This window comes from Castanea sativa, chromosome 1 (assembly GCF_040712315.1).
Source record: "Castanea sativa cultivar Marrone di Chiusa Pesio chromosome 1, ASM4071231v1".
Lineage (NCBI taxonomy): Eukaryota > Viridiplantae > Streptophyta > Magnoliopsida > Fagales > Fagaceae > Castanea > Castanea sativa.
The window spans coordinates 76,415,121-76,486,887 of record NC_134013.1 but is presented as its reverse complement, the minus strand read 5'-3'; the positions used below and the strand labels follow the sequence as shown (position 1 = coordinate 76,486,887).

Below are 71,767 nucleotides of genomic sequence, written 5' to 3'. Positions count from 1 at the left end.
TGTCTTTATTGACGAGATTTGCATTATGATGTATGATAGAGATCTAATTAAGAGAAAAAATCAAGAAAGCTTATGATAAGGCAGTTCAAATCATAATAATAATGTTTCATATGTTATATTTCAGACAATGACAAATAGGGATGGAACCAAGATTTGGACTTAATGGAGCCAAACACAAGGAAAAAAAAATTTCACGTGAATCCCAACTAGCGTTTAATGAATATTAACAAAATATCAACAAAAGAGAAAACTCAAAATAACTTTTTCTTGATACTTTTCATCTAAATTATCTATCAAATGGAACTCGATCCTCTTTTAAATTTCAAAAATCATCTTTGACTGACTCAATACTAAATTGAAGCAATTTCCCTTTCAATATAAAGAAAAAAAAAGTTAAAGTATCATCTTTCAATATTCATAATAATTATATCATCTGATAGAGATCTGATTAAGAGAAAAAATCAAGAAAGCTTATGATAAGGTAGTTTAGAAATCATAATAATATTGTTTCATGTGTTATATTTTAGACTATGACAAATAGGGACGGAACCAAGGTTTGGACTTAGCGGAGCCAAACATGAGGAAAAATTTTTTCACGTGAATCCCAATTAGCGTTTAATGAATATTAACAAAATATCAACAAAAGAGAAAACTCAAAATAACTTTTTCTTGATACTTTTCAACTAAATCATCTATCAAATGGAACTCGATCTTCTTTTAAATCTCAAAAATCAACTTTAACTAACTCTATACTAAATTGAAGCAATTTCCCTTTCAATATTAAGAAGAAATAAAAGTTAAAATATCATCTTTCAATATTCAAAAAGTTCTTTGTGAAATTTTGTTTGAGAGTTTTCAAAAATTAGAATATCAGCATTAATTAGTGTCTTGGTCTGATGATAAAAAACTATCATCGGAAGCGGACGCCATAAGTTGAAACTCTAAAAAAAAAGAATATCAACATTAATTAGAGTTTGACAATGTTGCATAAGAGTTATTGACTTTTAAAATATTTACATTATTTCTTTTCGAAAAAGTCAAATTTTATAGTCGACCTTTTCATAATCTACAAATGAAAAAAAAAAAAACATTTATTCTATGCCCAATATTGTTCTAACTAAAAAATCAATCAGTTTGGAAAATAAAAAAATAATCAAAAAAACTTGTGCTAATTTTAGTTTTTGAAAATATAAGTTTTCTTTAGGTTAATTAAAATATTAAATATACATATACCATTCATTTGGTAAAAATAAAATTTCGTGTGTGTGTGTGTGTGTGTGTGTGTGTGTGTGTGTGTGTGTGTGGGTGGGGGGGGGGGGGGGGGGGGGACAGAATTTTTGGTCTACAAAGGACCATATGTGGATCCTAGATTGTTGTAGAATGCAGGTACCATAGCCTTAAATCATTATTAAAAATAACTAATTGGGACCCATAGGAATTGGAAAAAATTTCCCAATAATAACTTCCGTTGAATCTAATCTAAATGAATTAAAAATGTGTGCCATTGATATCAGCGGTCCAAATTGAATTAAGTTTCAGGACAAGAACAATGTCCAAAAACATCAATCTATACTACCTGATAATTGTGAGGTAACATTTTCCCCGTTCCAATATGCTATTGACCTACAATTTGCACTAACTTCTACTAGCAAATGGACCAAGATTAATTTAAAAGATTTAGGGCTTAGACAGCTTTACAATTGATGCAAATAATGTTACAATCTTAGTCATTGAAGGACTAAGAATATTTGACTTTTGAGGGATTCTTATTTACTCTATAACTAGTGTGTAACTCCGTGCATATGAAGGAGTAATAATCACACACACACACATATATATATATATATGATTTAGAATCTAATTGGATCAAGATTTTTCGGTTTTTGCACATAATAATTTATTTACTTCAAAATTAAAAAATTGAATGGGACATATAGCATAAAATTGAATTCCAATTAAAATTTAATTTAGAATCTAATTGAATTTAGACTTTTTTATTTTTGCATCTAATAATTCACTTGACACACAAATTTAAAAATTAGATGAGACACGTGGTGCAAAATTATGGTCTGTTTGGGATCCGCTTATTTTGCTAAACTGAAAATTTTTTGCTGAAAGTATTATAGATAAAGGTAAAAATGAGCTGAAATGGTACAGTGAGACCTATGAATAGTACCAAAAAGTGCAATAGGGCTCATAAATAGTAGCAAAAATAAGCTGAATAACAGTAAAAATAAACTAAATAGCAGAATAAGTTGACAAAAATAATTTTTGCCAAACACACACTTAGACTCCAATTTAGAAATTAATTGAATTTTCTCTCAGTTTTGGCTATTAATATATATATATATATATATATATATATATATATATATATATATATATATATATGATATGATATGATATGACTATCTTGTAAATTATAGTTGGTAGAGTGCATACGCATGGAAATGTTGAACAATATTGATTAAGAAGAACAAAAAATGGAACAATTTTATGAGTATTCATTTGAATTTTTTAAAATTTAAATTATTATTATTATTCAAGGGAAAAAATGTAGATTATTGTTCTGAATGTTGTAAAAGGAATTTGATAGCGTGAAACACTATGGTTGATAAAAATCTCTTAAAATTTTTTCTGAAGTAATGAAATTTTTTGTCTATCAATTGGGATTTGAAACAAAAACAAAAATTGAAATCCACATTATTTAAAATACCTCATTCCTGGTAATGCTAACGTTTTGTATTATGTTTATGTATGCAGTGATGATAAAGTGGTCTTCAACTCTTACATATGAATTACTTATAGTCATATATTAATGTTAATGTTTCTACAGTTTGTTGGAACTATTAATTGTAAAAGAAAAAAAAGTTATAGTGTTGCATCTATTAATCGTAAAAGAAAAATGTTATAGTGGAATTATATTGAGTGACATGAGAACTTGTTGCATCTATCAATTGTAATACCAAAAATGTTATGGTGGAATTATATTAGATAACATGATGCTATCACAAATTCGCAAGTTATCTTACCACTCATTCTCAACCTCTTGTACACAATTGCAATGTTTGAACTCCCCCCTTTACTGAAGAAAATAAAAAGAATTAGGAGTTTTTTTTCCAATTCTATATGACATGTGATTTTTATACGCTTGTTTAGAATGTTATGAATATTTTTTCAAGCCTTTTTTATTGGTTCCCTCAATTTTAGTGTGTAATAAATACTTATGCACCAAAATTAAGAAATTTATTTTATGAAACATGGTAAAATATTAGACCACAATTAAAATTCAATGGATTTTCTCTAAAAAAGAATAGATTTGACGTTTTTATAAAAATTTATAGTTTACAACATGTATCTAGAAATAAAAACCACTTGCTTTTGCAAAATATGAACATCCATAAACTCAAATATGCTGATATATATACAACAAATAGCATTACAAAACAAAATCATTAACAAACCAAAACTAAACTTAGCTAATATAACTATTATATATATGGCTCGATTGAGATGAATTATCACTATCTTTCAAACTTTTCAAAAACCAGAAGAGAACAAATATTAATCATATGGGTTGCTTTTTATCTACTCCAACTTCTATTACATCCACGCACCAAAGTGTCAGACCACAAAAACTTTCATGGATATATTAGATAAAGCTGATACACATAAAGTTTTAAGCCAAAATGAGATTACCCTTCAAGAATTCTCTTAATTTTTTTAACTTCTCATTTATCAACATCCCAACCAAAGGGTATAGTGAATATATATATATATATATATATGTGTGTGTGTGTGTGTGTGTGTGTGTGTGTGTGTGTGTGTGGACCAAAGGGAGGTAGAACACGAAAACATCTCATTCAATACCACCCGCATAAAGGTATCCACCCCGAAGACTTCACCAATCTGAGGATGTGAGGGAATATAGAATAGTGTTTCGTGAGAACTCATGAAGAAGAGGAGGGTCCATAAGGGGGGTAAAGACAGAGGGAGGAAGCTTCTTGGAAAAACATACATTCCCCTTCTAGATCTGCATTGAATACCCTGCAACAACTTTATTAGCTACATTAATGAGGAAATGACACATGAACATTGACTTCACAACTAGCAACTCATTCTACCACATTTGGTAGAACTTTGATGGGACAAGTATCCTAAGAAAAGCCCTGAAGCATACAGATGGAGGGCTGAGATGCAAGGATGAAGGATATATAAGGAAAGTGAACCTCCAAATTAAAGGGTTGAGCATTCTTCTTCTGGGATAAGAGAGAAAAAAAAAAGGTGATAGTGTAGAAGTAGGGAAAAAACCTAGGAAATTTGTGTATAAGTAATCAATCCTCGAACAAACCCAAGGAGAGCATTCTTTGTAGCAACTACTTAAGAGAAAATTCTATAACACTTTGGATATTTCGGCCATAAACTAAAACGTGATTTTGAACCACTATTGAATTGTCTTCCCACTCTCTTTAGAAATTCTATTGTTCAGCCTTGGTTAGAAGGCCAAGGCATCACTATTCTTAGTGGGCTTGGACTGTCACTTTTTGAGTACTTACAACACACACACAAATTGAAATGAAAGAGAACAAATAGATAATTAGAGAATAATTTTCTAACTCACCTAATAAAGTTAGTTAGAAATGAAACGATTTGAGGACAATCATAAAAAATTGCAGACATGGACAACAAAAAAAACGAAAATATTCAATTTAAAGTTAGATACTTGTTTTTAGAAAAACAATACATGGATACAAAAATTAATTAACCAAAATACCCAAAACAAAACTAAAAAAAGTAACAACCAAAAACCTTAATCAAAACCAAATCCGTTGAAGTGATAGAACATTACTTTCAAATCTCTAAATACCACAATTGCAAAAACAATCAAAATCTGAAATTTTTTTTTTTCTATTATAGTTGATGGATTTGCTGTGGTCTGAGAAGAATTAGAAGATGCAATTGGCCTTTTTCAATTCAAAGATGTTCCACCTATAGATGCCAACCTGTAGGCCCAAATTAATCAATGAGACGTTAATCAAAAAATCAAACTCAGAAAAAATTTATGTTCATGACTTTGATTGGATGACTGGTCGAATGCAATAAAAATATTGCATAATAAAATATCTTGATTGAAGAACAACTACCAGTTGTGTGAAGAAATCGATCGTGGCAAATTTTGATGGCTAGCTAATCCCCAAAGTGCATTCATCTCTAGAGACATCTTAGTTTTCTTCAATAGAGGAGTAAATTTGGGTTGAATCTACCACTGCATTCGCTTGTTTATGAAATCAAAGCCAAGAATTAAAGGGGGAGTTTTAGGAGTTGAGAAGGCGACCAAATGCAGATTGCCTAAACGTCAAGGTCATTGAGTCATAAACATTGTATTGAGAAGGCGACCAAATGTAGACTAGTGTGTGACTCTATGCATATGCATGGATACAATTAAAAACAATCACAATCAAATGGTTCAAGTTATACTTTTTTTTTTTTTTTCTAGAATAGATTCATCAACTAGCAAGTAACCCATGCATACGCATGGATGCATCTAAAAATAAAACATATTTTTTAATCATAAAAATATACATAATTGATTGAATTATTAGAAAAAATAAACATAATTAGATGGATATTGAAGTTCCTACGTAAATTTAATACTACTTATGATTAATTTTTTATTTAATTTTTAATAAGATAGAAAGTGTGGTGATTTTGTTTTAGTAGATATATGATTGGTTTTTTTTTTTTTTAATTTTTTTTTAATATTTCATTAGTATTGGACTCTTAGTATTTTGAATTCATTAACTCACTTAGCACAAATATTAAAAAATTTTAGTAGACACATGATACAAAATTAACTCATAATTAAAATCTAATTTGGGATCTAATTGATTTCTCTTAACTTTGGTTTATATATATATATATATATATATATATATATATATATATATATATAATTCACTTGATACAAAAATTAAAAATTAGATGGGACACATAGCGTTAAATAGGGGAATGATAACTTATAGTGGTGCTATTGATGTTAGCTTGGGTTATTAAACATATATGACATAGTTTGACTAGGACATTTGGGAGTACTAAAATAGTTTTTTTTTTTTTTTTTTTACAATTTTCATGATATTAGTTATGCCAAGTTTCTCATTACATTGATGTTACGTATATAATTTTGAAAATCACTTTTGGATACTAAATATACAATATTAATTTACAATTATTATTTGTGAAATTCTACTAAATACAACACAAGATAAAATAATAAATTTGTCAAATAGTATCTCCTAAATTGAATGGAGATAGGTGCATGGAATCGTTTAGCTTAGTTACTGTTTGTTACATTCAATGTCTTTGCATACAAAATATCTGAATAGAATTTGTTTAAAAAAATATGGTCATTAGTTTAGAGAAAAAATAGCAGCAAAAATCTAAACAATTTAATTTGTATGAAAAGCTAACAAAAGCAAAATCCAATTTTGATTCTAATTAAATTTTCTCTAAACTTTGGTTTAAAATATATATAAAACATAGTTAGTAATGGACCGTATATAGTCATGGTATATTATATAAATGACTTATAAATTTGAATTGTTTTTAGTTGTATGATTAAGTTTTTTTATGGTTTATTTATATTGGGCCCCTTGTTTTCTACACTAAACTCATTTGGCATAAAAATTGAAAAACTTAAATTAGATAGGACATGTGAAGTAACATTAAGGTCTAATTAAATCCAATTTTTATACTGAATTATCTCACTTGGCACAAAAATCTAAAATTTAGATTAGATGGGACACGTAGCGCAAAATTAAACTTTAATTGAATTCCAATTTGAAATTTTAATCTCTCTCTCTCTTTATATATATATATATATATATATATATATATATCATCTTTGCTTACTTGCAAATTTGGGTGTTATTGAAACTTTTATCAATATGTAAATTCGCATGTTGAACCCTAACTTCAAGGTGGCGTGCAACATGTACTAATTAATTTAATGCTAAACAGCGTTTTATTCACTTTATTTAATAGTCAAATGAATTTTTATTGTAAAACGTTATTGATAAAAAAAAAAAAAAAAAAAGGTAAAAGCTCCTATTTCACTTAATTATTACAAGTTAGATCTGAGTAGGAATTAATAATTATAAGTTAGTCATGAGTAAGAATTGATTGACTTGTCAATTCAACAGGGAAACAAAAAAAAAAAAAAAAATTGATTGACTTGGCAATAAATTATTAATTATCTTGTTGGTTTTTTTTTTTTGGGTACAATTTGGTTGGTTATTTTTATTTTTTGGATAGAAATTTGGATGGTTAATTGGTAATTCACTCTGTTATAATAAATCATAAAATTAGAAAGTCTATTGACTGCAGGGGAAGGAACTTGATAGCTTGATAGTTGATACCTTAAGTCTCCAGTTTTTTTTCTTTTCTTCATTTTGCCTTGTTGTTCAATTTATCATAGCCGGTATAAAATGACCCTACGGGATCAAAATTATTCCCAAAAAATATTAATTAAACTTTACCAAGAACGAGTCATACACCCATACGAACAGAGATTATTCATTATTTTAGCACAAATCATATTAAGCCGGAGATTATTCAATTTTTAACACGTACACAAACTTACCTGTCCATTTCACCATGTTCCTGAAACTAACCTAACCACCATCATAATTCAATCTTCTTCTCTTTTTTTTTTTTTTTTAAGTTCTATCACAAACTTATTGGTTGGCACTTGACAAAAAATTTTTCTCTTAATTAATTCTCATTTTTTATTCTGCATGACTTGAAAACAAGGAGTATTATAATGACAAGGACCCCTTTGTTAGGTACCATAGCAAGAATTGGCGGTGCAGGCCCTTCAGAGTAGGGGTCCCTTTGTGCTGGCTTAGCAGAAGCAAAACTATTGGAGACATATATGCTTCCCTAATATTAATCATCGCTCTCTTCCAACCACAAGAACCCATTATTTTTGAAGGAACAACAAAATATATCAAATCTTTCACTAGCAAAGACTCACCCTTTTATATTATCCATGACCATAGGCAGTTACACATGGTTCACTCATTTAATTTATCTCTCCCACTTCCTAATCAACATTATTTTAATGGGTCTTCCTTGTGCTCATGATTCCAAACACTTCATCTTCAACACATTATATATTTTGTACCTTCAACTTATTGAACAAAACCAACCCAATTCCAATACTGCCTAAGAAGCATCATCAATGGCTTCCCATGAGAAGCAAAAGAAAAGTTTCATGACCATTTATAAGTCCACCACCGGAAATCATATAAAGCCGATGACACCACCACCAGCTGTGGTGGTGGATAAGAAATCCATTCAACGAAGTTGGTTTTCAAGGAAATCAAAAACGTGCAACAAGGAAATTGAGCAAGGTGGCCAGAGAGTCATAGAGGGAGGAGTTGGAGGTGTGGGACAAATAGTAGTTGAAGCAAGGAAATCAGTTTCCCATGTTGAAACCAATTTGGCATCAGTGGCAACATTTCTTCAAGTCAAGGTCTTGGTCTCTGACATGCCTGAATTCATGCAAGTGCATGCCTTTCGTTGTGCAAGGCGTACTCATGATAGCTTGGAGAAGTTCAGCTCGAAACACATGGCTTTTAACATGAAGAAGGTATGTATGTTTCAGAGATTTTATCTTCACAAACATTTAATACACAATATTCTTAACATATAGTCCATACTCATGCTATAGAACTAACATAAGGCAGAAATTTGCTTGCTATTGAAGAAAAAAAAAGGGATTTTACTTTAAGCATAATTTACCAATTAAATAAGCTATGAAATTTGATGGTCTTTATTAACAGTGACCTATAATAAGTGTCAGTGATGCCAAGGCCAAAAGGGTGTCTTGTGATCAATTATTTTTCTTGGAGTCTCTTTTTGGAACTTCTCTTTGTGGATGATTCACATTTGCCTATGTGATTTCCCTTTCTCTCTCATTCTGTATTCTTTTTTTGGATTGGCTATGGAAATCAAAAAGCTAGAACATGGAATATGGATCTCTCCCTTTTAATTAGGTGGGCCCCACTAATCAACAGTACCCCTTCAGAAGATCTCATGATAGAGTCAAACTGAGACTTTTAAAAAAAAAAAATTCTGGGGTCATTTAATCTAGACTAGAGTCTAGACACTACACCACATGCATGATCTAGCTTATAGCTAGGTTGTCCAGATTATTAGATACTGGACTGGATCGAGGATCCAACAACCCATGTGTATGGGTTTAGAAAATAACCTACAGCTACAGCTACAGCTACAGCTACAGCTACAAATAATTCAGCTAATCATGTACTAAATTACTAGTAGTAGTATGTAATATTCTAAATTGTCTTCTTAATCTATGTGCATATATGCTAGTACTACGTGCCACAATAGTGGAATTTATGATAATATTAATGAGATTGATCTATGGAACATAAACAAGACTCAAAAGTGGTAACAACTTGTCCTAATGCTCACACAGGAATTCGATAAAGTGTATGGGCCGGCCTGGCATTGCATCGTGGGCTCAAGTTTCGGCTCGTTTGTGACCCACTCAACAGGCTGTTTCCTTTATTTTTCAATGGATAAACTCTACATTTTGCTATTTAAAACGAAGATCCAGAAAGCTTTGGATTAAGGTTAATAGGATTATAGGTTTGTTTGATCGATCGCTAATGCCAGTATGATACTTTTTAGAAGCTATTGTTTTGTGTTTGATACTTAAATTTGATCCTTTATTGTATTTAGAAGTCTGAACATGGATAAGAATTGTAATATGCTGTAACATATCTTACAAGTTTGGGTCCTTATCACATTAAGCGTGTAAGTGAGATTTTTCAAGTTGAGGTTGTATGCTAATCATCAAGTATTATTTTTTTTTTCTCTCCCCTTAAACCCAGGCAATGATTAGAACTAAGATTAGAAAGATTAGAAGTTTAGAATGCATTAAATATTACTTCCTCCGTCCCAATTTATTTGTCATGTTTGAAAAGTCAAATTTTTTTAAAGGAATATCATTTATTGTCTTGTCTGCATTATAAAAATGTATAAGTTTACCCTTAAATAAATTTATCAACTTTAAAAAATAAAAAAAAGTTATTCTTAATGAGGCAACTAAAAATGTGCCCCAATTAGATTGATTTTTTTTAAATATTTGTTAATTTTCTTTTCAAATAGTTTTGAAAATAAAGTAGTCGTATAATAAGAACATTAATAAATTAATGATTTTTATTTTTAGGAATAAGACACTATTTTGGGACATCTCAAAATGGAATAAAGGACAAACAAATTGAGACGGAGGAAGTAGTATATTTCGGTCACTTTTCCCTCCGTTCTCCTTTTCTCCCCTGATAATTCAACCTCACTTTTACTATCAAAAATTAGATTTTGGTAAAAATAAACTTAATTAATTAACCAAGAGATTGCACAACTTTATATACCAGCTAATATGAGTAAGTAACATAATAAACTACACTAACCAACTAACATATTCTCTAACTAACTCTTACACGTGCTAATTAACAGACTATTTACAACTAAGCTAAGCTACTAGTCGTTTAGTAACAACCATAAGTAAAACTACAATCGTTTTTCTCCTTCTTCTAGTTTGCAGTTCATCTTGTGCTTTGTTCCCTTGGCTGGACACTTCTCCTTCTTGCTATAACTCTGCTACTCCCCCTCAAGTTGAATTGTAGGTGTATGTATGTTCACCATTCCCATTTTAGAAAGAAGATTAGAGAATTGATTGAAGTTTAGTGCCTTTGTTAGCAAATCTGCTAGTTGACACTAAATCTTCACATTAATCAACTTGATAACTCTTGCTAGAGCCTTATCCCTGACCACATGACAGTCAATTTCTATATGTTTGGTTCTCTCATGAAACATAGGGTTTAAACCAATATGCAAAGCAGATTGACTGTCACAAAACAATAGTGCTTCTCTTTTGTGGTCTATTCCAAATTCTTTAAGAAGATACAAGATCCAGACTATTTCACATGTAGCTACATTCATGGACCCATATTCCGCCTCTGCTAAAGACCTAGAAACTATTGATTGCGTCTTGGACTTCCAAGAAACTAGTGAATCCCCAATAAAAATGCTATAACTTGTCACAGATCTTCGGGTAATTGGGCATGAAGCCCAATCAAAATTTGAAAAGCCTTTGATGTGTAGTTCTAAACTAGATGAGAACAGAAGTCCCTTGCCTAGTTCATTCTTCTAGTATTGCAAAATCCTATGCATTGCATCCAAATGAGGCTTTCTTCCCCTTCATACTTGCTAAGTTTGAGGTTTTGCTCCATAGGTGTCTATGCAGGTTTACAACCAAGAAGACTAGCATCATTCAAGACCTCTAAGGTGTAGTTTCTCTAGCAAAGGGCAATTCCCTTGTCTAATCTGGCTACCTCCAACCCAAGAAAGAATTTTAGCTCACCGAAGTCTTTGAGCTTGAATTTATGATCTAATAACACCTTAAACTAATTCACTTCTTCTTGATTGTTGCTAGCTATTAGGACATCATCCACATAGACCAAAAGAACCATGAATGAATGATCTTGTTGCCTAGTGAAAAGTGAATAGTCTGCCTTTGATTGTGTGAACCACAATTGAACTACAGTAGTTGAAAACTTTGCAAACCATTGTCTAGAAGCCTGCTTAAGACCATAAAGTGATTTGTTTAGCTTACAACCAACCCCCCCTTGTTGTGAAAGCCTGGTGGAAGAGCCATGTAAACCTCCTCTGATAAGTCACCACATAGAAATGCATTGTTGACATCAAGTTGGCTAAGAAACCAATCTTTCACATCAACCACAGCCAACAAGCATTTGATAGAAACCATCTTGGCTGAGAAAGTCTCGGTGTAATTTACCCCTTCCTTCTGAGTGTAGCCATTGGCCACTAACCTGGCCTTGTACCTCTCCACTGAAACCATCATACTTGTACTTAATCAAGAGATTACATAGCTATATATACAAGTTGATATGAGTAAGTAACATAATAAACTATACTAACCAACAAACAGATTCTCTAACTAACTCTTACATGTGCTAATTAATAGATTATTTACAACTAAGCTAAGTTACTAGTCGTTTAGTAACAACTATAAGTAAAATTATAGTCATTTTTCTCCTAGTTTGCAGCTCATCTTGTGCTTTGTTCCTTTGGCTGGACACTTCTCATTCCTGCTATCACTATAATATTTACCTTATTTAATATGATTTTTATTCAATAAGAAATTACCTAAGAAATACCACGTCATTGTTATATTAAGTATTATGTAGACCTTTTAAGGGATGTTTATTTGCATTTCCTTACTGGAACAACCTTTATCACTTTTTTTTTTTGTTGCTAAATTGGAAGGGGGGGGGGGGGTCGGGGGCAACCATATGTGGCTTACCCCCCAAGGCATGACTTAATAGGGACACCCCCCGCTAGGGAATGTTAGATTGAGCCATAGCTATTGTGACCGGGGTGCCGCAGGTCTCACCCTAACACCTCAAGAGAGCCAGCGGATGAGGCGCAATGCATGCTAAGAACCCACCCCCCCCCCCCCCACATGGTACCCACCACGACTCAAACAAGGGACCTCATGCATGCACGCGGGATCTCACACCAACTGGGCCACCCCTCCTAGGGCAAACAACCTTTATCACTTGTCCAAAAGATTTTTTGATGTATTATATTAAGTATTATATAGACCTTTTAAGGCAAGGTTAATTTGCAGTCCTTTAAAGTTCAGAATCATGTTTTTCAAGGGCAATGGATATGGAAGTTGGACATGCTCCCGAAAATTGTCAACTTCATTTGGCTAATTATGCACAATAGCATGCCTGTGAGGGATGTGTTAGCATCTAGGGGCATCAATTGTGAGAGAATGTGTCCATTATGCAGAAATCATATTGAATTAGTAAGCCATTTGCTGAGAGATTGTGATTATGCTCGTGAATTTTGGCATAAGGTCGCTGCTAAAAAGAACCCCTTTGGCCAGGGTGAATCATGTGTTTAGAAAAGCAAATCATTGTGCTGATGCCCTTGCAAAGATGCATGTTGGAGGAAGATTTTTGTAATTTTGTTTCTGCCCCTCCCTTTGTTAAGGACCTGCTGTGTAAAGATGTCAATGAGACTATCTTTGTAGGCTTTTAGCCACGAACTCTGCCAGTTTGGCTCCCTAGTTTAATATATGTCTCCTGTTAACCCAAAAAAAAAAAAATTTGTAGTCCTTTCTTGGGAACAACCTTTATCACTAGTCCAAAAGTTAAAAACTGTGGGTGATGGAAATTTAATGATATAATTATTATTCTAACAAGTTCAATTAACTTCAATTGTTTTTGATACTATTTAGCAAAAAAAAAAAAAAAAAAAAGTTTTTGATACTGCTTTTGTATACCATTTCTAGGGAGAAAAGGAAAAAAAAGTTCAAGTGGCGGGGTTTTTTTTATAAAAAAAAAAAAAAAAAAAAGTGGTGTGGGGTTTTATTGCTTAAACATGTGTTGCATTTTGATAAACCAATGCTTGGACTCGGGTTTTTAGGGGCAGTCAAGTTCAAAATAACTCGTGCCAATAGAATACCTCTTTTTTTTTTGAGAAGGAAATATATAGAAAAATAATAAAGTAATGTAATCAATAGGAAATAAATAAAAATGGTAGCAATCAGTAGAATACCTCTTGATTGCTACCATAAGATTTTCCCTTATATAATAAAGTAATGTAATATGTGTGAAAAATAGAAAAATAATGAGAAAAATTATTATTTCTAAAAATAATTAGACTTTATAGCGTAAAAAAAGAGTGATTAAATATATTTGACAATGTTCAAAGAAGCGTATTCAAATGTAAATCTAAGCGAATAAATATATTTAGTAGCATCAGTTGAAAATATGCAACTAATATATATGTGTGTGTGTGTGTGTGTGTGTGTGTGTGTGAGAGAGAGAGAGAGAGAGAGAGAGAGAGAGAGAGAGAGAGATTTTGGTGGTCATGCTCACAAACAAGTGTCTTATTTTTCTCTTTGCTAAATAACTTTTTAAGAAAAAAAAAAAGCAACTAACTTTTTTGACAGCTCTTTATATTTCTTATAAAAATAGCATTAATTTTTTTTAAATGGTTCATTAACAAATGTCTTAAGGGAAACCGTTAATAAAACCCAATAAATATTAGTGCCCATAAATAGTGAAGCTCAAAATTCTTTGTAGAGATGAAACAAAGTTGAGGCAGGGGGGGGGGGGGGGAGGCTATGCTCCCTATCCTTTGAAAAATTAACGTTTAATATTTGTGTGTGTGTATATATATTTACACATAAAACTTTACTTTTTTTCCCTAAAATTATATACTTGGCCCCCCTTTCCCAAAAACTTTACAAGTTAACCCATGAAATTCCAAAAATGAAAATTTTATTATATTCAACCCTTTTATTTAGATGTCTTAAGAATATCAAGAAAAACCTTTAGAAAAACATTGTACAATCGACAAACTCAGACAACAAGAAAAATCTAAAAAAGAATTCACAAATCTAGATAATAAGAAAAATCTTGGATTTCTCATTCAAATTGTTTTCTACCCACTGCTTTAACTAAATTGCAGTTTGAGCATATTTTTTTATACAAGATAGAAATTCTACTCTAACCTAATTTAAGTGTATATGTGTGTGAAGCTCCCTCCTGGAGACTTGAACCCTGGCCCTTGCCCTCCACACCTCACAATCACTTATACTTGTGGAGTGATCATTACATCAAGGGTATGCAGTGGTTGCAATCTAAGCATATGTATTTGTTATTAGTCTATTGGTAATAAACGGTATACTTCAGCTTTATTATTTATATATTTGGTTAATCGTCTATTATCTTGTGTTTGTTTAATAGCTGTTTTTTTTTTAATACTATTTTTTCAAATTTAGAACTTTTGAAAGGAAAAGATCTTACATCTTTGTTGGAATATTTTTATTAAAATCATAATATATTATATTGATTATTATTTTTAACTATTTGTTATGAGTTGGTTGCCTAGTAAATGTCAGTGGCTAACGTTTTTCTATTATTCAACCATTATCTTAATTGGTTGAATTTGTACAATTTTTATATTACCGTTGGCATTAATATATTATGATTCAATATAATTACTAGTATTTACTATCCATTTTAAGGATAATTATTACAGTGGTTAGGTTCTAAAAGTTTAGAACAATTGACAAATCGTGAACACAAACTTATCTAGATATAGATCTTAGAGTTTATAGGTATTATTAGATAATGTTCAAGGTGATTCAAGTCAAGATTTAAGAATATACAAGCTGCAGAAAGATGAATTCAGAAACTGCCTGGTTTGATCGATCGAAGAGCGGGCTCGACCGATCGAAATACGAGTCTGCAGAATTTTAAGTTTGGCCCAACAGCAGTTCAAGCCCAAAAAGGATTAAGGTTTTAGATTTACTTCTTCTAGTATATAAAGGAAACCCTAAACATGTTTTTATAAGGCTTTTTAGAGAGAGAAGAGTGTGCCTCTTTTATATCTAGGATTTTGTACCAAAAAAGCTCTCTCATATCTTCTACCAGTGTTATTTATTGAAAAATCTCAAAATCTGGTGTTGTAGAAGTTGTTGTCTTCTCTAGTCATCAAATGTGTTGTTGATCTAAATTTTCAAGGGTAGTCTTGGAGTCACAAATAGGAGAGTTTGTGTTGATTAACCTTTGAGAAGAGTCTCAAAGTTACAAGTGTGGGTGCTTGTGTTGTAAAGGCCTAGGAAAGAAGTAGTCTGTGGACTCGGAGCTATCATGGGGTCGTGGTAGTAAGTTTTCTATTCAAGGTAGTTGTAAGTGCACAATTGCACCTGGACCCAAAGACAATTATGGGCTCAGGCCCAACGAGCCTTAAACAATGAAATTTGTAGAGCGTGGGTTTGAATCTAAGTTAGAGGTACTGAGAACTTGATAACAGGCTACAGTGTAAAGATACTTGTAAATAGAAGATGATAATGGCAAATTGGCCTCCTCGGACGTAAGCCGAGGACCACTTCTGTATTATTTCTCTTTCTTTCTTAAAGGTTTACAATTCTTAATTTCTTTCTTGGTTACTGCCTGGTCCCCCCCATTCTTTGGCCTTGACCCCCTTTAAATACTCCTTGCCTTAGTGCTTTATCCACGTGTTGCTCCCATCTCCTCCCCCATAGATATTTCTTCTCTTAGTACTTTGAATAGCAGCCAGAAGTTTCGGTCTTACTGTTCAGGGGTCACTTCCCCATTAATGCGGCCAGGGAGGTAGGTGCAGAGTCTTTAATGTGGAGGTGGCAGCCTTTACTTATGATATTTTTCTAACACTGGTGTATCTAAAAGGTTCAGGGGTTCCCCCTCTTAACCAACAGTCTTTCCGGCTTTCTGCCTTGACCTTTATAGTGAATCTCCGAATTCTCTTGGGTCTATCCGAGGAGGAATTCACCTTCGGACGTGTGCTCGGACCCTCGGCGTATGGGCCGATTGGCAGTACTGACAAGTTCTTAATTTGAAGACAGGTTGGACCTCCTTGCTAGAGCCCAAAGGCCCAAATGCCTGCTTGGGTCCTTTTACTCCCCACAATAGCCCCTCAAAACTCTATTTTTCAGCATCCGAGGAGAAAAATAGGGTTTTGATCCAACGAGCACTTTCCCCACACGTTTTGTAAATAACTACGCGTGTGGAGATCGTTTCGTGTTCCGGAGGATGCCACTTAGCGGTTTCAATTTCAAAAACGCGCGCATTTATGACCGTAAGCTACACCTTGTCCCCCACGTTCAACGGTGAGATGAACATCTAACGGCCCTTGTTACCCCCTGAAAATTTGGGCGGGACGAATACAATTTCGAGGCCGCTTCCCGCACGTCGTGACGCTTTGGGAACCTGCGCCTTCATTTATTTTTTCAGAAGCTAATCACATCAAACATCAAGATTTGCCTTTTCTCTGCAGAAACCCGGGGAAACTCGCACAACTTCAAACTCGTAAGTTCCTTCTCTTTCTTTAATCCATTCTCCTCGGATCCTGTCCTCGGCTCCGACCTTAACCATTCTTTCCCTTAAAACTTAGTCTTTCGTTCCTTTCTGATGGGTAAATTTAAGTGTTTAGTTGACACCGCCGCTGGGATGGAAGGTTTCAGAGCCAAATACCACATTCCCAGCGACGTAGGTTTAAGATACTGTCCGGCGGAAGCCGTAGCTGGGTCTAGGAAAACAGGAGAGGTTATCATTCCCATGATTGCCTTCATAGAAGGTGGGATGACTCTCCCTATGAGAAGCGTGACCAGGGAATACCTCCGCAACCACCGGTTGTGCCCCGACCAGTGTGCTCCCAACGTCTTTAGAGTCTTAGGAAGCGTCGACGCTCTAAACGAGCAGATGGGTCTGAACCTTACCTGGCATGACGTCGCCTTTATGTACGAATGCCATAAACTTACTGGGGTAGGCTATTACATCAAATCCCGCTCTAGCATAGTTAGGTTGATTTCTTGTCTGCCTAAGTCCAATAAAGGTATGAAGGACGACTACCTCATCGCCTCAGGCAACTGGCACGACGGCCTCCACTGCCCAGTCGAGTGGGGAGATCCAGGTGTGACTCCTTAGGATCTAACTTCCCGCCCCATAGCTCCATCTGAACATCTTAAAATGTCCATTTACGTTTACTAAGCATTTTAACTTTAGTTTATTACATTTCCTACAAATCTGACCATGTTTGTCTGTTTTGGTGTCTTTCTTTGCAGATAAACAATACGTCCGCCCGCGCCTGAGCCATTGCAACGTTGCAGATTTGAACCGAGTGCTACGCTCAGAGGTGTTCGTGAGTGAAGACTTGCAACTGAGAGCGGCTCATTTGATATTAGGGTACGACCCTATCTCCTCGGACTTCCTGGAGATTGAGAACGCCATTGTTGCGGGTGACCGGAGGCGAAGAAGGATTCACGTAGCCAAACCGCACTTCTTAGCCGACCACGACATTCCTGACGACCCCCACACTATATTGTACACACAGCCCATTGCGGCAATCCCCCTCGCTACGCACTCTTAGGCAACAGTTGTCCCAGAGGAGCAAGTGTCTTCGTCGAACACGTTGGACGAGGAGATAAATAAGTTTCAACTTGAGGACATCCAAAGGCCTCATGGAAGCCCATTTGTTGTCCTCTCCGACGAGGAATAGGAAGCCGCCGAGACCTCTGGGATAGCCGGTCTAGTGATAGCATGTCCAGACGACAGCTCTATTGAGGAAAAATGGACGAGCTTAAGGGCCTCCTGACCGCGAGAGGTGAAAGGGTTGCTAAAAATGGGGCGAGGGGATCTCGAGCTCCCCCTGCCTTGCCACCACCCCTTCCTCCAGCCGACCCCAAGCCTCCTGCCGACGATCCGAAGAAGAAAAGGAAGGTGGAGGCCGAGGGGGCTGGTGGCGAGAAGCAAAAGAAGCTGAAACAGCAGCCACCGCCGGTTCAGCAGCAGAAACCAGATAAGGGCAAAGGGCACGCCTGTTCAGTCGAAAGTGGGGAGATCAGAGACATGGCCGAGGTGCGCCGAGCACCGACTATGTGGTCTCCCGAATTGAGAGTGGATAGAGCGCCAATTCCCGTCCAGTCCAACATCAGGGTGTTCCAACAAGGCCCTCCACCTGGCCGAGGCGTTGGAGCGTCCTCTTCTGCTGCCCAAGGACATGGAGACCTTGCAAAAGATGAGCCAGCCTCAGCTGTTCCTTTCTTTGAAAAGGGATTTAGCTCTGGTAAGTTCCACCTCGCACTTATGCTCTAATTTCATTTGTAAGTGCTTTACCCCATTTAACCCCCTGAGATTTTGCACAGGCCATCCAAGAAGTTTTCGCTGCCGAGAAGTTCGTGGAGGACTCTCGGAAGCGAGTTGGAATAGAGCAGGAGATGCGGCAAGAAACAGAAAAGTCCCTAGGTCAGGCCCTAGCAGAAAAGGGGAAGCTTACATCGCAGCTGGCCGATCTAAAAAGAGAGAAGGATGGTGCCGAAGCCAGCTTAAAGACGATGAAGAACCAAGTGGAGGGGCAACGTAAGCTCCTTCATCAAAAGGACGACGAGCTCTCCTAAGCCCAACGGGCTCGCTCTGACTTGGAGAAGGAGCTTACACAGATGAAGGAGGAGGCTCGCACCCATAAGCACTCACTAGAGGTCGTGAAGCAGGCCAGCTATTAGGAGGGAGTAACTGCAACACAGGAACTGTTGACAGAAGCTTTCGCGGCCTTGTGCCGAGAGTACTGTCAACAGGTCTGGGGAGAGGCCTTGAACGCAGCAGGGGTTCCTGAAGCTTCCGAGCTGAGGAAGCCCGAAAACGTTTGGCTTCCCCTAGACATACAGGAGATAGAAGACCCTCCTGTTGTTGCCTCTCCTGTCCTTCCTCCCATGGTGCCAGAACTCGTTCCTGATCCTACAGAACCTGAAGGTTCCCATAAAGAGAAGGACGGGTGTGAAGCTGCCGAGAAGGAGTAAAGCCAGAACATGGAGCCTATCCTTCCTCCAACAGATAAAGGGAAACAAGTCTTGTCTACCTTTGAGTTGGAGTTGAGGAGCACCGAGGCTGGCAGCACTTCCCTTCAAGACCCCCCTCCCAAAGCTTAGGGCCTAGCATAGGACTTTTTCTGTACTTGCAGTTTCTTTACATAATGATGTATTCTGCTTATAACTAATGAAGAACAATTTTTATTCAACTTTCATTCAAGTTGTATTTACTTTACTTTATCCTATTTATGTTTGTCATGAAAGTTCTTACTAGCATGTAGCTAAAGAAAGAATGGAATAAATAAGTCTAACTCCACTCAGCTAAACAATTATAACTTTTAAACACCCATATGCATACTTGCTTTGCAAAGTATATCATTCAAGAATCTGGCAAAAACTAACTTAGCTTGGATGGTATGCAGTGCCTTACTTAGAATGCCCACATGATAGTTAAAGTTTGTAATCCGAAATATCAATTTTAGTAGAGTGTAAGGTTCGAAGATCATACCTTACAGAATCTTTGTTTCGATATTTACAGCTGCTTACCTTAAGATCCAATCTAATAGATGGTAAGGCATTTGACTTCCACAAAGTATGTGATAAGAATAAGAACAATATCTAAATAATAAGATATCAAGGTTCTGTTTAACAAATGATAAGATATCAATTTTCACAAGGTTTGTGGTCCGAGGACCATACTTAACCAAGTTTCTGTTTGACACTTAAGAATAGTAACTTCAAATGTTAATTTCCCCAAAGTAGGAGGTCCGAGGACCCAGCATAACTAAGGTTCTGTTTAACAAATGATAAGATATCAATTTTCACAAGGTTTGTGGTTCGAGGACCATACTTAACCAAGTTTCTGTTTGACACTTAAGAATAGTAACTTCAAATGTTAATTTCCCCAAAGTAGGAGGTCCGAGGACCCGGCATAACTAAGGTTCTGTTTAACAAATGATAAGATATCAATTTTCACAAGGTTTGTGGTCCGAGGACCATACTTAACCAAGTTTCTGTTTGACACTTAAGAATAGTAACTTCAAATGTTAATTTCCCCAAAGTAGGAGGTCCGAAGACCCGGCATAACTAAGGTTCTGTTTAATAAATGATAAGATATCAATTTTCACAAGGTTTGTGGTCCGAGGACCATACTTAACCAAGTTTCTGTTTGACACTTAAGAATAGTAACTTCAAATGTTAATTTCCCCAAAGTAGGAGGTCCGAGGACCCGGCATAACTAAGGTTCTGTTTAACAAATGATAAGATATCAATTTCCACAAGGTTTGTGGTTTGAGGACCATACTTAACCAAGTTTCCGTTTGACACTTAAGAATAGTAACTTCAAATGTTAATTTCCCCAAAGTAGGAGGTCCGATGACCCGGCATAACTAAGGTTCTGTTTAACAAATGATAAGATATCAATTTTCACAAGGTTTGTGGTCCGAGGACCATACTTAACCAAGTTTTTGTTTGACACTTAAGAATAGTAACTTCAAATGTTAATTTCCCCAAAGTAGGAGGTCCGAGGACCCGGCATAACTAAGGTTCTGTTTAACAAATGATAAGATATCAATTTTCACAAGGTTTGTGGTCCGAGGACCATACTTAACCAAGTTTCTGTTTGACACTTAAGAATAGTAACTTCAAATGTTAATTTCCCCAAAGTAGGAGGTCCGAGGACCCGGCATAACTAAGGTTCTATTTAACAAATGATAAAATATCAATTTCCACAAGGTTTGTGGTCCGAGGACCATACTTAACCAAGTTTCTGTTTGACACTTAAGAATAGTAACTTCAAATGTTAATTTCCCCAAAGTAGGAGGTCCGAGGACCTGGCATAACTAAGGTTCTGTTTAACAAATGATAAGATATCAATTTCCACAAGGTTTGTGGTTCGAGGACCATGCTTAACCAAGTTTCTGTTTGACACTTAAGAATAGTAACATCAAATGTTAATTTCCCCAAAGTAGGAGGTTCGAGGACCCGGCATAACTAAGGTTTTGTTTAACAAATGATAAGATATCAATTTCCACAAGGTTTGTGGTCCAAGGACCATATTTAACCAAGTTTCTGTTTAACACTTAAGAGTTGTAACTTCACATCCCTAATGTATTCATAACTTTGAACTGCTAACTAACAAAGGCACCTCTTATTAATAATAATACCTTCGAAGGTTATTTACATTCCATGGGCGTGGTACAATTCTTTCATCTAGGTCGGCTAGCCGAAACGACCCTATGCCAGCTACTGAAACAATGCGATAAGGACCTTCCCAATTTGGTCCTAGTTTACCCCAAGCTGGGTTCTTAGCAGTGCCCACAACTTTTCTTAGTACAAGATCCTCAGGTGTGAGTGGCCTTAGCTTCACGTGGGCATCATATCCCCGCTTCAGCTTCTGTTGATAATAAGCCATTTGGACCATAGCTGCCTCGCGCCGTTCCTCAACTAAATCCAGGCCTTTCTCTAGGAGATCGTTGTTATTCTCTGGGCTAAAAGAACTCGTCTTTAGGGTGGGAAAACCAGATTCCGGAGGTATCACCGCCTCGACTCCATAAGTCATAGAGAATGGAGTTTCTCCAGTGGACCTGCGCGGTGTAGTCCGATACGTCCACAGAACATGTGGTAGTTCTTCTACCCATCTACCGTTCGCATCGTCCCCACGAGCAGCCATCTTTTGTTTCCTACAGCCCTCGGAAATGGCCCCACGATGTTCAACCCCCATTGTGCAAAAGGCCAAGGACTGGAGAGAGGATTAAGAACTCCTCCAGGTTGATGAATATTAGGGGGAAACCTCTGGCATTGGTCGCATTTTCTGGCATAGTCCTGAGCCTCCCTTTGCATATTAGGCCACCAATAACCCTGAGTCAGAGCTCTATGGGCTAAGGACCTTCCCCCAGTGTGGCTTCCACAAATCTCTTCATGCAGTTCTTCCAAAAGCGCTTCCGTTGATTTCGGGTGTACACATAACAAGTACGGTCCCGAGAAGGATCGTTTATACAGTTTCTGATCCTCGGACAACTAGAAACGTGACGCCTTTCGACGTATCTTATCTGCTTCAGACTTGTCCTTAGGAAGGATGTCGTTCTTAAGAAAAGATATGACCGGGTCAATCCAACTAGGTCCAGGCCTTATCAGATGGATGCGAGCTGCGTTGACAGCGGTAAGAGTTGGCTCTAGCAAATCCTCCACGAGGATAATCTTGGGCAAACCCTGAGCCGAAGACGTTGCTAACGTGGCCAAAGAATCTGCATGGGTGTTTCCACTCCTAAAGATGTGAGACAAGACGAAGGAATCGAATTTAGCTTGCTGACGTTTGACCTGGGCCAAGTATTCTTGCATTCTTGGGTCCCTAGCCTCCATGTCCCTGTGACCTGGCCGACCACTAATTAAGAATCCGAGAACACATGAACTTCCTTTCCACCCATCCTATATACCATGCTCATGCCCACCAAGACTGCTTCGTACTCGGCCTCATTATTAGTAGCCGAGAACGCCAACCTCAGAGATTTTTCGAAGACAATTCCCTCAGGGGATATCAGGACAAGTCCAACACCAAACCCTCTCTGATTAGCTGCCCCATCCACATACACATTCCAAGTAGGAGGCGCTGCGGCTGTGATCACACCAACTGATTTTTCGCCCATGTGAGCTTCCTTCAGAGTTTCTTCTAACAATGGTTCGGCAAACTCTGCCACCAAATTAGCAAGGACTTGGCCCTTCACCGAGGTGCGAGGCATGTACTTAACGTCAAAGACCCCCAAAATGGTTCCCCACTTTGCCACCCTGCCAGAGTAATCGGCGCTGTGTAATACCGCCTTGAGGGGCAACTGGGTCAGCACTACCACAGTGTGCGACTGGAAATAATGAGGAAGCTTCCGCGTGGCATGAACTATGGCCAGAAGTGCTTTCTCCAAGAGTAGATAGCGCATCTCGGCCTCATTCAAGGACTTAGTAATGTAGTAGACCGGTCTCTGCACCCCGCTTTCATTCCTTATGAGGACCAGGCTGACCGCGTGGACGGCCACTGCCAGATATGCAAACAGGACCTCGTCCGCCTCAGGGCGAGACAAAATGGGTGGCCGAGAAAGATACTACTTAAGCTGTTGGAAGGCTAACACGCAGTCATCGGTCCATTAAAACCCTTTCCATTTATTCAACAATTGGAAGAAAGGATGGTATCGGTCAGCTGACCGAGAGATAAATCTACTCAGTACAACGATCATCCCGGTCAATTTTTGAATCTCTTTTGGGTTCCGAGGCGGCTGTAAGTCCTGAATAGCCTTGACCTGCATTGGGTTTACCTCTATACCTCTATAAGTAATCATATAACCCAAGAACTTTCCAGAACCCACGCCAAAGGAGCACTTTGAGGCGTTAAGGCGCAACTTGTGCCTTCTAAGCACCTGGAAGGTATCGGCCAAATCTTTAACATGTGAAGGTATTGCTTTACTCTTTACCACCATATCATCCACATGCACCTCAATGGTCTTCCCAAGTTGCTGTTCGAACATTCTGGTCATCATTCTTTGATAGGTAGCCCCAGCATTCTTCAATCCAAACGGCATGACCTTATAATGGTAGTTTCCTGTTGGAGTAATGAAAGCAGTCTTCTCTTGATCCTCCAATGCCAATGGGATCTGATGGTAACCCTGGAAGGCATCCAAAAAACTCATACGAGGATGTCCGACAGTGGCGTCCACAAGTTGATCAATACGCGGCATTGGGAACGAATCCTTGGGGCAGGCCTTGTTCAAATCTGTGAAGTCCACACATACTCTCCACGTTCCATTCTTCTTTTTTACCACAACCGTATGCGCCAACCATTCGGGGTAGAAAACTTCTTTAATAGTCCCAACCCTCTTGAGTTTGAGCACCTCCTCCTTGACAGCCTCGGAATGTTCCTTAGAAGAACGCCAAGGTGGCTGCCTTCTCGGAACAATGGCGGGGTTGACATTTAAATGATGACAAATGAAGCTCGGATCTATGCTTGGAGCCTCATAAGGATCCCACGCAAAAACATCAATATTGCCTTTCAGAAATTCCAACAACTCCATCTTCTCCTAGTGTGGCAAACGTATGCCGACTTGGAAGAACCTCTCTGGGTCATCCGCTATCAAAAACTTCTCTAACTCCTCACAAAGAGCCTCCTCTCCTGTCACCGCTCCAGGTGCATCCGGAGCTGTTAATTGCTATGAGTCTTTGATGAGCAAAGCCGATGACTCGACTTCTGTCTGATGAAGCACTGCGGCCGATATGCATTACCTAGCCACCGATTGGCTGCCGAGGATCTCTTCAACATATTCCCTAGAGGGGAACTTAACCTTTACATGCAAGGTAGAGGAGACGGCTCCCAGTGCGTGCAGCCATGGCCTGGCGAGGATGGCTGTATATGGGGAATACGCGTCAACCACAATGAAATCCACCTCAACCGTTTCTAAGCCGGATTGAACGGGCAAACGAATCTGTCCTTTCGGCACAACGACCTTTCCTTCAAAGCTTATGAGTGGTGAGTCATAAGGAGTAAGATCTTCCAACTTCAACCTTAGCCCCTTAAATAAATCAGGGTACATGATATTTGCACCACTACCCTGATCAATCATCACCCTTTTCACGTCATAATTCCCTATCCTGAGAGTGACCACAAGAGCATCGTCATGGGGTTGAATGGTACCAACCTTATCCTCCTTTGAAAATCCCAAGACGGGTAAATTCACCTTCAACCTCTTCGGCCTGCAGCCTGCCTCTTCGGCCTGAGAATGGGAAACCGCCATCACCCTAGTGGGACCTGAGCCGGTCCTGCCAGGTGCAGCGAAGATAACGTTAATTGTTTCCAATGCCGGCCGAGATGGATTATTCTTCTGATTGTTTGAGCCGGATTGACTGCCCTGCCCATTAGGTTGACACAGGTGCTGCTTCAGTTTTCCTTCACTGACAAGCTGCTCCAAGTGGTTCCAAAGGGTCCGACAGTTCTCAGTAGTGTGGCCCACGTCCTGATGGTATTGACAAAAGAGGTTCTGATTCCTCTTCGCGGGGTCTCCTGCCATCTTACTAGGCCACCTGAAGAAGGGCTCCTTACGAACTTTCTCTAGTAATTGGTGTACTGGTTCTCGGAACACAGTGTTCACAATCTGAGGTGCTGCCGAGCCGGACTGCCTGATGTAATCTCTCCTCGGCTTGTTGTTGTGGTATCTGTCCGACCTGAAATCCCTTCTCTCCTGCGGGATAACCTTCTCCTTACCCTTTCCTTGCTGCTGGTCTTCCTCTACCCTTTTGTATTCATCAATACGATCCATGAGGCAACGTACGCTGCGGACGGGCTTTTTGGTCAAGGACTTCCTCAAGTCGTGATCAGTAGGAAGGCCTACCTTAAAGGTATTGAGCGCCACCTCATCAAAATCACCATCTATCTCGTTAAACATCTCCCAGTACCAGTCGGAGTATGCTTTCAACGTCTCCCCTTCCCTCATGGTCATGGATAACAACGAGTCCAATGGCCGAGGCACTCTGCTACACGTAATAAACCGCGAAGCGAATACTCTAGTAAACTCCCCAAACGAACCTACAGACCCCGATTTAAGGCCGTTGAACCACCTCATAGCAACAGGTCCCAAGCTAGAGGGGAAAACTTTACACATCAGGGTTTCGTTATGAGAGTGCACCGCCATCCTCTGGTTAAAGTGACTCACGTGCTCCACCGGATCAGTCCGACCATTGTAGATGGTAAAGGTGGGCTGGGTGAACCTCCTGGGGAGCCTCCCCTTCTCAATCCTCCATGAGAATGGAGATTTGGAGAGTTGGTGCAACGCCCAACTCATAGCATCGTTCCCTAAGCCCTTGGAAGGAAGTTTCTTGTGTCTGCGAGCTGGCGGGTCGTCCTCCTCACAAGAGGACATTGCGCTGGGGGGTGAGCATGACCTCGAGCTGTAACTACCTCCCCGGACCTCCACTGAAGAAGGATTAGATGAGGACGGTGAAGGCTTACGTCTGGCGTGGCACAGTTTTCTTTTCAAACGATTAATCTCCTTCTGCATGGCTTTAGCACCATCCTCGTGGGTGGCGCTGCCGCCGCCATGAGTATGGCTAGCCCTAGGGTATTCTGTATGGACGCTTCCCTCTCGATCCATTCGACGCTCAAGACGCTCGAAAAGATCCTCCGGTTGTGATCCTTGAGATTCTACATGGTGTGAACCTAGGCCTGCCATAGTATCCCAGCTCCTTCCAGACTAGCTTCCCACAGACGGCGCCAATTGTAAGTGCACAATTGCACCTAGACCCAAAGACAATTATGGGCTCAGGCCCAACGAGCCTTAAACAATGAAATTTGTAGAGCGTGGGTTTGAAATCTAAGTTAGAGGTACTGAGAACTTGATAACAGGCTACAGTGTAAAGATACTTGTAAATAGAAGATGATAATGGCAAATTGGCCTCCTCGGACGTATGCCGAGGACCACTTCTGTATTATTTCTCTTTCTTTCTTAAAGGTTTACAATTCTTAATTTCTTTCTTGGTTACTGCCTGGTCCCCCCCATTCTTTGGCCTTCACCCCCTTTAAATACTCCTTGCCTTAGTGCTTTATCCACGTGTTGCTCCCATCTCCTCCCCCATAGATATTTCTTCTCTTAGTACTTTGAATAGCAACCAGAAGTTTCGGTCTTACTGTTCAGGGGTCACTTCCCCATTAATGCGGCCAGGGAGGTAGGTGCAGAGTCTTTAATGTGGAGGTGGCAGCCTTTGCTTATGATATTTTTCTAACACTGGTGTATCTAAAAGGTTCAGGGGTTCCCCCTCTTAACCAATAGTCTTTCCGGCTTTCTGCCTTGACCTTCATAGTGAATCTCCAAATTCTCTTGGGTCTATCCGAGGAGGAATTCACCCTCGGACGTGTGCTCGGACCCTCGGCGTATAGGCCGATTGGCAGTACTGACAAGTTCTTAATTTGAAGACAGGTTGGACCTCCTTGCTAGAGCCCAAAGGCCCAAATGCCTGCTTGGGTCCTTTTATTCCCCACAGTAGTAATAGAATGTTAGTGGTCTAAGTTCTGTTATACAAACTTCAATTCTTTCGTAGTGAAATTGCTTTTTACCTTGAGGATAGCTGGGTTAAATCCTCCCTAGGTTTTTTACCAGTTTGATTTTCCTAAGTCATCATATCGTTGTGTTATTTACTTTTCCGCTACTTTGCATGATATGATTGTTTTGTTTTAACCTAAATCTGAATAATAAATTTAAGTATTCACTTGGTTAATTAATTAGGTTAAACAATCTAGTTTACAGTGATCTAAAAACCTAACAACAATAATAAAGTAAATTTAAAACCCAAATAAACTTTATGTTTATTGTATGTTTCTTCAGCCTATATCATTATATGAATATGCAGCCAACATGTCTGGTTTTGGATGAGAAAATCAATTTTCTTATTGGCACCATTTTCATGTAAAAGGAAAAACTCCCTACAATTATACTTTCTTGAAAATAATTCATCCTCCTGTACATTATTTTTCTGGGTAAGCAAGTATTATGTTGAGAGCTTTAGATCCTACAAGCTGTGTAAACTTGTAAGAATAATTAGCAAGGTAGCTAGGTTGTTGTATCCCGGGTGTGGCATGCGCAATATTTTAGACGTCTACTACACTAGAAACCCCATAGATGACGTATATTATCTCAAGACAATGACATGTTCCATGCCCCAACTTCGCTATCTAAAAACTTATGAATTGATGGTAAATTGTTTCTCATGTTATGAGATTTCTTTAAAATATCATCAAGGTAATATCTCTTCATTAGTCTCTAATTTTATAAATTCTAATTTATGTGAATTATTATCATTCAAATGATATGTTGAATATTATGAAATTCAATTTATTGATTAATTATTGTTCTTAGGAACAACAATCTTTATGCTATCACACCGATAGATGTCTCACTCTCTTTTTTGGCTCAATAATAATGCAAGACCTTGATTAGAAATTATTTTAGTTGTTTTATTAATGTAATGTTTGACATGAATTTGAACTTTTAAATTTGAACTATAGTTTTTTTTTTTAAGAATTCTTTAACTATAATTATTATAATGCTAGAGATAAATTTTATTTTTACAAAAAAAAATTTATAAGTTGTTAATTTTTACTGGTTCTTATTTTGACCCTCCTGTAGAAGTGGAAATTTTGCAACCAATTACAAAGCGTCACATGCTATTTAGTGGGTCCCACTGACATTATTTAGAGACCAATGAAAATATTCCAAGTGTTTCTAAATAAAAATTGCAAAGAATATTTAAGGGCCAATCACATGTCAACACGTTTTGATATTTTAATTTTAAATAACATAAGCAGTCAAATTAAATATTGTCACGCGTTATTTTAAATTAGAACACTTTGGCTAATCAAATAGTGTTGTGTGTCCCTTGGAGAATAAGACATAAAGTCCCTCCATTTAAATTATGACATGTGTCACTGCTCATAGCCAATTACATGTGATCACACCTCCCTAAGACTCCTATAAATAGAGACCCTCCTCAATCTTATGAGAGGGATTCAAAAACATTAAGAGGTCTCGAAGTTCTGCCGAAACTAAACTCCAAAGCCTCCAAGAATCTCAAGAACTTTACCTTCGAAAGTGAAGAATATTCAAAGCAAATTCATTCAAGTCAACCTTCTAGATCTAAAAGTTCATTCGAATCAAGCTCAAAAGCCTCCATAAATACCAAGAAACTACAAATTAGTGAAAATCTACGGATCCAAGCCTCTAAAGCCCCACGGAATTTCCACTACAAATCTTCGAAAACAAAGAACATTCGAAGAACACTCATCCAAATCATTCTTCCAAGCCTCAAAGTTCTACTGGAATCAAGTTTCAAAACGTCCAAAAACTTCAAAGACTTTGATCGAACGAAGCTTCAACAAATTTGAACTCTGAATTCCCAAAAAACTTCCACCACAAATCTTCGAAGATCAAGACCCTCCATCGAAGCTTCAAAGACTTTGAGTTGTTGTGGTTATTCTCATCTTGACCCTCCACTAACTACACTTTTTCACTGACCTATAATTACTTACTACATTAGTAGTTTGTAAAAAATTTTGTACAAAAAATTGTATCTCTAGCATTTTTCTTATTTATATAGCATTACGAAGATGTTTGGATTATAATTTTGTGAAAAAAAAAAGTAAATTGATTTTTTTATTAAAAGAATTTTATAGTGTGGAATGAATAAAGAATCAATTCAACCTTAGTCCATCGTTGAAAAAAATCAAAATGTGTTAATTAAGCTACAAAGCACTTAATTATAAATTTCTATTATTGATTTAAAAAAAATACAAATAATTCAAAAACTAATGCTAATAATGCATTGTTGCCAACTTTTATGGCCTGTTTGGAATGAGGGGGAAGGAGGGGGAGTAGATGAGAGTAGAGTAGTGTTGGCTAAAAATAAGCTAATTTTGTGCTAAATCTACTCTACTCTACTCCTTCTCCCCCTCCCTCAATCCAAATAGACCATTAGTATTGATATTCCAATATTTGATAATTCTTAAATAAAGAACTCAGGCCTCTCTTAAGTTTGAAGCTTGGTTCCTTCCTGATTTTCTGGTTACAAACTCAAAAAGGATTGTCATAAAGCCTGAAAGGTTCCAGCACATAACGCCTGAAAAGGATTATGCCTCTAAGCCCTAAAAAACACCACGGCTCGTATGGCATAGCCCAATAAATTTGTGGTTCATAAAGCCCAATAATCTGTGGGTCATAAGGCCCAATAAAGTTGTGGGTCGTAAAGCCTAAACCATGTCATGTAGTGGAGATGTTGAACCTAAAAGCATGCTTTGCCCGATGAAGACACGAGCACAAAGCTTTTCATATGTAGATAAGATCGTTGCCGTAGGTCCATCCAAGGTGAATTTGGATAAGGTTCACAACTCATTGTAGATGAAAAGGTTTGACTGAGTATGCATGTAAAACGTTACTACTGAATGATAGCTCTTGATGTGCAATGTTGAGTTGGAAGGGTAAATTCAGTATGATGCTAGTAGTGAACTTAAGGTTCTAATTGGTTGAAAGGAAAAGTGAGAGGATAAAAAAATAAAGAAGCCATAGAAAAAGTGAAAGAATAGGAAAAAAATTTAATTTCCTTAATTTGGGTTTCATTGGGAGAGGAAAAATAGAGAAATGAAAAAAAAAAATGAATTTGTATAAATTTAATCATATACTCTTGTTGAAAAATGGTGTCCAATAAAAATAAAAAACTGATGAACAACAAAAAAAGAAAGAAAAAGGCAATTATCTAAATTTATTTAAATAGAAAAATCATGCTGTAAAAAAAAAAAATCAAGTAGTTACCTCCCCCTCCAAAAAAAGAAAGAAGAAGAAGAAAAAAAAAAAAAAAGAGCAAAACACATACGCCTAGGAAAAAAAGAAGATAGAAGAGGAACCAGCAGGTCCACAACTAAGAAAGAAAAAAAAAAAAAAACAATAAAAGAAGGGGTGTTCAGTTATTAATTGCAATACGTAACTCTTTCTTTTTCCTCTATTTTCTCTCCCAATTAGAGAGATAGAATTTTGGTATGCAACTATTTCTTTTTCCTCTATTTTCTCTCCAAATTGGAGAGATAGAATTTTGGTATGCTAGGAGAGAAAACACTTAGGCCCTATTAATTTTTCATCCTCTCATTCTCTCCAACCAAACATCCATAAAATCAGTTTTTTCTCCACTTTTCTCTCTCCTAATTTCTATTCTCCCTGTTTCACCCCAACCAAACAGAATCTTAGGATGTTGATATTAATTTGATTTGTTACATGTTAATATCATCAAGTGCCAAGACATATAAAGATGAAGATTGGATTCAATCTAAACACTTTGTGGTTAAGCAACAAACTGGCTTTTGATAGCGTGCAAAGGGAAGTAAGAGGGAGCCAACAAATCAATGGCTTTAGAGAAGCTCTTAAAGGTAACATTAGTATTTCTAAATGTAGTAGAATTAGAAATACTTGAAAAACACTGTTGTTATGAGGTTCCTCAATTAGAAAGACATTTCATTGGATGAAAAATGCAAATATAAATATATGGCAAAGAGTATTTCTTTTTCTATAGAAACTGCATAAAATTGAACTAAACAAAAATAACATTCAAATAAGTTTAAAACTAAACAAAAACAACAAAGATACACTTTGCACCCTATAACTTTGATGAATTATTTTAGTCTACTAACTTTAAAATTATCATTTTAGTCGATTAAATTTGACCAATTGTTTTTTTTTTCATAAGTTAAAATTTTTCATTTTAGCCCATTAACTTCGAACAATTGTTATTTTATTTTTTAATTAAATAAATTAATAAATAAACTTTATTATTATTATTTTTTTTTGGTTAAAAATGTGAAACAACATCGTTTTAAGGGAGTTAATGAAAACTTTTTAACAACAATGGACAAAAAGGACTAAAGCGACCACACTGTCAAAGTTAATGGACTAAAATAACAAAATTTGTTTTTGCCTAAATATATCAAGGCGTTCGTTAAGGATATTGAAATTGTTGGATTGAGGGAGTAAATAACAAATATATTAATTAATTTCTAAACCCATTATAGCATTACTTACTGCATAACAAAAGAAATAAAGAATGTTGCTAACTTAATTAAACAGTAATATCTTTGCCTCATTGCTTAGTTCAGCAGTGGAACTTAGGCATCGCTTTTTCTAATTCAGTTGTAAGCTTTGTCATCCAAAGGCATATAGCTGAACAATATCATAGAACCACTTTGGTTACATGAGGCCATATAAGAGCTCCAAAGGCCTCCAATGAGTAGCTAGGCATATGGTATGGGCACAGGACTTCAAGGAATTTATCTAGGCATATAATTTGCTGCATCAATTTGTGTGTTTTACGTGGGTTTATCATGAATTTCAGCAAATTATATGCATTGCATGCTTTAGTTCATGAGTTTGAGATGTGCCTTACCATGACTTATTTACTTGAGTTTGTAGTCCAGTCCTACCTACTTGATCTTGAGTTGCTCAAGATTTCAGTGTGCAAAGAAAGCAAATATGATGTGCTTGGCAGCAGCTTAGAGATGTCAAACCAAATATTGGCTTGAGTCCATTTTGGGAAGGAAAGAAATACTAGAGCAGGAGAAGATGAGAGGTTATGGCTCATAATTTTGTAATTTAATAAGAACGTCCAACGTGACAATTCAGTTATTCAAATAAACACGTTTCCAATGATCAGAGCATTAGCATTGGGGGTGTAAAACCCCCCAAATAAAAATAAGCTCCAGCTAGGTTGCTATATCTAACATCCCTTAAAAACATACATTTCGGGACAAGAATTAACCAACTTGGAATTAAATCCTAACATAGATGCAGTTGATGTCATTGTACTTAGGGACTAGACTTACAATATATTGATACACTGACTGAAAGAAGATTGAAAAAAAAAAAAAAAAATTCCTAAGAGGCAACAGTTTTTTTGCTTTGTGCTTTTTTTTTTTTTTTTTGTCTTCTTTTTTTTGACAAATAATTTAAATTTTAACTTTTTAAAAAATAATCATAATTTATATTCTCACACTTTGCGGATCTACTACTAGTATATATAAGTACCTAGCTAAGCCTTTATGCACCGTATACATACCACAGTTCAATACTTCAATAATTGTATTTATAAAATATGATGTTATCATGTAGTGATGGCAACTTTTCCCTGTCATGCAAAGTTGGTGGGGGTGGGGCTGGAGCAAAATATTTTTCACGCATTTGGACAAGGTGGGGATGGGTTTAGACTTTTCAACTCTTGCCTTGCTCTTTTAGCGTTAAAAACTTAATTTGTATTACTCTATTTAAATGCATAAATTTTAAGACTCTTGTTTTATTATGATACTTTAAATAATATTATTATTAAGTCTTTACTAAAAATTAGTTCGATTTAATGCATATTTGATTGTAATGTCAAGCATATTTATATCAATGAAACATGTTTTATTAAAAAAAATTATAATAGGTATGAGGCAGGGTGTGAAAGATGAACACAAAGTAGAGTTTTGCAGGTAAGGCAAGACTCCAATGGGCGGATCCACGTGAAGCTCCAAGGGATGTAGTTGGGGCAAGGCAATTTTCCCTGCTATATGGCAAGGGGTGAAGATAGAATAAGACAAATAGAAGTATAGATCCAATCTTTTGAACCACTTCACCCTATTGTCATCCCTAAAATCACGCAATAAAGGTAGACATCAAAAGTTTAAAATAAGAGCTAATGGCCTCAGATAACGACTAATATTTTCTATAAAAAAAGAAAAAGAAAGATAATGACTAATATTAATATACAAATTTCTATCCAATATATACATACACAAGACTTCAATGTTATTATAGCAGCTGCGGTGCGTACCTGGCTAGCAGCTCATCTTCTTGGAAGTGTTAGGCGATAAAAAAATAGAAAAGATATTAAACAATAAAAAAGAAGAAGACGACGACTTTGGCTACGTCGCAATGCAAGCTGTTAGAATTTTATTACTTATTTTGAAAAGCTCAATCTCATGTAACAGTCATTGGATTCATTCACCTTATACCATGAGAAGAGAGAAAGGATGGGTTGTGCATCGAGTTCTTCAAGCAAAACAAGTAAAATTCTGGTAAGAAACGCCAATCTTTTAAGAATAAATGAGATTTCAAAACTCAAAATCCCACAGTTTTCGGAGGCATATACTATTCGGGGGGCATTATCCATAACAAACATTCCACACACAAGCACAGGAAAAAGACTGTTTCAAACTGCCATAGAGAAACGTTTTCCATCAAAATCTGGGGGGGACAACAAAGAAAACAAACACACAGACATGTTTGGTTTTGTGCTTTCTTAATTCTTATGACTCAGTTTTTGTTGTAATCAATGTATTTCAACTAGTACTATACATAAACATAACAATTGCACAAAACCAACGAAAACTTTGGAAAAGCACCCATGCAATAATCCCTCACAAGATCACTTTGCCCTATGCTTGTTTGATTTTGGGTGATGGATCACTTGTTTTCCAAATATGGCACCACAAAAGTCACAACCTGCAAACTTAGGAGAGGGCGGGTCCGTGTTTGGTGTTGAAACAATCTTATCCTTCCGATATGCATGTCCTTTTGTGGTTGTGGATGGCCTACGTTCCATTAAACCAATTGATCCTACACTCCGGGATGGCCTCAGCTCTCTAAATTCTGCGACCTCTTGTTGTTGTTGTTGAGTAGTCCTCATTTTGTTCAAGTCCCCCGATATAAACTGGTCATTCCAGACCAAGCCTGAGGACCCTTGTCTTCTAAAGGATGTCGTAGACCTTTGCAACCCAGCCATCTCTGTGTGTTTGTGTGAGATGGTTTAGAACCTAGATGGTTCTTTGGTGGATGTAAATATGATATGAAAGTGCAACTAGCTATAAATGGTGTTTAAAGACTTTTTCTTGTCTATAAGGAGTGACAAATGAAAATGACAAATAAAGAATAAGAGAGGAGATAATTGGATAGGATCTATGTATGAGGTAAATAATGACAAATTAGAGAATCCCCCTTTTTATTTTCCCTAAATATCTGCAGTAATATAGGCTTTTGTTGACTTGTGGGTAAGTTACAATTTACCAATCTCTTTTCACAATAACTCGAAAAATTTATCCAATGGCTTGGGGATTTTCTTGCCATTTATGATGAAATTGGAGATAACTCAGGGATATGCTCTATGGTGGAGCAAGCTAATGAAGATGGCCAGATTCTAATGCTAAATGGTCTGATTTGGTAAGCATATGAAAATGGCCATAAGGGTACAGAGCGGCTTGGGTTCCAATTTATTGAGTCTAGATAAATTTGAATTTGGACAACACAGTTCTCAATTTAGTTGATTATATCCTTAATGGTTCGTGTACATGAGTCATGCCGCATTTGGCATGCCAAGGGCTAGGAAAAAAGTAAAGAAGGCATGCTAGTCTTTAAAATAATGGAATGGTTGATAACCAGGAGTCTAAATCTTCTGTCTCACTTTCCCTGCTCCACTCTATACTCCACCAATAAAAACTTGCCACGTATTCACCTAATTAATTAAATACTACTATTAATTAATAATGGTAGTATTAATAAGTCAATAATGATAGTATTTAATTACTTAGGTAAACACGTGGTAAGTTTTTATTGGTGGAGTATAGAGTGAAGTAGGAAAAGTGGGACAGAAGATTTGGACTCGATAACCAGTGCTTATTGTTGACTTGCTTTGCAGATATAGTAACTACAATGTTAAACAGGTAAAGAATTACAGTAATTTTACCATTCGAGTCAGAAGGGTACAAACGGATTGAGGTTGGTTGATTGGATGCCCGGAAACGGAGTGGAGTGGATTTTGATGACGATAACCAGGCTTAAACTTAGGATTTAGATGGCTGTATTTAGAATGTTGCATTTGTACATTACTTTTTTTTTTTTTTTGATAGCTGTACATTACCTCTTTTGTTCGGCCTTTTTGGAATAGAGCTTTCTTATATAGACAGGAAAAAACCTAAATAAAATAAAAAGAGAACTAAACAAATATAGTTGGCGTAAGGTACATGCCTGATGCCCAAATAACGAAACAAATATAGCAGTCATTCGAGATAACTACTAATATTGCATTTGTAGTTAATTGAGCCATAAGATCATTGAGCCGAAAGGTATCAAAGCAAATGACTAATGTTGCTAGTAAATGACTAATATTCCCACTTTATATATATATTGTTGGGCCAAATTGGCCCAATACCATCTTTTTCAAAACAATTTAGGCAAAAAACACTGTTTCGGAAATAATTGGGAAAATACCACTTTTTCTAGTACTCGAGCTTGGTGAGCTCGAGTACCGGATTTTCTAGTTCCACCGTGGCATGCCGGCGTGGCATTTCGGATTTAAAAAATGCCACTTAGTACTCGAATTCAACAAACTCGAGTACTGTATACTGTGGTACCCGAGTCCTCTAAACTCGGGTACCAATCTGGATTGGCCTCCATATAGTGACCGCATAATGCCATTTGATACTCGAGCTTCTTGGACTCGGGTACTGTTAACACAGTACCCGAGTCCCTGAAACTCGAGTATTAATCTGGGTTGGCCCCCATTTATTAAGTGTATCATGCCATTTGATACTTGAGCTTTGTGACATGGGTACTGTGTTAACAGTACCCGAGGCCATGAAGCTCAAGTATCAATCTGTGTTGGCCTTAATTTCTGGAGTGTTGTAATCATGCAGCTCGAATCTTTACGTCCATTTGATTTTTAGTGAACATTTTTTAGTGCTCTTTATTTAGAAAAGAGTTAATGAGGTGCTGTCATCTCCAGGCTCCCGGGTTTGTATGGGAAGACATCACATAATGGAGAGTGGAGAAGTGTAGGGGAAAATCTCTCCAAGCTGTGGTGTGTAAGTTAGCTTTAGGATCAATCTATGATATTTGGCATCGGAGAAATGCAATTATCCTTGGAAAAGGCATTTTGAAATATGAAGGCTCTCTCTCGAACAGAGTCATTGCAATACTTGGAGTTTCAGCTTGAAGATTTTGCAGTGCATTTCTTAAATGGGGTTCGTTTAAATTTTGGTTGCAGGTAGGGTGGTTTTACAAAGGCTACCTCTTCCTTATGTGTGTTTTTTGTCTTTTACTATGACATGCAATTGTGTAGCTGCTCTTTACTAGGACTAGGAGTTCTTTTGGTCTGTGAGTTGAGATAGTAACTGTACATTGTTTTTTAGTTTTTAGTAGTTTATAAATATATTTCTCACTCATCTTTAAAAAAAAGCATAGAAAGGAACATCTAGAATGCCAAAAGCGATTTCAAAGATAAAACTAACATATGCATGGCTGATCCACATCAAGATTATCACATATCTTGCAATCTTCTTTGTCACACAATTCCTTTTGCCTAAAATGATGTGAATATAAAAATCCATGTAAGAAAAATCACCTGTCATGGAAGATAATTGAAGTAAGAAGTGAAAGGATTCTGTTAAGCTAAGAAGTGAAAGGATTCTGTTAAGCTAAAAGCTTAAAGCTAACCAAATAAGCTAACAGATAAACGGACACTTAAGAAAAATCCATTTAGAATTCTTATGATGCATATATATTTCTAAAATAATACCAGATTCAGTGAAAAAATATTGGAACTAATGAAACTCCTCTCTTTTACTCAACAAGAAATGTTCCAAAAGTTGCTAATGTCACAACAAACCCAAATGCATTATTCCACAAAAGAGACAAAAAATCAGAAATAATGGATATAATCTAACAAAAAGCCAAAAAAGAGGTAGAGAGCGAACATACACACAAATATTGTGCAGCAAAAGGAACAAAACAAAGTCGCCCAAAAAAAAAACCCAAGATTTAAATTATTCTGAATATGGTGATTACAGATAGTGCAGCAACAGCGTGACCACTGAGAAGCCGTTCTGCTTGATGCAGGACAATGCTCAATGCTTCAGTTGTAGGCAACCCCTGTGCACTGGAAGGTAATTCCACCCTTGGTAGGTCACGGGGGTTGGTTGAAGATGAATTTGGCTGATACCCTACATCATGGAGAACTGGTTAATTTTATGCAATCATTTGCAACTACAAGTTAAAAAGGTTTTGGAATCACCATTTTGAGACAGTGTCTGCTCCATGCGATTCATAAACTCAGAGAGAGTACTCAATGAATCAGGGATAAGCTGAAATGAAGGGAAAAAAAGATATATGAAAGACAGTTTAATGCAAAACACATGTGAATCATCAATGTAAGAATATATAACTACCATATGAAGGGAAGGAACAGGTACAGCAGCTGCAACCAGTGGGATTTGCACAACTTGAGGTAAAGATTGGAATGGTTGAGTAGAAAATGTCTGCCCAGACTGTGCTTGACTTCTTGTTTGGGCCTGGCCTCCAACATTACCACGCATCCCTTCTGTTTCGTTTCCTTGAGGAGGCTGACTGGGAGCATTTGGCTATGGGAAAAAAATCATCTTAATATGCTTTACATAAAAACAAGTGTCATGTTATCCCTTTGAGAGATCAAAATTTATTTACCAACACAACAACCACATGCAAAAGACAATGTTAGTCAAAACCACTATACAGTTCCTTCCCATGTGCGTCAGGCATTGATCTTTGATTAGATGTTAGTTGCCATCCAATTCATGTGCACCTAATTATACTTAATGTATTGCCATCTATGAGATACTTGATTTCCTCAACATCCTTCTCCTGTTCCATGAAAGTGCAGTTAAAAAGGGAGACAATCATATAAAGATGTAGAGGTAAATAAAATAATCATTTTTTCTTACATTTACATTGTTTAGGAAATGAGAACCCTTGTATTTTGTGTATTTGGAGTTAAGTGAGTGACGCCAAGAACCGAGGTTGATCTACTGGTGAGCTGGAAAGGACATTTTGGCAAATGGCATAACATTGAACTTTGAAAGTTCATTCCTTTGGGACTTATCAAAAAAAAAAAAAGTTCATTCCTTTGGGTTTAATGTGGAGTATTTGAAGAGAAAGGGAATGCGAGAACTTTTGAAAGGAATGAGCTGTTAGTAAGGAAATTGAAGTTTTTATCTTTGAGATTGCTCTAAGAGTGGATGTCAACTAATTTTTTACTTTCTTCTCAAAATAATTGGAATTTTGTGATATTATGAATTTTAGATAATATTTTTTTATTAAAGAAAATTGGGGCTTTCTCTTGTATACATCTCGTCTACTAGGCTAGCACAATTTTACATTTTTACTTTTTTAGTGAATTTAAAGAAAGATGTAGAGGTAATGAAGACCACCAAGTGTCTGAATAATGTTCACTACTTTTCAAACTTCAATTTATATACATTACAAACAAATACTTCAAAATTAAATCAGAAGAACACAAGCTTTGGTAAGAAATTTTTTGAAAACAATATTCTAGTTCCCCTAAAGAGAAACTGCCTCTTAACTACCAAGCTCAGGCTCTGACATGATCTAACATATGATATGGGAATTACTTGCCAATACTTCATCTAATTCTAGTAGGACATGGCAGTGCACCATAAGGTGCTTAAACATTTCCTTGCTTGCTTTTACCAGAAAAAATTTTGGGTGGAAGGGGGGGGGGGGGGGGGGGGGGGGCGCTCCAGTCAACACATGACTTAACTATTAAAGGCCATTAATTAGGGGCCCAGTCAAGACTTTTAGCTCGTGCATTAAGAACTAATCAAATTTAATCTGGCTGGCTCTTCCAATAATAGATTAACCATTACTTCTTTCAAGTGTGCATTTGTGTTATCACCTTAAATATGTGCTCAAAAATAGTCTTAGTACTACGTATTGTTAACAGTTGGATAGCTTCAGAACTGTTCCTGATAATCTAACCACCATCCAGAGAAAGGGAGTGCGTGGAAGGCGGGGGGGGGGGGGAGGAATTAGTATGGATCACAATTTGAAAGTAAATTAAGATTCACATAACTTAATTCTTTCTCCCATCTTTCTGCTTTCTACCCTAAGTGAATCCTCTATGTACAAGAAAATGTTAATGTAATGTTTATTGTTAGAAAAATAATGATTAAGTGATTGAATTCATCCTTTCTATTAGTTTAAGCTTTTAGTACAAGTGGTAATTTATCATGGTATTAAAGAAATAGTCCCAAATCAAACCATGTCTCTACTCTACCTCCATTTAAAAAGTTCAAAAATTCCATGTGTAGGACACCATTTTAAGGGAAAGTCTGGACCCACGTGTAAGGGAGAATGTCAAAAAATAGTGGTTATGTGATTAAATTCACCATTTTCTATCAACTCTTAAAGTTTGGGATAAGTGGTAGTTTAATAGCTATCTAAGGGGAAAATTAACCAAAAACTCAAACTTACTGAAACATGTCATTTGTTCTAATGAACATACCGGCCTTGATTTATCTTTTACATGAAGTTTTTAACCTCAAGAAACAAAATACGCATTTATAAACTTGCCTGCAATTTGGTCTCTTGCAAGCACAACACATCAAAATCTTCCCTTTGAGCAAGTTGCAGTGCAGAAAACCCCTCTAACTTCAATAAAGCCCTTAATCCATTGACATTCCAAGACATAAGCTTCACATACTTTGTATCCCTGGTAAGAGGTGGAGGCCTCATGGTTCTCGGATTATAAGGGATCCAACCTTTCTGAGACTTCTTGTGGGCAAGAATTGTCCATGGTTCAGTCTTTACAATGGGCAAATTAACTTCATCGCCGTTAACAACTTCAGTAACAATCTCTGAAGTTCTCTTTGCCTGTGAGAACTTCCCACCTAGCAACAATAACCCCAGCACAATCACACCATCTAAGTTAAATGAATTGACGGCGCAGAGTAACAATAAAGCACACCATTGAGAGGGTCAAAGGGGAAGAGAGAGAGAGAGAGAGAGAGATAAGCTCCAAAAATCTTTATCATTTCATAGCATTACTAGACTCGATATGAAAAAAATAATTTATAAATTCTACAGCACCTGACGGTGAATCCAGATTGGTACCCGAGTTTAAAGGACTCGGGTACCACAGTATACAGTACTCGAGTTTGTTGAACTCGAGTACTAAGTGGCATTTTTTAAATCCGAAATGCCACGCTGGCATGCCACGGTGGAACTAGAAAATCCGGTACTCGAGCTCACCAAGCTCAAGTACTAGAAAAAGTGGTATTTTCCCAATTATTTCCGAAACAGTGTTTTTTGCCTAAATTGTTTCGAAAAAGATGGTATTGGGCCGATTTGCCCTATATTGTTGAGAATCATATAGTAGTGGTGGTCCTCATTTTAGTTATCTTTTTATCTTTTTGTGATAAACTGCAAATGGCTGCTCCATCTCGAATCATTCATAAAATAAAATAAAACTACCTTATGGCTCAATAATCTTAATCTTAAGCTAGACAAACTACTAATATTGCTCAAAATCAATAATCTTAATCCTCATTTGTCAATTAATATTACATTTGTCAATTAACTACTAGCAAATTCGAGGAAAATTTGAATCACAAATAACTGATGAAAGATGCACACAAAGCACATTAAGCAAATTGAAAGAGAAGTTGGAGAGATTTGGGGTCAAACTATAAGATGGAAATGTCGTTGTTACGCAACCAAATGGAGACAGTAACAGTAGTTAAAAATCATCTTTTCCACACACAAATGCAACAATCAATATGTGAGTTAATCAGCACCTCTGTACAAGAAATCAAGACAAGCTTGATAACAGTAACATAAGATTTTTGTAAGAGGTGTACAAGCAGAAGCCAGCCAATAGCCCGCTTTAGCCTCTAAGTTCAGCTTTCAGTGATTACCAACGGTTGGGGTCACAGAAGAGATTTGAAAACAAATGCATACGCATCTCCTCAAGGTCCTCATTTACCGGAAAGAAAAAGTACCTTTATCTAGTATGTAAAAACACGATCCTGCACATCCAAACATCGCAAAATTATGCTAGGGTCTTCATCTCCTTCTCAGACTAATTTTTATCATAATCATCATCTGTAAAATCACTACTCATTACTAAATGATTAAGATTCCACTAAGCCTAACTGGATTTTTCTTTTTTTTAGTAGCCACTATTATCACTGTCCCTCACAAAATCCAGCTTCCTTTTGTCCTTGAGGATTTCACTCAAGGTTTTGGGAGCCTGGAAGTCAGTTGATGTAGTTCTGCTTGAATGCCCTACCTTCCAAATGCAAACCCCATTTTCTTCAGCTTTTTTCTTCTCTTCTTTAATCTGGGCAAGGGTCTTGGGTCCTGTAAACGTAGTCGACTCCTGAGTTGATCTCCTCTCTCTTGTAACTGGTTTCCTTGTAACTTCACTTGAGAAGGGATGTTTCAAAAGAATTTTTTTCCTGCTAACCTTCTTTGACCTATGTTGCTGTGAGCGCCTCAGCAAGCCACGCTGGTTGGCAGTGGCACCATGTGAAAAAGTTCCGTTCTTGACTGATTCAATAGTACTCATTCCCACTTCTGATGCCATTCTTCCATGAAGACGCTGACCCATGCCATGCCTGTGAGGCCTTTCCTGGCTGCGACCAATTAGACAAGATGAGCCATGCCTTCTTGATAAGCCAGTAATTGGACAACCATCAATCACCCTGTGTCTTCTCAAATGGTCTCGAAGATCCATGCCATTATGGTCACCAACTGTCAGCTCCATTGGCACATGTTTCCTTTTCCGGAACAATATAGAATCCAACATGCTGTCTCTTGAATGACCAGGATCTCTTCTAACATTATTGAAAAGATGCTTGTCATCTGGATCATAACCATCATAGAAATCACGTTCATATTGTTTCAAATCAGGGTGTGTGGGATCATACTTAATTGGATCTTCAAAATCATAACCCAAGAAGCAGCTACTCAACTCTCTTTGTTCCCCATCAAGGTCCAGCAAATATTCTGCATCATCATCATAACCCAAATTCTCTGATTTATCACCCACAAGAACATCAAAACCAGGGGATGATTCCCACCGCTCCTCTGGCTCAATATCATCTTCCACTTGCTCCTCTGAACTCTGATCTGCCTCAAAATGAGATCTGCTTTGAATAAAACCATCTGCTATAAGCAAGGACTCTGATCTAATCACAGGAGCTTCATCATACCCACAAACAGCAATCTGCGGAGAGGCACACTGCTGGGAAACATTGTTAGGTACTGGTTCATCGAGTCCCTCCTTGAACTCAGAATTCAAATTCATAGCTACCTTAGGGACACTTTCATATGGATTCAGATGTGTTTCTGTTTGTGCCGACTGTGTCTCATTTCCTGCAGATATTTTTTTTTCTATGAAAGGTGCATCAGTGCTTGTAGAAACAGCTTTTGTAGATTTCCCAGCAGGTGCATTACCATCAGACCCATGCATAAAAGGGCATCGGTCACCTTTTTTGCAGAAACCGTTGAAGTAAAAGTAACAGGGAGCATTGGTCTTGTTCACAGGTGCAGAACACTGGGCAGATTCAGATGGCACTCCTGCATGGCCATCCAATGGCTATGAAAGTAACAAAGTTTAGTTCAAGTGAAATTACCAAATAACAATGGGATGATGGAAACAAAAAGACAGCATCCACTAACATATAATTCAAAAGAGAATGCAAAATATGGGCATAATAAAATTTCCAATACAGGAAAAAAGTGATGGAACAAGTTAAAATACAACTTAAAATTTGGATACTATCACTGATGGAGGTGTTTAAGGCCTAACCTGTTAAAAGAAAGTTTCTAATTCCCTTTTCAACAGTACCAGCCAGCCAAACAATCAAGATCTAACATCAATATTGAATTTGGCCAAGTATCATCACATCAACAACTAGTGCAGCCCATTCTGCCTTCATATATATCCTTGATGACGTGCATGTTAACAAGAAAGGTAAAAGTTAAGTTTATACAGGATATTCTTTGTATGAAATGGTCATAATATAGTCAATCTGGCTTCATACTTTGTAATTTTTAGTTAGGTAGTCAGCATAAATTACCTTTGTCAAGTCCTAAAGCGGTGCAGCAGCAACTAGCAAATTAATAGTGTTAACATAGCAGGTAACCAACAGCAGGTATGGTTCATTTTACTGTTATGGTGAAGTAGTAACTATTATTATTAATTTCTTTACCTGGCATAATTTCCAAGATCTCTCTCTCTCTCCCTGTGTGTGTGTGTGTGTGTGTGTGTTCCACATATTCATTTTTCCTTCTCATCTATTACTTGCACTATTTCCTCTGCAATCATGCATAGACTGCAGTCTTTACAGAAGCCACATGTTAATCATAAGACCAAACCTCATCCTGGAGCCACCCGCTAGGGAGGGCAGGGATAAAAAATACTCCAAAACCTTTTTTAAATACTTCCTAAACCAATCTACAATACCCTAAAACCAACACATCAATGATCCTTCATGTTGACCAAGAGAGATTTAAAATTTGCCCCCAGTTCCCTCCTCTCTCCCCTCTCCAGGCCAGAAAAATCCCTATATACAATACAAACATGGAAATGATACAAATTGAGATCAAACAGCAGATAGGTGTCATCTGTGTACAACAGCAAGAAACAATTCCTATTTCTAGAAACCTTGAACTCAATAAAGTGCCCTTTATAGCACTATCTACCCAATGCTGATGTCATCTGATAAAAGCCCACTGGACAAAGCCTGGGAACTCCCGAATGGTCTGCGGGCATGCAGACATGAGAACCTACAAGAGACTGAAGAAATGCACAAGGACATCCCACCTGTTTAACTCTTCCTACCTCAATACCTTGCAACACAAATCAGGAAATCTGAATTGGCAGGTAAGACACTTTTTCAAGATTTAACTTCACAGGACCGCAACTCCTGAGCATAGTTCATCAATCATTTACCTTCCACCTGCATATGACTTTTGACAAGGAGAAGCTAAGCACCCCAAAACCCCCTTTGATCCTTCTGGCAAGAATGCTGCAAGTATTTGACTCCCATTATTGTATATTACAAATCTGAAAGTGCAATACACTTTCCATAATAATAGGGGGTAAAAATTCTAATAAACCCTTTTTGGATCCTCCTACACTACATCATAGTGATGTCATGCCACTGGAACCAAGACCCTGTTACTACAAGACTACTCCTTGCACATGCAAATTCTTCAAAGTGCTTCTCTCACCAATTCTTAGCTCCTCAGCCTATGAACCTAAACAACCAATATTAGTTGTCTACTTAATTGCTATTTAGATGGCATAAGTGGTTTGGTAAACATGGCTCAATGGTTTGGTATATGGTGCTGGCTTGCTTAATATGGCTTGTTTGGAAGGAGCAGAATAGACATACTTTTGAAGACATGGAGAGCTCCTTGGATCAATTGTAGACTTTGTTTGCTTGTACTACTTTCGACTGATCCTGCATTTGGGGTTTAATTCATTGTTCTTCTATTATAGAGTTTCAAGTTTCTCTTAGATTTTCTTTTTGAGAAGTACGTACTTTTTTGACACTTTGTGTTCATCATCGCGATCACAAAGTTTATTTGATCATTAATGAAGTTACATTACTTATCAAAAAAAGAGAGTAGTCAATGATATCCTTGAAAAATTCATCACAACCTCATTACTTAATCCTCCTCATCTAACCAAATCAACAGCTAACTCTCCATATTATAAGCACGGAAACATAGGCGTGATAGAGAGTAATACATCATTTCTAACAAGTAGGTCAAAATTGTAAGAACAAAATCTATCTACTTCATAATTTTAGGTTTTCTGATAGTACAACTCTTTTTCGTTGCTAGATATTGAAAATAAGGTCTTTACCCGCAATAAACTAGCAACATGCGGGAAGTCTGGAACACAAAGGCTTGGTCCTTTTAGATAATCACATAATGGAACCCACCTATCTACCATGCCGGAAACTAAATGTGTGAGGATATATGTCTCTCAAGGCATTTATCAAAATTCAAAATATAAGCATTAATTGGTTCATATAAGAGAGACATTTCTCAATGTTCAACTGCCTTTCCTAAAGGTATATAATCCAACATAATATGATTTATGCAACCACCTCACAAGGAAAATCCAACTACAAGTCCACAACACATACAATATAGCGAAATCAGTAGAAAAGAATGCTTAACTGATACCCATGTTCCTGTTGATTGAATGTGCAAGTCACATTAGAAAATAAAAATCAAAGTTCCTGGCCAACATATAAGCAGAAGGTTAAATAAATAAAAGATCAAAATCTTACAGGGTGTCTAAAAGCGCATGTAGGATTAACACAGTCCCCAGACAACCAGTACCAGCAATCTCTTGGATTGAGCCTTGCAATCTCGCTGTGCCTGTACTCACAATCAGCCCCCTGGAAGGAAAATAAACTAAAAAGGTCAATCAATGTCCGTGTGGAATGGAAACAGAGATTATGACATACTAAAAATACAAAACCTTACCTGACTGTATAAAACCCCAAAATATAGACACGTCCTTCATTTTCTAAACTACCACTTGTCTTAAAGTTTAGCTATTACGAAAGGGTGAATAAATAATGTAAGGATTATTACCCCCCTAACACATGGGATTCTAACTTTCTTAAATGGGAAGGTACGGTAAAGACAGGGTTCGAACTTAGGACTGTTTGTTTTGATACCATCATAAACTATTACCTTCCCCAAAAGCCTAAACTGTTAGAAAATGGTGAATAAATGATGTAAAGATTATTTGAACACTCCCCCAACACATGAGATTTCTAACCTTCTTGAATGGGTGGTAAAGTAAACACAAGGTTCAAACTCAGGACCATTTGCTTTGATACCATCATAAACTATTACCTTCCCCCAAAAGCTTAAACTATCAGGAAATGGTGAATTTTAAACATTTAACCACTATCCTATCAATTCTACCAAGAATCGGTGCAACATTCCAAAAACTAAGAATTCATTATCTTTGTCAACTTAAGTGTTCATTGAAAAACTTTGATGCATTAATCTCAGTCATCATGATATAGCAATGGCATTGTAACCAAAAAAAAAAAAGGAAAAAGGAAAAATCATATTTCCACATTCACATAAACCCTAAGAAAACAGAAAGCCAAAGCAACAAAAAATTCACAATTCATCAAAATAGCAACCACAACAACACTGAATCTCTCAAGCAAAAGAAAAAGAAAAAGAAAAAAGAAAATCATAAAACCCTAAGTAATTCATTGTTTCAAACAAATAGAACAAGATTGTTGAAATGTAGGGCTGATCATATCAATATCATACACAACATACACATTATGGAATAGGGAAAATTACAAAATGCAAACAGAATTCGAAGCAAAATAGAAGATGAAAAAAAAAAAAAAAAAAAAAAGAATTTGAACAGAAAGAAAGGAAATAGAGCGCCATTGTTGTGTGGAAGGAAGGACGAACCTTCTTGCAGGTGAGGGGTGAGGCAAGGAAATAGACGCAGTCAGTGTTCCTTTTCTGTAACTCTTCGTCCATTTCCGAAGGGAAAGAGAATTATTAGTATTTGAAAAATCTGAATTCAGAGAGAGAATAGGGAATGAACGAGTTCTCTGAATTGTGGCTTACAATTTACATGGCGGAGAGATCGTAAAGCAGAGAGAGAGAGAGAGAGAGATTGGGTTTTGTTTTGGTGTGTGTGTGTAGTAGTGTTGTGTGGGATTGGGGGGGGGGGGGGGGGGAAATGGAAATGGGGTTTTTATTTATATTTATATACTTATTTATTTATATATGTATTGATTTATGTGATGAGATTATGAGAGCATGCAAGGACGTCTCCTTACATACGTGATTTGCGTGGGATGTGATGTGAGGCTACAAGGCTGTACTATACACATTTGGGCATTTGGAAAGTAAGCATTTTGGACACTTAGAAAATAAATTGAGACAAGATTTTTTTAGAATTATGGATAAAAATTATTTATGGTAAATTCCATTCACACCCACGAGGTTTGGCATAATCTTAATTAAGTCTAATTTTCTTTCAAAACTAACCAATTTTTTCCTTGAGAAAAACTAACTAACTGTTTAAGGATTAAACTAGTTTTAGAAACCAAACTGGCTAGTTTTGAAAAGTCTTTAACCTGGTTAGTATTAGTCCAAACCTTAGACTACATTAGTGAAATTTACCCAATTATTTAATACCGTTATTGTATCCAAAATCACTTTCACATAAATGTGGATGAAACACAGTTTATTTGTTAAAGTGATAACTTATGTTTTTTCATTCATTAATCATAATTTGACACCTATTTAATTTATGGTAAGATATACAACTTAAGAAGTTAGTAACTTTCCATATGGGTTTATCACCAAAACTACTTTAATAACTACCATTAACAATTTATTGTCCTAATAATTATAGGATTAAAAAAATTGTGTATGTGAACTTATTGTTTAGTGTTTGAAAAATATTGTATACATGAGTTTTAGAGATAGATGCAAACTCAAAATTCTCAAGTTTGAAAATCAAACAACCGTAAGTGTTTCACAAATATATTTGTATTGATTGAATGAGTAAGTACAATTTTTTGTTTTTGGATTCTAACACAATAGAGTAATCCTCTGATTCTATCGTCTTGTAATTTTGGCTCGAACACAAGATCTTTTTTATTTTGGTTGGATGATGGACCAAACAATCTTCACAATGATCTGGCTTTGAGTCTGTTAGATATTTATTGTTCTTCGAGTGTTCTTTAAATTCTCTGAAGATTCTTAGAATGCAAAGGCTTTGGGTGAAAGTGCTAAGGAGTTTAAGAGGCTTGATCCACTAAGTTTCAATAATTTAGGGTCTTTTGAAGTTTATGGAGGCTGTTGAGCTTGATTTCAATAAAACTTCGAAGGATTCAAATGAATTTCTTCAAACTCCAAAGCTTTGTGCATCTTGAAAAGTTCATGGCCAATAAAACTTCGAAGGATTTAAATGAATATCAAACTCTAGAGCTTTTAAGTCTTGAATGAGTCCCACTTTAAATTGATTTTCTTGAGTATAAGTAGTAAATTTGGCCCAAAGTTAGACAATCTCACTAGGACATGTTGCTTGTAGATAATTATCTCTATTTTTTTTAAAAAAAAAGATAATGATCATCAAAGAGTCCCAATAAGATTTGTTACTTGTAGATAATTATCTCTATTTTTATCATTTTACTAAAGATAATTATCCATTAATTCTAAATAGAAAATTTATCTTTAATTTGTGGGTTCAAATGTGGCAAATTTTAATTCACCAATGTAATGTCAATTAAAATGATACATGACAACATTTTATTTAATTAATTTAATGACAAGTAAATTCTAAATATATCAATAAATTTTGAGATGATAAATTGTAATTGGCTTAATTTTTCCTCCTACAATTGGTATTTTGAAGTTATTCTATTAGTTGTAACTTGATTACTAAGAAAAGAATAATAATATACCTAGAGCCTTATAAGTTCTAACTTAACTAGTTCCTAGTGTTTTTAACTAGTTCATAATGTTTCTAACAGAGGTATTTAGAGTTTAAATTCATTGTGGCTAAAAAAAAAGATCTATTCACAATTTCCCAAAGGTGAGTCCTAGTCAGATCTCTTACTTTGTTGGGTTTGATTTGTTTTGGGTTTTGATTATTGTGGTTTTTGATTGCTGTGGATTTTGGTATGTGGGTTGATTTTGTGCTTTGAATCTGAAATTTTTGGTGATTTTTGAGTATGAAATTTTCAAATCTTTCTCTTACGGTTTTTGGTGGCAATCAATCACCGAGCCGCCATGAAACCACCACCCATATACCAAAAAACCAATGTCCAGCGAGACTGATTGGCAATGGTGAGGTCCTCAACGCAGCTCAAGAATCCCCAAAAACCACTCTGATTCGACCGATGAACACCACTAACTGAAAACAAAGTAGAAAGGTTAAGAATTTATTTTATTGTTCGGTTACATATAAGGGAGTGGGCTATATAAATATATATATATATATATATATATATATATATATATATCCAATTGTTTAAATTATATAGTTCCTTGAAAACTTTCATTCTTTCCTTTTCCTTTATTTTTCCTCTGTTTTATCATCAACAGCATACAACTTATACGAGAAATTATTAACAAGAATTAAAGAATATGTTCCCTCATTAACCTTGAATAAATCTTTGACTTTCATCTACTCAATCCATTTTTAATCCTGACTTCCTCGAAAACTCATTTCTTTCTATTTCACTTATTTTTCCTCCGATATCGGCAAGTACAAGAAATAAAAAATTCATACAGGCACAGAGATTTTGCAAGGTTCCTCAAAAGTAAAATGCAAGTTAGTGTGAGCTCTCACAATGCATTATTTCTATTGAATATCACTAGCAAATTTATTCGATGTTTTGCTCAAGTTCAAGCTGCCAATGTTTCTTCAGGAAAAACTTGAACAACTCAAAATTTGAAGTGAATGCACAAATGCTTCAGATGCTAAATTGCTTGAGTCAAAATTTGTAAACCATTTGCTCAGTATACCCAAGTTCTTTGAGTAAGCCAGTCAGCTGCAATAAAGATAGTGAGAAGAGAACTCAAGTTAACAAACGTTTTAGCAAATGTTGGAGAGCAAAAATCAACAGAAAATGCTCTCTCATACCTCTCCTTGTGAGTAGTCTTTAGCCTTGTCACCAGATATATGTTTCATCATTCCAGGGGGACCACATACCTGAACAAACCGTAGAAAGTCATTCAAGGAGTGGAACAATAAGTAAGAGAAGTATATCCTGATCTCTGTCCCAATTCTAAGGAAATATTAAAAACAAATTAGATAACAATAACATGAACATGAAACAAGGTCTGGCAATCACCAGGGGCCACATTTCCATTCCATAATCTGTTTTAAGTGAATAATTTAAAATATTAAAAGTGCTATGGTAGTAAAAAAATAATGAGAGGGAAAAAGAAAAGAAATTCTTGTAGGACACATTAGATATTCAATAATTCTACTATAGTAACGCAAATGGCACCTCCCTTGTGAGAATAGAGTGGACATATGTTCAAAACCTAACAGGTGCGTGTATAACTTACCAATGAAAAGAATAATTTTACCATTCTAATGCAAGTTTAAAGGTTGAGATAATTTGGTTTGGACTTGTCAAACCTTGGGTATCAGAATTAAGGCCTTAATCTGGTTTGGAAAGAGTGGTATTCAAAAGTTCTATACCAATATTTTCTCCTTCTTAGTAGAATATAGTCTTTTTATTCTTCAAATACAATATATACAGAACTGAACTCAACAAAGCTTTAATTCCATCTAATTGGGCCAGCTCCATGAGCCTTTCCAGACTAATTGGTTTGGATTATATGTATTTCTTGTTTCCAGTATCTCTCTCACCACTATGTTTTATACTGGACAAAATGAAAAGACATTTGGAATGGCTTCCCATTGCTGGTTTATGCTGATGCCATATCATGATAAAGTAGATAAGCATGTGAAAGTTGAAACACTGGAGCATCAAAGCAACACTTACAAGGATTAGAGTGTCGTCACTAGGACCAGGTAAGCCTTTGACGGCCATATCCTTTGATATGTAACCTGTACCTCCTCTCCAACTCTTTGAGGGATTATCAACAGTGTAGAATACCTAGAATATTTGTCCCCACAAAATAAGCCATTTTCATTTAAGAAAAATATGAAATTTGGACAAATCAGCAAGAGTAATTACATTCTGAAATAACCGTACCTTTAAATTTGGGTGACTAGTTGCAAGTACATCAAGCTTCTGTTTCAGCAAAATGTCATCCGGGGAGACATTAGCATAAAGCAGTGATACCTGCAAGAATAGAAAACCTCAAGCTTTATCTTACATAGTTTTATTGAAAAGGGTACGCATATAAGAGTGACAAAACATGCTTAAATCTATAAAAATTAATGACCTTGCCACTTACGGATGTGCATAAAAAAATCCTAATGTATTAAAAACCAAAATTGGGGTACACACACACATGCACGTGCACATGTGCAACCACACATGTACACGCACTCACACACACAGACACAGATCATAGGCAATCTGCCTATCAAGAAAATAAATGCCAGTTGCAATTAAAAGGAAAACAATAAGATAGACACACAACTCACCTGAGTGTTGTCGTCAGAATTTTTCAGTATAGCCTCAATAACCTGAAGCATTGGAGTAATGCCTGTGCCACCAGCAATCTGAAAGAACAAGATACAATTAAATTCAGATAACGTGACCATACATATTAATTAAACTTCAACAAAATTCCATATTACAATAAGTACTTTGCAGATAAACTAATTAATATTGTCATAGAGAAGGACAGACAACAACAAAAACTAAAAAGCAAATGCAATATTAAGGTTTAAGATATAGTTTCAAACAAGAACAGAAAATATGCCATTGATGTGATAAACGTTGTAGCCTAGCACTACCATTCCCCTATAGATTTAATTGTACATAAATGGCAGGCCATAGATAGAGGACATGGCTGAGATGGATAGCCAGAGCTATCTTCAAATCTGACAAATTCAATCTAACTTCTAAAAGACTTCACTTACCATGCCAATGTGTTTCTTCATATTGGGACTATATCTAAGCTTCTCAATGGGCCTGCAAAAAATGAAAGCTTCCCATGAAGATAATATAAAGCATATTATCCGCTAATAGTTGTGGATATGAATAATCTACCCTTTGACTTCAACTACATCACCAGGTTTTAAGCTCGCAAAATGCTGACTCATTTTTCCTTCTGGATACACCTGGTACAATTTAAAAGGAAAACAACGAAAGTAATTCAGGTTAGGAGCATTACATGTATAAAGAAGGACATTTTCAAAGTGTAAGCAGAAGTAGACAATGCCAAAAATTAAGTAATCCCATTACTGAGAGCAAACCTTGATTAATAAATCAAAGTATCCCTTAGCATCTGGATCTGATATAGGAGTATACCTGAAAACAGAACCCATCAAGTTAGCTCCACAAATGCCCAGGAACCAAATAAGAAAAGGCCAATATGTCAAGTAAATGATCACCATCTAATGATTTCGTATTAAGACATGGTCAATTGACATGAACCTTAATGGGGAACTATGCGCCTCTTTCATCATTGGGCCTGGCTTTTGCCAAAAGAGTAGAAAACACTCCTAATTTATCAAATTACAGTGGTCATAATGTCTAATGCATCCACGTCTAACAAGTCTGGTATTAAAATACTTTACACAGTAATCCAGGCAACCAGGACATCAAAATAAAGTGTTAGAATATTATGGTTAAATGATTAAATTAATCATTTCTTAACTACTTAAACTTTTGGGACAATTTGTAATTTATCATGATACCAAAGTAATGTCTTGAATTCTAAACAGGTCTCCACTCTACCACCCATTTAAAAAATTCTAATTCCCACATGTTGAGTCTCATTTAATAAGGGGTAATCTGAGCCCATGCACAATGGGGAGTGTTAGAATTTTATATTTAAATAATTAAATTCACAATTTCCTAACAACTTAAACTTTTGAGACAATCAGTAATTTATCATTAAAAAACAATCAAGTTTAGTGATATAACCAAGTAAAAAAAAGGAAGAAAAAGAAAATCACAGATACGGCTTATATAAAGAAGGTAGAGATTTCAAAACAAGAAACAATGCATTTCGAACTTGTAACAGACTTGCCCTAGAAAAGCACGTCTTCAACTATAGCAGCTTCACTTATTTCTTCTGCAACATTGCAACAATGCATGTGACATAGATACTTTTCCACTCCTCATAGGATCGTACCTTCTTTTTTTTCTTTTCTTTTTTTCATATAATTTGATAGTCATAATGGAGAGGGTAGACTTGAACCCTAGACATCTCTGTTAGAAACACTAGAAGTTGCCAGTTGACTACAAAGCTCTTGGTAGGATTGTATTTGAAATTGAAATTTTATTTCCTTAAAGATTTCTAGTGAAAGATAATATGTCTATGAAGTTTATAATTCCCAAACAACTGAAAACTAGAAGATGGCGAAAACAAAATAGTTAAAAGAACTGTTTCAAAGATTGAAAATATGAAAATAAGTGTCTGAGACTCTGAGGTATGCAGGCTACAATTATTTATTTAGTTATTATGAAATGAATTGGAAAATTAAAAAGATAACTTTGTCAATTCGAGGTGACTAGCCTCCTAAACTTGAGAGAGATAATAGAGTTTTTGGTTTAATTTCTACTTAATTCTCATTAATGCATTCAACGTATATAAATAGCCATGGATGAGATAACCTCATCAACAAATCCTAAAACATAGGAACTAATCCTATCCTAAAACATAGGAATTAATTTGAATACAAATAAATAACAATACTAATCTAGGTAGCCTTATTCAATCTCTAAATTAAATTCAAATATCCAACACCTAGGTCATAACATTCCCTTCCCCTTCAAGATGAATCTTGTCCTCAAGATACCGAAACATGGAAATTGATATTTGCTCACACCATATCCTTCTTTCCAACTGGAGAGAACTCGACCTCGAATTCTAAAGAGATGAAGGATAAGAATTTGGACCATGGATACCAGCACCAATTCTTTAATCATTTTTGTGAATAGAATAGCTTTGATTTTCACATCCTTGAACTCATTGGGAATGACAAATTCAATGTGTGAAATTAAACTAGGCTTATTCGAAATCACAAGATCCCTTTGATCTATCTTTCCACTGCATTAATCCTTTGATCTTTGAAGGCGATTTGTATAGAAGGTGCATCCTCCAACATATTACTTTTTTGATTCTCTTAAATTTCATGGGATCTTTGAACTTTTGATTGTTCTTTGATTTCCAAAAGTACATTGGATTGTTTATCTATGACCTCTATCATTGGATGGATCTATTGGCTCTGATACCAAATATTATGAATTGGAAAATTAAAAAGATAACTTAGTCGATTTGAGGTGACTAGCCTCCTGAACTTGAGAGGGATAATAGAGTTTTTGATTTAATTTCTGCTTAATTCTCATTAATGCATTCAACGTACATAAATAGCCAAGGATGAGATAATCTCATCAACAAATCCTAAAACATAGGAATTAATTTGAATACAAATAAATAACAATATTAATCTATCTAGGAAGCCTTATTCTATCTCTAAACTAAATTCAAATAATTTATACAACACCTAAGTCATAACATATTATTATTGGTAAGCTACACATACCCAATAAAATAAGTCTTGGATTCACGACCTCACCCTCCATCCCATTATTGTGGGAGAAGGAAGTGTCGGTTGAGCAACAGCTCATTGGTGGTACATGGGCTACAATTCAAAAGATGGCTGAAGAAAAAATTATGATTTGCAGACACAAACAGGATAAATATATCAAAAAGTCTTGTTCCTTGAATGAACAAAATAAGAACACAAGAAAATAAAAATGAATCTAAGAAGCTAACTTGACATGATTTTTTGATTTAGCATAATATCTGGTAGGTCCCTTAAAGAATTATTTGTTAGTATTTCAGATAAGAATTAAGTTATCAATGCTTAGATAATATTTATACTCAGAATCACAATAAGAATGATGAATCTTTCTTTTTTAATAAATACAATAAGAGTAATGAATCTTGGGTGCTTTAAGCAATAAAATAACTCCTTAACAAAAATAGAGGTCACTTTTATGGATCTCTTTTATTTTTTTAAAAGGTAATAAACACATATTAAAAGAACATATGAAGCATGTGCTAGCCTAGTACACCAAAGATATACATGGAAAATACTAACATCTAAAGTTTAGCAACTCTACAAAATATAGCATAGAAGAAAAGGAAAAAAAAAAATCACTACAGCTATACACTCATATAGCATTTTATGAAACAGAAGAATTATGTCTGGAACTGCAATTTCTCATCCTTCAAATGTTCGAAAATTTCGTTCACACCAAATACACCACATAAGAGCCGATTGCAAAACATTCCATCATATTATTTTTGTGTTTTCCCTGCCGACCATCCAACAAATCTACCATAGAGTAAGGCATAATCCACATTATAGTATTATACCAACAAGAGAGAAAACAAAAGATCTCCAACAAATCACTACTACTTGCACATACAACACCAATCTCCTATAATTTTTTTAATTGGAAAGTTACACACGCATATTGTGGGTCTTAATTCTTAATCCCACGACCCCACCCTCTACTTAGCACTTGCAAGGAGAGGAGGTACCAGTTGAGCTAGAGCTCATTGAATTCTCTTCCTAAAATTGTCAAATGTCCTTTATGCTGCCTCAACACACCATTTCCATGAATACTGTGTAATTTTATAACCATTAAATACTATCTAACAATGAGTTTCCTCTTTTAAAAGCCTCTTTTTCTAGAAGATTAATTGATGCGTCCGCATGGCGACCATTAAAAATTTTGTTCTTTCAATATTTTCCTCCTATTGTTTGAGACTAAAATAAGGAACAATTAATTGTCCAAAAGTTTTGACACTAGCAGGTGGTGGGCAACTTGGGAATTGAGGAAAATTCATGTATTGACTTTTACAATATTAGTTTCAAATGAATGGATATCATTAAACCACTGTTGGTGGAATGGAGGGTTGCTTAATTAAGATTTAAGAACTGGGAAAGGTACTCCTATAGATCTAGTATATGGTCTTCTGTAAGTTAAAAATAAAAAATAAAAAATAAAAAAATCATAGACTTGAAGGGAAGAGTTGGGAGTTGGGAGGAGAGAGAGAGAGAGAGAGAGAGAGAATTAAAAAGAAGCTGAATGGTCTGAATTGGAAAGTTGGACATCACATTCATCTCTCAATGTTGTCAGGACTAATTACCTTACCTTTGAGGTTCATATATTGTAAGAACTGAAAACTATGCAACTTATAATAGAAGATGTTGAGCTTATCAATATAGAGGGCATGAGAATGTATGTATTTGAAAATGTATATGCAGTTTAAAGAGTATAAACCTCACCATAACTAGTTACATTTAACAGCACAATAAACTTCAATGTTACACAATCATATACAAAAGACTGGGAGAAAAAGTTCAGATCAAGCATCTTATCAAAAAGAACAGGCAGAGTGGAAGACTTACGGGCGTATGACATATTTTGGCTTTCCTTCAGCATCTTGTCCTGTTGGAGCCCTACAGTGACAAGAATGCATCAAGACAATCAATTTAGAGGCAGGCTTCTTCTGACTCCAACTTCTTTTTTACCAAAAAGTTCACTCATCACGGACAGCAAAACATACCTGGTAAGGAGGCATGAAGCAATATCTAGGCCCAACTTGGCAGTAGGATCAAATGAAAACCTACCATGTGAAAGAAGAAAAATTATTAATAAGTTACATTGAACGTTCTTCCCCAAGTAGCCACACTGAAAACTTATAACCTACATGGTCTTAAAAACAACGAGTGTACAGTACTTTTGATAGCACTCCAATGACTATTTTTTTTGGTTTAACACAAAATTAAGAATTCCAAGGTTTCTTCAAATGATCTCATTTAGACTTTTTCCTCAAAATGCAATATGCCAAGAAAAATACAATGGGCACATCAAATTTTACCACCTAAATGCTACCCTAAGTGAAGAATGTTTCAGAAAAAGCTAGAATGAGTAGCTGTTGCAAAACACCCAAATACAGTTGTTTTTTTTTTTTTTTTTGGTAAGATACATACACACCAGGTGGGTTTTGAAACCAAAACCTCACTTTGCATCCATTCTTATTATTATGGGAGAAACAAGTGCCATTTGAATTAGAGTTTTATTGGCTACCCAAATACTGAATTTAGGGGGTATAAAATGAGCATAATAAAATGCACTTTATAATTTAATTGGAGGTCTATTGTACATCTAGTGGCAAGATATAATATATATATATATATATATATATATATATATATATATATATATATATTGATTTGTGCATAAAAGCATTAAAGGCTTTCATATGCTTCAATATGGTGAGTGACATTTAACAATTCATCATTGCAATTTGTACTCTTAGTGGGATTATTGTGTTATTGGTTGAAGAGGACAAGAGCTAAAGTTGGAAGTGAAGTCCACAATCTTGTTCAAGCAAGATTACAAGGTCAGGCGATATTGTCAGGCGAGTTACTCAATTTGAAAAACTGTTGAACAGTAATCTCGCCTCTCACACTTTACCTACCGAGATTGCTAGAACCTGAGAGAAATTTGTTATTTCTTTTATGCTGTTCCCATCCATAAACCTCACTATATAGCCATCATTTCACACAACTTTTCTAGAGAGAACACCCAGATATTGAAGACCTAGACTGCAACCAAAACCCTAGAGCAAAACCCATTTTGTTCTCTATATCTTCACCCTCTCTATAATTCTAAATTCCAAATTCATTGAGAGGAGAGTTTATACCACACACACCTAAATTCTTGAGATTCTTGAGTGCTGATTGGTGCTGGGGAATCAATGGAACAATCCCAAATCTTCAAGAGGCCTTAAAGTGATCAATGAGACTTGATTGCACGGCTGGCAGCTCAACTTGCAGATCCAGTGACTAACAAGAAAAAAGGATTCAAGGAATCGGTTGCTAGCAAGAGCTGGAGGCTCAAGTACATAGTCATTACTTAGCTTAAAGGGTTTTGTAAGTGTTTTGTATACCAATTATTCTTGTTTAGTGGATTGTTTGGTGCTAAAGGCCCCAGAGAGTTGTTTGCCCGGTTTTCGGGTTTTTCTCTTTGTAAATAATTCGGTGTGTTTGGGGTACTTGTATTGTGACTGGGATTTGTTGTGTGGTTTATCTATCAATGCATATCTCAATTGGTTAATTATATTAACAATTGAGCTTAATTTTGATGAGTAGCTTAAAATTGACATAAGCCATAAAACCATAGTCTGAATTGTTTCAGCTACATTACCTTTAAACTATTGAGTACTTTCGCTTTCAAACTGATAATGTGATTTTTAAGAAAAGATTTTTCACCCATCAAGGTGATTACTCTCTGGCTGATCTTCAAAAAAAATATAAAAGTAATTGAGCCAATATTATATTACCTGAATAGTTGAGTATTATGGCTGACTCTTGCAGTGTCTTGCAACTTAAATTCAATCCATTTATCTGGATTGAGCGCTGAAAATTAACAAAAAGATCATTTAGCTTACACAGTATAATAAAGGGTGAAAAATCCTGTATCAGGCACTCCAGGGAATATCTATATGATACAATTTGAAAAATATTGAAAGCTTATTAATTATATGAAATAGAGAATTTTTCATAATTTCAAAACTAATGTTGAGAAGCTCCAAGCTAGCCCTTTCTACAACTTTGTTATAAGTTTGCTAAAACTCACCAACTTTTGGACCTGCCTCTTCATTGATTTGATCTAGATGAGCCTGTAAAGAAAAGCACAACCATTATAGAATACTAGCATATATGGTTCATAAAAGGTATACTGAAATCTAATAACAACTATTTCATCTTAAAACCACATAACGAGTATGAAAGAATAAATCAGGTAAGATGAGTTCATTCAGTCAAGTGGATCGGTTTCTCAGTCTGCATTCGCTCACTTCAAACTTCATAAGAACAATCAAGTTGAAATATTTAGATACAATCAGCTCATAAAATTAGCAGTGATGGATTTCTTTCTGAGGCACAAAGATATCACATTATGATAATACCATTAGGGAACTCAAACTGATACCCTGTGAATTCCTCCAAATAAATTTAAAGTACATAAAGCCCAATACAGATCAGTGGATGATTCAATCCCACGTGGGCACATGAGTTGTGCATAAATTTAAAAATCATTACATGAAGAATGCCACTTATATTTTTTATTTTATTTATTTAAAAAAAAGGCTTTCCTCTTCAAAGTAATGCTTAAAAGTTCTAATTGTAAGCTAAATCTATTTCCTTTAGTTCTTATAATGCAATGTGTGTATATTTATATCCATAGTGTTCACAAATGGATACACTCTTATAAAATTTCATAGCATTGCCCCATCACTTCCAAAATTCACAGCATAAAAAAAAAAAATTAAAAAAATCAGTCAATCAGTTTGACCAAAAACTATTCACATCAACTTGAACCAACCCAATTACTCCAAATATCCAAAACCCTCTCTTTTCTATACCAAAACATCCAAAACCCTCGCTAACCATTTCAACTTCAAAAACCCAAGTGAATTCACCGAAACATATTACACACACAAAATCAGCAACTGGGTCTGCCTTGCATTTCAAGACCAATCAGAATTCAGAGACATAAATCAAGCAAGCGAAAAAAAAAAAAAAAAAACACAAACACAAACAACCAGTGCTCATGATATGACCAAAGACCAATTAGAAGAAAACCCTGATGGAATTACAAAGAGAAAATACCAAATCCGACGAGGAAAAGCAGTAGTAGTAGGAGATTCCACCAGAAACTGCTGCGATTGCCCCAATGGGTATCCGAAACCCACTGAAGCCAGACTTGGTTTTGTTGGCTCCTCCAAAAGACAATGCATTGTTGAGTGCAATTGGAGTGGCTCTAGCGAGCCTCTTGAAGAAGAACGTAGCCATTTCTCAATGGAAATGAAGAACCAACTCACGGTTCGACTTTGTTTGAGAACTCTGAGACTACTACAGTGCTATATATATGCCTTTTCTTCTGGGAGTGAAATGTGAAATGAAATGGAATGGAAATTGGAAAAAGCTTTTGTTTGTGTCTTTCCAGAGATCAAGGAGTTATACGGTGTGGTGTAATCTGGTTTCAAAGTGGTGTGGACCCTGCTTTGATTGGTTGTAAATTTAAATTTAACGAATCAAATGTTGCAACGTGTGGCCGACCTAAACTTGAGTTTAAAAGAATGGGCCTGGTAATGGTATGACAATGTTTGGGCTTGCCCAACTTTTTTTTTTTTTGGATAAACAGGTGAAAATTCATTAATTGAAAAAGGCAAAATTTAAGTACACTTCTTTACAGTATATTAGGTTCTCTATTTAAAATTTTGACACATGTCCAATTTAACAACCAAGCAAACGGCGTTAAAACTAACATTTCTTTTTTTCCTTCTTCCTTATTCCTTCTTTTTCCTATACTGCAAATAGTTTCTCTTCCAAACCCAAAACCTTTCTCTTCCAAACCACCCATGACCCTTCTCTTCCAAACCCAAAACCCAAAAAAAGAAAAAAAAAAAAAATCTCATATCTCTCCCTCTCTCGGTGTGTGTGTGTATGTAAGTGTATCTCTTTCCTTTCTTCTTTTCTCATTTATGACCCATGACCCTTTTCTTCCAAACCCAAAACCCAAAAAAAGAAAAAAAGAAAATCTCATCTCTCTCTCTCTCTCTCTCTCTCCCTCGGTGTGTGTGTGTGTGTGTGTGTAAGTGTATCTCTTTCCTTTCTTCTTTTCTGATCTATGATTCTTTCTCTCTCTCTCTCTTTCTCTCTCTCTCTCGATGTGTGTATGTATGTGTATCTGCTTCCTTTCTTCTTTTCTGATCTATGATTCTCTCTCTCTCTCTCTCTCTCTGTGGACAAATTAATGAAAGAGGCTGTGACGATGGCTTTGTTGATGTTAAGAGTGTGGAAGTTTCGGGTATAGCTGAAAAGGATCTGTTTTTGGTTTGAAACCCAATAGATCTGGCTTTTATTTTTTGATCTTTCCTATTTAGTTACTGAGAAAATGAGGGAGAAGGGTCCCTTTTTTGGTTTGAAACTTAGTAGATATGGCTTTTACTTTTTAATCTTTCTTGTTTGGTTACTGGGAAAATGAGGGAGAAGGGTCTGCTTTTTGGTTTGAAACCCAGTAGATCTGGCTTTTATTTTTTGATCTTCGTTGTTTGGTTCTGCATTTTTTGGTTTGATTTTCTCTTGCAGTTGCAGTATAGGAAAAAAAGGAAGAAGGAAAAAAAAGAATTTTTAGTTTTAACGACGTATGTTTATGTTGTTAAATTGTACGGATGCCAAAATTGTAAGTAAGGAAACTAAAGTACTGTACCTAAGGAACTGTACCTAAGTTTTGCCCAACTGAAAAATACAAACATTAGAGTGAACACGCTCATACATGGTCCCAGCAGCATCAAGGCTGATTAACAATGCAACATCTGCTGGAGGCATGCATAGTAAAAACACAAAAATCTTGAGACAAAAGAGCGCCTCTCCCAGCAAGTGCATTAGCGCACTTGTTGGCCTCCCTAAAACAATGCTGAATTTTAACTCTAGGAATTCTTTTGAGCCATTGCTTACAATCTATTAAGATGACGCCGTTCCTAGTAGAGTTTCCCACATCCTTTTGCAGAAGCTCCACTACAAGCTTTGCATTTAGTTCTATTTCCACAGCAGCAAGTCTCAGTTCAAAGTACATGTTGATTCCATCTCAAAGCGCCCACAACTCAGCTGAGATGCTAGTCGTATGCCCAACGAATCTGGCATACCCACAAACCCAATCCCCATAGGAGTTTCTAATGATACCTCCTCCACCAGCACGCCCCAGGTTCCCTAGAGAGGATCCGTCCATATTCAATTTAAACCAATTGTCAGGAGGTGGGATCCATCTAACATGGATAGTGGTCCGAGTGGTTCTCGTTTTTCTATTTAAGCCTAGGAAGGCAAATTCCAAAACTTTATTCATGGTTTCAGACTAAACTAACTATTGGGGGGCTCCATACCTAAAAATTGCCATGTTTCAGTTCAGCCAGAGACTCCAAATGCCGAAAGAAAAGATGATACTCCAAGGGACATCAGATGTAGAAAGTTGCTATGCCCTACAGTTAATCTGTAGCCAGCTTGACAGATTTGAGGCATAGAATAAGTTTGCAAAGACTGGAGGAAGGAAAGAGTTCCAAAAACTTCAAGCTATAGGACGATCTCGTAAAATATGCAAGACGGTCTCTGAAGCATCATTGCAGAGGGGGCATGAAGGGGCAATGTTCAAACCTTTCGCAACAAGGGTAGCTCGAGCTGGAATGCTTTGATGCCAATATTGCCAAATGAAACATTTAATTTTAGGGGGAGCATTGACTTTCCAAATCCAGTTGCCCATGACATGGTTTTACTAGGAAGAGCCATCTACCAAACAAGCCAGGTTGTACGCCTCTTTAAGCTTGAAGTCTCCAATAGGAGATGAACACCAAGAGATTCGATCCACACCAGTAGTAGTAAAGGGGATTGGGACACCAGATGTAGAAAGTTGCTGCACCCTACAGTTAATCCTCACCTAACTTGGCAGATTTGAGGCATAGAATAAGTTTGTAGAGACTGAAGGAGGGAAAGAGTTCCAAAAACTTCGAGCTATGGGACAATCTCGTAAAATATGCAAGATGGTCTCCGAAGCATCATTACAGAGAGGGCATGAAGGGGAAATGTTCAAACCTCTCGCAACAAGGGTAGTTAAAGCTGGAATGCTTTAATGCCAACATTTCTAAATGAAACATTTAATTTTAGGGGGAGCATTGACTTTTCAAATCCGGTTGCTCATGAAATGGTTTTGCTGGGAAGAGCCATCTACCAAAAAAACCAGGTTGTAAGCCTCTTTAAGCTCGAAGTCTCCATTAGGAGATGAACACCAAGAGATTTGATCCACACCAGTCCCCCGCAATGACCCATGGGAGGGAATGCAACCCAGCTACAGTGGATAAATTTTCCCATAGAAGCCGTCTCTTTGCATATCTGGGGCTGGCATAGATTGCAGACAAGAGCCAGGAGGCATTAAAGGACAAATCCTGCACCATTGAATGGATTTCTTGCTCTGTAGAAGACAACTCAGTTACTTCGACCTGGTTAGAATCCCAGAGGACCCATAGTCCACCCATGAAGCCAATATTATTTGCGTGGATATCTCCATCAAATTAGAGTCTATTTGTGATTTCCTTAGCTCGAATACCACTAGTCTTTGTTTCAAAGATAATCATGATAGTAGGGGAGTAAGAGCGGACCATATCATTTACAAGGTTTTGAAAGAAGGGGTTAAGAGCACCCCGAAAATTCCAAATTAATAAATTCTTTTTAAATTAAAATAAGAGGAAATGAGAGAAAGAAACTCACGCAGAGGCAAGTGGCTCACCATCCTCCTCGCATAGCATCCCCACTGCATTCCCATCATCAGCCTCCTGAGGGGCATCACATTAAACTATCTCTTGGCTTATGGTTTGGCCAGTCGGGGTAGAACCATAGCTAGGCTTTTCCTCGCCCCCCTTCTTGTTGAGCCTAAGACTAGGATCAATACCCTTCAAAGTAGCGTTGGTGACATTGTGACAAGCTGAAGAGATTCAATCCTCTATGGTCTTTCCAGGAACGAGGTCTTGCTTAGCAAATGTCGCGCAAGGGTTTTTGGATTGATGGGTGGCTTGTGTCATCACCTGAAGAAATGATCATTTCTGAATTTTCCTTGCCCTCTGAGGATGGAGGTTGGGTTGGAAAACCTAGCATCTCCAATTTGGACCCCAAGGAACTTTCGGCAAAGAATATGCAAAACCTACCCAAGGTAGCCCTTAGGAGTGGCGGAGCTGTTTGTTTTGGCAATGAGGAGATTTCGCTATTATTTGGGCTCGAGCACAGCTTTTCCCCCCTCAGTGGGGGTCCTTGGTAAGCCTCCTCTATGACTAGAAAGATCTCGAGCCTGCTGCCTGGTCTTTGAACCTTGTGTTTGATGTTTGTGAGCTGAGGAGATAGTGCAATTTGTAGCAGGCACACTACTATGAGAAAAGCCATAAAAAAATACTCTTTGCATCCTTCTCTCCAAAGCCCGAAGAAGCAGGCCTAGGACCGAATGGATTCGTATCTTGGGCTATAGGCCGTTCCTTTGCTATAGTGTCAGACCCAGAAGGGGAAAGTTGGGTTGAATCTTTCCTTATTTTCCGAATATTTTGCTTCTTACGGGAAACAAGAACCTATGGACTATTCACTAGGGGTATAACTGTCATTTTGCCCCGTTATGTCAGATTGTCTCTATTTCTCTGGTGCCCTAGTAGTGTACAGACATCCATCCACCTTGTGACCTACACGGCCACAAGAGAAACACATGGAATTGATCCCCTCATATTGCATAATCTGCTCAATGCCACCAATCTTTAGAAGCTTGATGAGGGGTTTATCTAGATTGATTTGCACGCAAATTCTAGCGAAGCGCCCCCTGGTTTCAGCAGCTGTATGTGTGTCAATCCTCAGAACTGGCCCTATGGCCTTACCAATGTCCTTAAGAACAGATATATCATAGTATTCGATAGGCAATTCCAGTAAATGGACCCAAATGGCAATAGAAGAAACATTTGTCGTGGAGGGTCCAAAGTTTGCTTCCCAGTTCCTGATGGACAGATAATGTCCCCCCATAAACCAAGGGCCATCTTTCAACACCCTTCGATAATCACTCTGAAGAGAGAAACGAATAAGAAAGAAGTCTTTGCCAAGGTCAACACAATCTAAGCTTTCCATAGATTTGTAAGCCAATTTTATTGTATTCAACAAGTGAGTATGAGTTGAGTCATTTATGACTTCTCTCATATATTCATTTGTGTATTGTGGTTTTGTCACAGATTGCCAAAGGGGGAGATTGTTAGGACAAATGTAAATGATGTTGGAAACATATGTCATTTATAATTGGCTAATCCTTTGACAAAACGCACTTTACTTATATTTTGGTAGATATAAGATGTGTTTAATACTTCAAGGAACAAGGTTTCAAGTCCAAGTATTAGAGTCATGCAATCTGTCCAAGAAACAAGTGAAGAAGTGTTGGATTTTAAAGCTCGATAGCTAACTCGACAAATAGTATTTATCGAGGTTTAAAAGGCAACTTTAGCTCGATGCTCGACAGCTGCTCGATAGATACCCTATCTATTGACAATTATGAAAATCAGTTTTTCAGATCTGATTTCACTCTAATCCGTGTGTACATGTTTATGTTTTCTTTTCTTACAACCCTAAACATATATAAGAATTATTTTAAGGGCCGTCATAGGTTGTGTGAGTATAGAGCAAATTTTTTTTCATGCAAATTGTGACCGGAGACAGAATTTGCCCTAGTTCATCTTTCTCTTGAAGAAACTACTGTGTTTGTATGCTGTTGGATTTTGTGACCAAGGAGCTTCGTAATCTTCATAGTGTTGATGAATCGAAGAACTTTGCAGCCAACATCTTTATCAAGTTGGTGATTAAGTCACGTACTAGGATTTGCGTATCAATTGGTTAGTCACGTACTGGGAGTCGTGCATTAAAAAGGAGAGATTGTCACTACAGAACAAGTCCACTTGTGTACTGGGGTAAGAGTTTAACTGTAGGTTGGTATAAGGTACTGAGATTTCTTTACTTGTAACCGCTTGTTGTGATAATAGTGGATTCTTGGGAGTGATGACCTTAAATTCACTCGGTGGGATTTTGCCTCGGTGGTTTTCTCCATTCGTAAACAAATTACCATGTCAACTTTATTTTCCGCTGCATATTAACTTAGTTGGTGATTTGTTTGTGCTACCACCCATTTTGCATGTTAATTGGATTAATTAACTTGACTAATTAATCAATTAATTTATCACAAGAGGTCAATATATTCTTGGCCTATCATTGCCATTTGAAAAAGTAGTTATTTAAAGAAGTATGGTATAGAATTGAGTCTTTTTTTAAAAAAAAAATAAAGAATTTGGTAAAAGCCGTCAAAAATGCTTTTGAGAAAATTGAGTGTTTGGCTAGCACTTATAAAGTAGCGAATTAAGTTGAAATTTTCAAAAATGACAAAATGCATAGGAGTTTATTTCATACTTTTAGTGTCAATTTCTTAATAATAATAATAATAAAATAAATAAATTATTGAAGGGAAAGAAACCAAAGGAGCAACAGCACAAGGGAGCTCCTACAGAGAGAAGCATGTGAGATTTAGATTGACCACTTGCGTGTTTTATTTGTATAATAGAGGGGTGTTCATATCCATTTTCGCGATACATTCTCTACAAACCCGACCTCATTATGGGCCCAATTCATGTATTATATATTTTTAAAAATTTTTAAGCATGACCCAAGCTCATGTAATATATTGAAGAAATTGAGGAAGTGTGATCTGAAGAGTATGGGTCGGTTTCTTTCCAATATTTTGCATGAGTCCAACCCATGTGTGCTACCAAGTGGACAAGGGACACTGGTAGCACCTCAAACTCATGGAAGAGGTCTTGTATCTAAAATTTTATGCTTTGATTGTTTGTGGCCCAACTTTTCTGCTCTACACTTTTTTTTTTTTGGTGCCTAAAGCACATAGTTGACCCTAAGTGGTTGGCCTTGTCTACTATAGCAACCAAATGTAGCCTCTAAGGACATGCCATGTCTAGGAAACATCAGCCCATGAATTTAGGCTATTTCATTTCCCAAATTAAGCAAAAAGCAAATCAACCCTTTTACACAATCAAAACAAATTTGACCATAACCTCTTTGATTGATACCTTGGGGTTCAAAACCTCTTTCATTGACCAAAAATCAGTCACTTAGAGCACCCTAAACTCAATACAAAAAGGCCCTAATCAAATTCAAAAAGGGGCAACCGCGTTTTATCCTTAGAGCTGAAACTTTAGAACAAAACCTTATTCAACCAGCTAACATTCTCACAATTCCAAAACTTACGGGTAGAAATATGGGTATAAGAGAACCTTCCCTCTCTTCCTCACAACCTCTCTCAATTTCGTCTTCTCGCTAACTGTGGGTTAAAGTTTTGAACATGTTGTGTTTTTATGAATGTTTCAGCATTTTTGCTATTGGCATTTTGATTTTTCTTTTGCTAAAGCACAATTAGACTTTATTTACTAATTGGAATGTTGGGCTTGATACTCTCCATAGATAATCACTTCTAAAGAACTCAATGGGAGATTTTGGTCATTCTCATATTTTGGTCCATGTTGCGAAACATCCCCTATAGGGGTAAAGTTGGGGTTTTAAGAAAAAAACTAAGGGCAAATTAAGGAAATGAGTGTACTTTATAGCGGTAACATTTGTGTTTTGAATTAACGCATTTGTTGCGATTTGCAATTGTAACTCAAAGGTTGCAATGCGAAAACGCAGAAAAATACAGTTCCAAGAAGATAACATGCTTTTAAAAGTTGTTACCAAACATGTATTTTCATAAATTGGGCTAGTGAATGCGCGTTTTGAACGATTAAAACTTAACCAATGGGCTCTAAGATTGGTGACAATTTTTCTAAAAAGATTTTTTAAACTTTAAACTCGAAAAGGAAAAAAAAATACTTTGATTAATTAAAAAGATTAAATTGCAATCTACACTTTTAAAGTTTGAAATAATTACTATCGTGCATCCTTGGTGCGGTGGTCACTCTTGTAGGGTGTGGGGGACAAGGGTCGGGGTTCAAGTCTCCAGGAGTAGAAATTCTATCTTGTATAAAAAAAAATTTTGAAATAATTAATGTTATGTTTCGTTTAGATTTTAAGCTTTTCCATCCATGTGTCATGCTGAAGTATTCATAAAATATCACATCCTTAAAAGTATGTCGCATTGACCACATTAACAAAAAATGATAATTAATTCTTTTAATTCTTTTATTTTTTATATCTTACTTTTCCTTCATTTTTCTCCTTTATATGCACAACCAGCATCCCTTCATTTTCTTGGAAAATCAAAATTTTATGGAAAAAATAAGGGATAATTATACTTTACCCACCTGTGGTTTACCTCTAATTTGACTTGCCTATCCGTAGTTTCAATTTTGACACTTTACCCACTTGAGGTTCAATCCGTTACTACTCCGTAACCCACCTCCCTGTCTGCCGTTACTCTAACACATTTTCTTTCAAAATCAAAACACAAAACAGATCAAAAAGTCAGGGTTTTTGATTGCTTAAGAACTTCTATGAGAACATATGCCCAGAAAAATTACAATTAACGGTCTGACCAATAAGAATATACTCAAAAAAGTAAGATTAAGCAAGCAGGCTACAACATGTTGAAATGAAATAAATCATAGTAATCAAATTTTACCTCAAATTCATTTACACCACGCAATTTAACAGCCAACTCTTTCAAACTACAATGGAAGTAAGATAGAATATAGGTATTGTTCAATTAGCACGCTGAAAGCGATTTTTCTTTGTAAAAAGAAAAACCAAACATTGCTCCTAAAACCAATTAAAAGTACATACAAAGTGCCAACCAGTCGTTATACAACAACGTATCTCCAAGATCACGAAAATTACAATGAACCCAATTCAAAATTGCAACTTTCCATAACATTAAAGCATAACAATTTGAACTTTATCAGTTTAACTACTCTAAAACCAATTGAAGCAGTAAATAAATCAAATTAGCCTCAGATTCCAATCAAGAAAAAAAAAACCCACTGATCCTAAAACTTCACAACAATCCAAAAAAAAAAAAAATTCATCAACAATCTATAACTAAAAAAAATCTAAACTTTGAAAAGAAGAGGGAGGGAGGGAGAGAGAGATCTGAGCGAGAAAGCCGATCTGACCCAATTTGGCGGTGGGGAGGAGGAATAGCGGTAGTGGGGAGGCGGACGAGGCGCTGCTGCTTGGTGAACGTTGATCACCGCCGGCTTTATCCTTCCGGCGACACTTGATCTCCACTTGCCTTCTCTCCCTCTCTCTCTCTCTTTGCTGCGTTCTTTCTCCCTCTCTCTCCTTTATTATAAATATCATATAATCTTTGGTCTCCGAGGAATGAATGGTTATGATATAAAAAGGAAAATATGATATTTATAATGGTTGACTTAAGTTTGATTTTTCTGGGCATATGTTCTCATAGAAGTTCTTAAGCAATAAAAAACCCTAAATTTTTTATCTGTTTTGTGTTTTGATTTTGAAAGAAAAAGTGTTAGAGTAACGGCAGACAGGGAGGTGGGTTACGGAGGAGTAACGGATTGAACCTCGGGTGAGTAAAGTGTCAAAATTAAAACCACGGGTAGGCAAGTCAAATTAAAGGCAAACCATAAGCGGGTAAAGTGTAATTATCCCAAAAAATAAACACACACAAACAAAAAGCTCTCAAACAAAATCAAAGGAATTTAAAAAAAAAATTGATATATTACTGTGGGGGAGGATTTGTTCCAAGCCCGCAAGCATTTCGTCTGCTTTTGGGCCGAAGGACCCGCACGGCTTTGTTCTTTGCAAGCGACGTGAGCAGTTTTTGAGACTTGCTCCCACATCGAAGAAAGATGCGCCACACTCATACCTTATAAGCCTTAGCTGAAGGCAAGGCTTATAACAAATCCTCCCCCACAAAAAGGCGATATTGAGGGCAGTGCCCATCAAAGGTATTGTTTGCTTTGGGTGTCAGTTTTTGAGACTTGCTCCGACCGCACAAGTTTGTTACCCCAAAGGGCATGCCTCTACCACTACAACACATGTGTTGTAGTGGTACACTCTTGCCTTCAGCTAAGGCTTATAAGGCATGAGTGGGGCGTATCTTTCTTCGATGTGGGAGCAAGTCTCAAAAACTGCTCATGTCGCTTGCAAAGAACAAAGCCATGCGGGTCCTTTGGCCCCAAAGCGGACAAAATGCTTGCAGGCTTGGAACAAATCCTCCCCCACAATTACATACCTAAAATTTATTATTATTATTATTATTATTATTATTATTATTATTATTATTATAGATTTAAATTCAATATTTCTTTTCAATAATTCAAATGATTTCATTGAAACAAACCCCATTTTTCAAATTGACAACATGATATTTAGACGAGTCTAAGATCATTATAACAATTGCTCAAGGGGAAAAATTACAGGATTTTTTTTTTCTTTCTAACATTTTCAAATTAAAATTACAGTCTTTAATGAATTCCAATGTTTTCCACCATTTCACATTTTTTTTATTGTTTTTTCATACACCAATAATCAATAATCACCCCAGATACAAAATATAAAGCCCAAAAAACAGTAATAATCCTAAATACAAAAGCCCTTTCGAGATCCAAGATCCACAAATGAAAACCCAAGGTCCACAAACAAAAGCCTTTGACCTTTCTCTTTTATTTATTTTTATCATTTTTTTATTTTTATTTTTACTTCTTCAATCTTTTCTATTTTTTTAGGACAAGATGGTATTTCAAATTTATGGCATTCACTCTATAACTAACAAAACTATGTTTTTCTCATCAAAAAAAAAAAAAAACCAATGTTTTAAAAAATAATTAGACACTTCAAAATCATCACAGCTCCAATCCCATTCACTAAAAGTGCTTAACTGATTGTAAATCAAATGGAAGTTAGGGAAGAATCAAATAGGAAGGTAATGAAATTTGATGTGATATATTTTGTAATTTTAAATTATGGTAATGTTAGAAAAAATACAATAAATCAAAAAATTTAATGTCACATCACCATAATGTGCATCACATTAAGGGCACATCACAGCAAACCAAATGCCCCTTAAGTGGATGTACAAGATTGAATTGCATGGTGAATGACAATTACAATTAAAGGTATATTAGTTTACATTATACATTTAAATTTTCTCATACATTTTGTCAAAAAAAAAAAACTCATACATTATAAAAATAAATATATAATAGTATAATCTAACCCAAATTCCTACTAATAAAATTTCTATTAGAATTATGATTAAATTTACCATTTTCTATTAATTCTAGATTTTGGAACAATCTATTATTGAACATAGTATCAGAGCAGGAAGTCCTAAATTTGATACCAATAACTTAGCAATTTTATTATGATTTTTATCTATACCAACCTTTGCAATTAAGAAATTTCATTTTTTTATTGATTAAATATTTAAATATTTTTTTTGAGAGGAAAATAGTTAAATATTAATGATAAGGAAAAGTACTCCCACAATACACAGATTATTGGCTAGTTTGTAATATTGAAGAATCTTGAAAGACCTTATTTGGTAATCTTGAAAGGCCTTATTAGGAAGACTACTAATCATTAGGATTAGGAAGGAATTGGCTTGTGTTTACCTATGCATTAAACCCGTTG

At 36.2% G+C, this 71,767-nt stretch overlaps 5 protein-coding genes across 7 annotated transcripts; 1 reads left to right on the top strand and 4 right to left on the bottom strand.

Annotated features, from left to right (window-relative positions):
* The first annotated feature begins 8,149 nt into the window (after positions 1-8,149).
* LOC142612753 (uncharacterized) lies at positions 8,150-9,864 on the top strand. Its single transcript, XM_075785256.1, has 2 exons — positions 8,150-8,650; positions 9,503-9,864. The coding sequence occupies exons 1-2, from the start codon at positions 8,240-8,242 to the stop codon at positions 9,656-9,658; spliced, it is 567 nt and encodes a 188-aa protein (XP_075641371.1). The 5' UTR covers positions 8,150-8,239; the 3' UTR covers positions 9,659-9,864.
* A 27,924-nt stretch (positions 9,865-37,788) lies between these two features.
* Positions 37,789-40,746, bottom strand: LOC142622915 (uncharacterized). The gene is made up of 4 exons (XM_075796478.1): positions 40,411-40,746; positions 38,232-38,682; positions 38,078-38,147; positions 37,789-38,006 (listed from the first exon to the last, which is right to left on the bottom strand). The coding sequence occupies exons 2-4, from the start codon at positions 38,376-38,378 to the stop codon at positions 37,825-37,827; spliced, it is 399 nt and encodes a 132-aa protein (XP_075652593.1). The 5' UTR covers positions 38,379-38,682; positions 40,411-40,746; the 3' UTR covers positions 37,789-37,824.
* Positions 40,747-41,587: 841 nt separating this feature from the next.
* On the bottom strand, positions 41,588-47,566 carry LOC142630323 (zinc finger CCCH domain-containing protein 32-like). Of its 3 annotated transcripts, XM_075804459.1 has the most exons (5): positions 47,476-47,562; positions 47,314-47,375; positions 46,204-46,262; positions 46,039-46,100; positions 41,588-43,438 (listed from the first exon to the last, which is right to left on the bottom strand). In XM_075804459.1, the coding sequence occupies exon 5, from the start codon at positions 43,310-43,312 to the stop codon at positions 42,008-42,010; it is 1,305 nt and encodes a 434-aa protein (XP_075660574.1). In that variant the 5' UTR covers positions 43,313-43,438; positions 46,039-46,100; positions 46,204-46,262; positions 47,314-47,375; positions 47,476-47,562; the 3' UTR covers positions 41,588-42,007. The 3 variants fall into 3 exon arrangements, with proteins under 3 accessions (XP_075660574.1, XP_075660454.1, XP_075660512.1); XM_075804339.1 differs by lacking the exon at positions 46,039-46,100 and having other exon boundaries at positions 46,152-46,262; positions 47,314-47,566; XM_075804397.1 differs by lacking the exons at positions 46,039-46,100; positions 46,204-46,262; positions 47,314-47,375; positions 47,476-47,562 and adding an exon at positions 43,652-46,022.
* A 2,510-nt stretch (positions 47,567-50,076) lies between these two features.
* On the bottom strand, positions 50,077-60,516 carry LOC142621978 (NADH-cytochrome b5 reductase-like protein). Its single transcript, XM_075795379.1, has 13 exons — positions 60,221-60,516; positions 59,187-59,229; positions 58,891-58,966; positions 57,109-57,168; positions 56,951-57,001; positions 52,772-52,826; positions 52,566-52,636; positions 52,436-52,487; positions 51,995-52,072; positions 51,597-51,686; positions 51,384-51,497; positions 50,510-50,578; positions 50,077-50,417 (listed from the first exon to the last, which is right to left on the bottom strand). The coding sequence occupies exons 1-13, from the start codon at positions 60,401-60,403 to the stop codon at positions 50,361-50,363; spliced, it is 999 nt and encodes a 332-aa protein (XP_075651494.1). The 5' UTR covers positions 60,404-60,516; the 3' UTR covers positions 50,077-50,360.
* A 4,255-nt stretch (positions 60,517-64,771) lies between these two features.
* Positions 64,772-65,254, bottom strand: LOC142634603 (uncharacterized). Its single transcript, XM_075808903.1, has one exon. It carries the CDS (start codon positions 65,252-65,254, stop codon positions 64,772-64,774), a length of 483 nt encoding a protein of 160 aa, XP_075665018.1.
* Between the last annotated feature and the right edge of the window lie 6,513 nt (positions 65,255-71,767).

Excerpts from the sequence above, each read along its gene's own strand:
- LOC142612753 (XM_075785256.1), top strand. The coding sequence starts at position 8,240 with ATGGCTTCCCATGAGAAGCAAAAGAAAAGTTTCATGACCATTTATAAG. Across the intron at positions 8,651-9,502 it reads TGGCTTTTAACATGAAGAAG|GAATTCGATAAAGTGTATGG; the intron begins GTATGTATGTTT and ends ATGCTCACACAG.
- LOC142622915 (XM_075796478.1), bottom strand. The coding sequence starts at position 38,378 with ATGCGTGGTAATGTTGGAGGCCAGGCCCAAACAAGAAGTCAAGCACAG. Across the intron at positions 38,148-38,231 it reads CTGTTCCTTCCCTTCATATG|CTTATCCCTGATTCATTGAG; the intron begins GTAGTTATATAT and ends CCTTCATTTCAG. Across the intron at positions 38,007-38,077 it reads GCAGACACTGTCTCAAAATG|GGTATCAGCCAAATTCATCT; the intron begins GTGATTCCAAAA and ends TCCATGATGTAG.
- LOC142630323 (XM_075804339.1), bottom strand. The coding sequence starts at position 47,385 with ATGGACGAAGAGTTACAGAAAAGGAACACTGACTGCGTCTATTTCCTT. Across the intron at positions 46,263-47,313 it reads CACCCCTCACCTGCAAGAAG|GGGGCTGATTGTGAGTACAG; the intron begins GTTCGTCCTTCC and ends TTTTCCTTCCAG. Across the intron at positions 43,439-46,151 it reads CATGCGCTTTTAGACACCCT|CCATTGGATGGCCATGCAGG; the intron begins GTAAGATTTTGA and ends TTACTTTCATAG.
- LOC142621978 (XM_075795379.1), bottom strand. The coding sequence starts at position 60,403 with ATGGCTACGTTCTTCTTCAAGAGGCTCGCTAGAGCCACTCCAATTGCA. Across the intron at positions 51,498-51,596 it reads CTAGTCACCCAAATTTAAAG|GTATTCTACACTGTTGATAA; the intron begins GTACGGTTATTT and ends CAAATATTCTAG. Across the intron at positions 50,418-50,509 it reads AAGACTACTCACAAGGAGAG|CTGACTGGCTTACTCAAAGA; the intron begins GTATGAGAGAGC and ends TCTTTATTGCAG.
- LOC142634603 (XM_075808903.1), bottom strand. The coding sequence starts at position 65,254 with ATGGAAAGCTTAGATTGTGTTGACCTTGGCAAAGACTTCTTTCTTATT.